Source organism: Lepisma saccharinum, chromosome 29 (assembly GCF_977018435.1).
Source record: "Lepisma saccharinum chromosome 29, izLepSacc3.1, whole genome shotgun sequence".
Taxonomy (NCBI): Eukaryota; Metazoa; Arthropoda; class Insecta; order Zygentoma; family Lepismatidae; genus Lepisma; species Lepisma saccharinum.
In genome coordinates this window covers 34,529,524-34,601,612 of record NC_139257.1, presented here as the reverse complement: position 1 = coordinate 34,601,612, position 72,089 = coordinate 34,529,524, and the positions used below count along the sequence as shown (strand labels likewise).

The following is a 72,089-nucleotide window of genomic DNA, read 5'->3' as shown; positions in this document are numbered from 1 at the left end:
GGGAGCTAGGATTAACTGGTCCTTCAAGCTGCGCGGCAGCTGTTGCACAACGTGGGTGAAAACCTGGTTGTCGGCGATTTCTGGCAACACAAGCCAAATCATTTTGACTTGGCGCCAGAAATACTTGTGCACTGATCTGTGCTGGGATGGGTCGTACCTTTCGTTGAGAGCCTTCGCAAGGGAAGAAGCTCTCCACCCATCCCCTTGGAAATATGAGAGGAACTGCCTTTTGAAATCTGAGTAGGACTTGAACTTTCGTTCGTTCCTCTCGTACCACTGCCCGTAGACAGAACGAGATTATTTGGAGGGCTTCCGCCAAATCTACCTCCAGGAGAGTGAGATCTCTCTCAAACTCCTGCACAAAATCGGAGGCCAGCCTGTTCCCCTGCCCGTTAAAGGTTGGGAGCTGTTTGAGATCAGCAAACCTAACCCTAGGTTTGCTCTTGTTCCTCCTCCGGTTCTTCCTGTTCCTCTGGCTGCGGACTTCGGCATCCGAGCTTTCGGAGTTGGACTCCGGGGAGTTACCAAGTGGGTGGTACTTGTTAGGGGGAGACACATAGCCACTACTCTGGTCAGAGCTTTCGTAACCCTTAGTTCGTCGTTTGGCTTTGTACAAGGCCTGGTGGACAGACACATTCCGTGCAGGTGAGACGGGCATGGTGGCTGACGTAAGTGGAAGGGCGGACTGAGTTATTCGTCTCTCCATCCCTTCCAGGCAAGCAAGAATCCTCATCAGGCTTGCATCGTCAGACCTTTGTTCTGCTGGCAGCTGCTCCTCACCAACCCTTTGTTGTGAGGAGGTGCGCTGCTCAGTGACTTGGCCCTCGGAAATGCATTCATGCGATCTGCGGCCTTCCGCCTGACAGTTCGGCATTTCCTTCCTCACTTGCTCGAGAACCCTGTTCTCGATCGTGACCATGTGGTCACTGCAAGTGAGCTCTCTGCAAATGTTTTCTAGGGCATCTAACCTCCCTAGAATCTGAGCAGTGGTGGTCTGGTTGTCACCGCCTTGCACTTCGCCAACAAGTTCCCTCAGTTGCGAAATCTGGCCTGACACTTGTGTAAAATCCCTTTCTAACCTTAACTCTAAGTCATTACATTGGATCTCTATCTGATTTATTCTATTGGTATTGGACGCTACTTGCTTATTTAACAATTCTGAGGTCTTCGTGGTGGCATTGTGAATGGAGTCCAGTCTGGCCTGGAATTCCGTCCTTACGGCTTCAAGTTTCCTATTTACTTCCGCCGATGCCTTGGCAAATTCCCTACCCTGAGCATCAATTTTCTGACCCTGCGCTTCAAGTTTCTGACCCTGACCATCAATTTTCTGACCCTGCGTATCAAGTTTCTGACCCTGCGCATCAAGTTTCTGACCGTGTGCATCAAGTTTCTGATTAACACTTTCAGAGACTTTCGATTGCTCTTGGAGCATTGCTACAATGAGGTCAAGTTGGGGGTTATTCATGGTACTTGCACTACCGTTGGGTGGGAACCCACGACCTGCTGGCCGTTCCAACGACCTTGATCTGGTATTCATATTTGGGGAGTGCCGATGCTGAGTCTCATAATCTTGCGATCCGCGAGAGACAGAAGACAGACGATAGATTTGGGAGTTGAATGGCTTCGTCTACGCGGCTGGTCCAGGGATACGTGCCTCCAGGTTACGTTGCCGAATAGTAGGAAGGATGAACCTAACCTACTCACCCACTTTGGGCCTGATCGAACCTACGAAACTACCTGGCTATGCAACCTGGACACACCTATCCCCGTGCAGCTCTACGCTGTCCTCCAGTGACCATTAACATGGAGGATGTCCCCAGTAGACTAGCATCCATTCCGAGGAGTGATTGCTGGTTTATCATAGGGACTTTCAGCCTATTTATTCCGGAGCGAGAAGCACGCTTCCCGGGCTTACCCGCCCAAATATGAATTAATAGATCAAGATGTTGGAAAGACACATTTAATATTCTGGGACTTAAGACATTTACTTATATACAAGCACTGCACAAACTTATAAGATTGTTTTTACACATGGGACCAACAAAATGGGTAACCAAAGCATTGTACTTACATCTTCTGCTTCCACCTCATCACACATGGGCCTTGAAACAAACACTTTTCACTCCAACTATAAATGGGGGGTTTCTGTGGATTTGCCCTAAAAATATAGCGGTATCTTAAGACATATGGGTATTGGCTTGCACATGGACTGTTTCAGGGAGCTATATCACAAAGGATGGGCCGAATAATCCTGGATGTCTTTGGATACAAAGCATCATGGTTTCCTGAAGGCTCATTGTCCTCACCATGTGGTATTGAAAATTTCCGAATTTTCATGGATATTGGTTCCATGCACTTTAAGGCACTTTAAGTGCTGTAATTCGTCCATATTATACACTACAGGACTATTTCCAAGCACTTAGTAGATATTTCACATGTTGGAACACAATGGCTACTCCATTGTCCCTCTCTCCACTGGCCTACTCAGGCCCAAAACTTGGAGCGATGTTAACTGTAAAAACTATCAACACAGAGTGAAATCAAGATGGCTTCCTCTCATGATAAAAGCTACCTCAGTCCTATTGTCTGGTAGCTACGCCCATGAGGCCATCTGATTGGTCCACAGCACCTTGGGTTACTTGCCTTTATCTAGTACCTAAAGAAATCCACTAGATGGCAGCCTAGTCGGGGCTAGTTCCACTGGCACTCACCAGATGGCTCTGGTGCTGTGAGACCGATTGTCTTTTGTCAAAAACATCGATTTTTTATGTTTTTGTGGTTTAGTTGTACTAATAATTGTGACTTGGAGTTATTTTCAGGGAAAGCAAGTTAATTTGTGCTTGCACAAATGTTATCCTGAAAATATCTGTATTAATAAAAAATTTGCATGACATGCAACATGTGCTCTCTGAATTCTGTTTATCCACAAGAGGTTGTCTTTTTTATAACCACTGAATTTTGGTCTGGGGCTTATTATTTACTTAATATTTTGATGTTTTATCATACTTTTACTAATTAGGCCTAATTTCTGTTAATCTTAACATATCTGGGAATGTCTATTCATATTAATTTTACCTGGATTGAATTGGCCTTGTACTTCGGTTGGAGTGGAGTGCTGCCTGTATGTATTGGGGATGTATACCCAACCTTTGGTTGGTTATAAAAACATATAGTATTCACACGAAAGGTTTCCTTGGTCGCGACGATGAAGATGCGAAAAGTGTTCATACGTCTGGTTCCTCGGTTTCTCTTCCCCTCGGGATCGGTGAACATCTCCGTGGTCTGGGCGTCGGGACGTCAACGTGGCGGCTGGTAGGCATCATCGGAGTGTCGACAGGGCGGCGCTCGACGTCTCTCTCTCTCTCTCTCCGTGGCGGCGGGTAGGCATCATCATCAGTGTGGCTCGTCGTCTCTCTCTCTCTCTCCGTGGCGGCGGATAGGCATTATCGGCGTGGCTCGTCGTTTCTCTCTCCGTGGCGGCTGGTAGGCATCATCGGCGTAGTCTCTTCTGACATCGGGCGAATCGACGGTAACGCCCTCATCTCTCTTCTTCCTCTAGCCCGCCATAGTTTCCGGTGTTCCTCGTTTCTCAAAAATTATAAACGGCGTAAGGTAATCACGAAAACACGGTCTCGCTTCAACTTCTCCCAGCGGTCGAGGTAGGCGCACTCGTGTAGACTTACTGCCTATCACACACTGGTGTTCGCAAAACACAACAAAGTCCACTGTACACAAAGAGGTAGCACGAAGGCGCTCTCGTTACAAGAATCGCGGCAAAACTGTATACGGAGAGGTAGCACGGAGCTACTCTCGCTACAAGGATCGCGGTAAGACTGTGTATCGAAAAACCATGTCCTTCGTTTTATTTAGATTTTGAAAAAGACGCTAGGCGTTCGTTGAAGTGACGCTTCCGAAGAGGTCATTCCACTTTGCTCTATTGTCTCCCAACTGGGACGAGCCGTGCTCGAAGTTGAGTTTCTGCGGATTAAGCCTCAGCCTCGCTGTCGCCCATAGCTCAATTGCAACCGGTGTCCACAAACTGATCAATTACAACCGATTTGATCTGGCGTCCGTAATTGTTGCTTGATCGCGACGAAACTCCACACATCCGTCCTTGCACACATGCTGCTGCGCTGGTATAAGTTTCACATGAATCTGACCGCTGGAAACCGAGATATTTAAATGTTTGTCACTACGGTCGAATTTCCTAAGCTTTAGACGCATAACGTGACCCTTCAGGTGCTCACCCTTAAGACACGCGAACGTCTCGTTCCTCCCGTCGGCTTGGCAAAAATCAAATATGTATTCTTACAAATTAAAACTCTCAACGCTTTGAATCAACACATTTTTTTGCCGCTATGGACAATAATAATAATAATAATAATAATGACGTCGGTAAATCTGACTGTCACAAATTGTTTTAACAATTTATACATACATATGAACATGGGTCAACGATAATATTTATTATTATTATTATTATTATTAATATTAATAATAATAATGATAATTCTTTAGATGAAGGGAAAAAATGGGCGAAAAAGGGAAATTTTACCCCTTGCAAAGGGAAATTGTGCTTACATATTGTGGCAACACTGGTACGAGCACGTGACGAAGCAGGCAGTGGACGTACAGAGCTTGTTGTAGCAGTGTTTCCATCCATGGAAGATTCAGAGCTGTGCCGGGAGCGGAGCACACCCAGCTGCTAACATGTAGCGAAAATGTGTTGCTAACACCTCTAAGCCTGGCCTCCTAACCTATCAAAGTAGGCATTATTAGAATTCTAACTGCAAATAATGCATGTAAGTTGCTTACCAGTGTTAAGTTTGCTGCTTTCAGCTCTTTTGAGGAACCGCTTTTCGCGAAGTGTTAGCTGCTGGATGTGACCCACACCAATCTCGATTCAGAGAGGGAAAGTATTTTATTTCTTTGAGGAAAGGGATATTGAGACGAAATTTCCTTTCATGATTAGTGACATAACTGAAAACGCGCTACTTTTAAAATGGGGCAAAGTACGTTACAATGCAAATGTATAGAGAAAATCCGTGTTACTGAAATTTTATGACTGTGTGTTTATCTGTCCGTGTTCTCATTTAGCATTTCATCATTTTCTAAATCATATTATAATTTTTTTTAAAAAAGTCGCCTGTTGAAGAAGAATTATATGCATAAAAAAGTTAAAAAGAAATAATTGATTGATAGATTTAGTTTATTTTACTTGGCTTTCTGCCATTTTTGGCTAATTGGGAAGATGAGAATGAGCGATAATGTGATGACATTGACGAAGGGACACTCACGAAGAACACCTATGCCCAGGTGGGAATTCGAACCTGAGGCCCTTGTCGTAGCACGCTGTTATAACCAATCTGCCGCGGAGGTCAGCATTAAAAAGAAATAAACGCTAAGTGACGATCAAGTGAACCAACCATTTCTGTAATGCGAGAAACATTTACAATACTGTTATTGAAGTAGCAAATAATTTTTACGAGCAGCTTTAATCTAACAAATGTAAGATGGCTAGGGCCTGACAGAACTTCTTTTTCATTGGGTGACGCGTGGTCAGAACATCGAGTCTCATTGTCACTTTTTTCTGACCTTCGAGACAGAAGCGCCTTTATTATCAGATATCTAATCGAGACTAGATTAAAGTACGTAGAATCTGAACCAATGCCTCCAGGAGGAATCGAACCTTCTACTTCTTGATTATAAGGCGAGAGCGTTAATCACTACATTATCCTTTACAATCACTATCCCGACTTAAGTAGACGAGATTCAGGCAATATGTTATCTTTTATTTTCTAGGGGCTATATTTTAACATACTACTGTTAAAAAAAATCACATCTTCCCCTCCCCCCAAACCCTGCTCCGTCCTGTGCCTACCCTTCCAGAGACAGCACGCTTCGCCACTGCTTAAAACACCAACTCAAACAAACTCAAACTCACCACACAGGAGGCAAGATGAGGCTGTGACAATTCTCGACTCGTCTCATCTCGATGTCATTCCTACGCCAAATGAAAGGTTCCCGTTTCCTAGACTTTAGAACAGGGTGCAATTTGTGATTTTATCAGAGGACGACAACTTACTTTTACCTAAGTATTAGATATAGTACTTGGAATTGGACATTAATGGCTTTAAATTTGACTTTGATGTCGAATGCAACACAAACACAACGCCATTTGAAGTTAAACCCTAAAGTCAAACTGGAAGAAAATTACATTGGTCAAATGAATGGACGGGTCCTATGGTTTGCCAGTTGGCTTCTCAAAGCCACTGTGTTATCTAGACTAGACTTCAATCAATGTCTTGCAAATTTTTCTGCATGAAAGCAATGCACTGGGGGTATAAGGAAAGTAAAAGTATGTTTAAAACTTCTAAATTATTTTTCTAATCATTTAAGGTTAGGTTTAGGACATTTCACATTCGGCTGGTAGATATTGGTAGATTTTTGATTGAATTCACAAGGTCTTTGAGCAAGATGGGAATGTTTGAGTGATTTGGTTTATTTTACTTCGCATTTCTGCCACTTCTGGCTAATCGCGAAGATGAGGATGAGTGATGGTATGATGAAGGGACACTCACAAATAACACTCATGCCCAAGCCGGGATTCGAACCGGGGGACCTCTGACGTCATAGCACACTATGCCAGGCACGTATCCAGGATTTCCTTTCGGGGGGCTCAACACCATTTTTTTAAGGGAAGTAAGAACCTCACAATTGGGTTCCAAAACGGGGGGGGGGGGGGGGTGCGGAGGGCGTTGCAAGGAAAGTTTACTTTCTCTTGGTAGACAAGGCTTAACATTAAGAGGCCATAATGTTGAGGCAAGAAAATAAAAAATGGGGAGCAACTATCCCCTAAATCGTCGCCAATGTAAGGCTGTCATTTTAATCAGAACGTGAAATCGGAACATTTTTTACCACTCGACGACTCTGTCTCCATGCATTAACATTGTGTGCCGGAACCATCTCAGTATGTGTGTTTGTCCATTTCTTCTCATCAGGCATAAAAACGTCTATGGTGTCTTTGAGTGTTTTTACGAAGCACATGCACGGGATGGACAATCCACTCGCCAACGCGAGATTCAAATTGTGGGCTGCGAACTGAACGCAGACAGCTCTCGAATATTTCTCTCAGATTCGAGCCTGAACACCACTAACGTGTCTTGTCCTCCCATGTTTGCAGCTCTTATAAAAGCCGAAACCCACCAAATTGTTCAGATTCAGGACTTAGCACTCACAAGTGTTCAAAAATGCCTGTCACAGCTTCTGCTGTCTTGTCATATATCGGCACGAAACAAAGGAAGTCTTCTCGAATACAGGTGGATAACGAAACAATTAATGCACAGTGAAAACCCTTCCGTTCCCAACACATCTAATGTTTCGTCTCCCAGTATGATCAAATGCTTACCCAAGGGAGGGTTGGTGAGGTCATAACCCCATTTGACCCAATATTCCTTTTTTTAAAAAAAAAAAAAAGAAAAGAAAGAGGAATGTCAAAGACAGGAAAAAATTGGTAAAATCAGGACTGACGACCAAAAATAGTATGCGTAACCCCTCTCCCTTCCAAAAATTCTGGGCACGCCTCTCTTTATCTCGGACACATTTTTTTAAAATCAACTCACCAGAAGTTTTTATCATTCCGTATTGGAGATTGAAGTAAGATGCGTTCTTCCTCCAGGTTTGGATATGATCCTTTAGGGTGCTGTTGTCTGCCTGCTTTCACACCTAACCTTAACAAGGCCCTAATTTTCCATCCTTGTGACTTGGATTTTCAAGACTTGGGAAGGTTTCAGACCAAAGGGACACGCGGCACATGTCGATTGGAATGGGCCAATCAACAGCAACGTTTCACACCGTAGCGACGCAAATGGCCGCACAAACCTAATCTTCAGGCAACACGGTGTGAAATCTCCCTTATTAGGCCACTGTCATTGTCACCTCGAAGTAGTAGCTCTTGTTGATCACAGAAAAAAAATCTTCTCAACCGGTGGGAATGCTCCTCAGTTTTCTTCTCTCTCCTATATTTTCTGTGCTTGTTCACTATACAGGCAACACCTTACGATTTGATATATACAGGACATGTACTATGTAGACATTTTAACGAAAAATCGGTTAAAGTCAAGGATGGCTAGGTGGCTCAGTTGGTAGAGCCCTGATTTGGGTCCTGGTAGAGCCTGCAATTTCCACCTAAAATGTCTACATATGCAACATCTTGCTTTCTCTTCTCGACATTCATAAAATTTTCGGCTGTCTCTTTATGATAGTTAAGTGTTTGAATGTGTTTCGAACCCAGTAGGCTTAAACAAAAGTATTTTTTTATACCATGAAATTCTCGGACTTCATATACGAAATTTAGTTCTAGATAAACTAAATCATCACTCAAAACTTTGATTTTCAGTTTATCTATGCAGCTTATTTCTGTTTTAATAAACCACTCCAATATCCGGTACTGCTTAGTGTTGCCCACGAGACGAGACGGAACAGGCTTTTAAAAATTCGAGACGAGACGAGATTGACCATGTGTCATAAGACAAACGAATATTTTCGAGACGAGACAGCATTTCCGCGAGACTTCACGAGACGAGACAGGCCACAGTCTCGTCTCGTGGGCAACACTACAGTGCTGAAATATTTACTTTAAAGAGAGAGAGAGAGAGAAAGGGAGAGAAAGAGAGAGACAGAGACAGACAGAGAGAGAGAGAGAGAGAGAGAGAGAGAGAGAGAGAGAGAGAGAGACCTTGATCTCTTCGGCCCTCGACCCGAACTAGCACTACACTGAGGCCTCGGAAGTTCTGCTGTCGTCAATGTCTTCATTTTCGAATCACTATATCTTATAAAGCAACCAGAGGACGCTGACTGATCACTAATCGACTGTAAGAATTGTCACACTTACCTCTGAAATCTCATTAACCAATTCTTTGTACAGATCAACAGAAAAATTGAATCCGCGTATTTATATCCTCATTATATTCTAGAACGTTCCGCAGATAAAAACGATTCGTTAATATTGCCAGTAGTTGACTCATTCTCTCATTCAAGAACGTACCCTCTCCCGCCTTCCAGAGATTACAACGAATCGCCCTACGTGTGGCGCTACCTTTGTTGTGCAGCTTCCAAATGCTAACAAGTTTCTACATAGTGCTCAAGTGCGCTTCGACAACACCGAAAGTGCAAGAAAAGTTTACGTGCAATATTATCAACAACAGGGTTATAGAACATTCTCCGTCTTGCCTCAATAATTGTCTATCTCCTTAATTCATCGTCACAAAAAGCCAAAAACCTAATTTTATCTAGTGTAAAATAAAAAAATTCCTGGGGGGGGGGGGGGCTGGAGCAACCTCAACCCCACCTTGGATACGTGCTATTAACAATAACAGGGTTATAGAGCATTCTCCGTCTTGTCTCGATAATTATTTCTCCCAAATTATCATCACATTATTCAAGAAGCCAAAATCCTGATTTTATCTAGTGTAAACAGAAAAAAATCCTGAAGGGGGGCTCGAGCCACCTGATTCCCACCTTGGATGCGTGCTATTGACAATAATAAGATTATAGAACACTCTCCGTCTTGTTTCGATAATTATTTCTCTCAGATTTATAAATTTATTATCTTCATCTTATTCAAGACGCCAAAATCGAATTTTATCTAGTGTAAATTAAAAATTTCCTGAGGAAGGGGGGCTCGAGTCACCTCATCCCCACCTTGGATAGGTGCTATTAACAATAACAGGGGTATAAAACATGCTTCATCTTGCCTCGATAATGCTTTCTCTCCTTACATTATTTTCACATTATTCAAGAAGCCAAAAACCTAATTTTATCTAACGAAAACTGAAAAATTTTCTGGGGAGAGGGTCGAGCCCCCTGTGCCCCATCTTGGATACGTGCTATTATCAATAACAGGGTTACGGAACATTCTCCGTGCCTCGATGATTATTTCTCTCCTTAAATTATTGTCACATTATTTTATTTCACATCACAAGAAACCAAAAACCTCATTTTATCTAGTGTAAACCTAAAACTTTCGGGGGGGCTCGACTCCCCTAAACCCCCCCTCTGGATACGTGCCTGCACTATGCTAACCCCTCCGCGACAGAGGCCGGCAAGGTGGAAATGTGTTTTGGATTTTATTTGTAGATGCGCAAATCTTTAACTGTAATGCGCACATGCTTTTGTTTACATTAAAGTTCACCTTTTTACGTAAACGAGGAATTGACAAGTCACCTTAAAACATGCATGTATATGTATTTAATACTACTAAATATGAAAAGAAACTTTGGCCGGCTCTTTATATCATCCACCGAAGATTGAAAAGAGAAATAAAACAACTTTCGAGCGTTTGGCTTTCCTTGCTTGCTCTGAGATCTGAAGGATTTCGGTTTTGTATATGTAATGATAGTACTTTCAGTGCTTGAAGAACGTCGTTAGGTACAAATACGAGTAGTTACCGGTATGTTACAAATAAATGCTTTGTCAAATGTTTTACAAATGTTCCAAACTTAGACCTTTTACGAGTTGATCGGGAACCATCTCAACTCAATATTTTTTTAAAAAAATACAACACCCTGTAGATGTCTGAGGAAATACCGAATACATGGTTTTTAAAAGGCATCCCGAGTATCAAGAGGGGACACGTTTTGGACATTATTAAAAAGAGAATGGGACAAGAAATTATAGGAGAATGGGATAGTGAAAGGGTAGTGAAGGCGCTGGAAACCATTTGGAATAACGGTTACAGTATAATGGGAGATAAAATAATGTTAATGAGTGAAGGACTAAATATAGGTTCCAGTCTAAGCCCAGCATTGGCTGAATTGGTTATGAATGAATGGGAAAAGAAAGTGATAGAAAAGGGAGGTGACAAAATAATTCTGTTTTGCAGATATGTGGACGACTGTTTTGGCATATGGAAGGGAACGAAGAGGCAGCTTGACATTTTTGCCAAAGAAATTCAAGATGAAGAAAGAGGGATATTATTGGAACTTGAAATAGAAGAAGAAGACAAGTTAAGCTATCTAGATATATCGATGAAAAGGAAAAGAGGACAAGAAATTGAAACCGCTTGGCATCAAAAGAAGTGTGCAGCAGGGGTATTCTGCCACAAAAGAAGTGATGTAAGTGAGGTGACAAAAAGAAATTTTATAAAGAATATGGATGACAGAATCAAGAAAATATGCATGAAAGAATGTGAAAAAGAAGGCAAATTAAATAGCCTATGGAAACAGCTGGAAAAGAATGGCTATGAGAAGCAGGATAGACTGGACATAAACAGAAGAAGTAAGAAAACGGGCAGGGGAGAATTGGAAGAGAAGGTTTGGAATAAGGAGTATGGGGAAGACCACAGAAAAGATATGCAAAGTGCTTAGGAAAGCGGGAATTAAAACTTACAGGAAGGGAGGGAGAAGCATCTTAGGAATAGCGAGGAATGCTAACAAGAAAAAGGAAAACAGAGAAGAGGAAGAGGAAGGGATTATATACGAAGTAAAATGTAAAGAATGTCAGAGTGTGTACATAGGAGAAACGAAAAAAAAGGCTGAAAGACAGGTTGAAACAACATAGGGATGATGTACGACTTAAGAGAGAGAGAAATGCAATATTTAAACACACGAGAGAAACAGGACATGACATAGGGTGGGATGAGGCTAAGCAGATAGGAAGGGAGAAGAGAATGCTAGTGAGAAAATGGAAGGAAGCCAAGGAAATAGAGAAGAAAGGTGCAATTAACTGGAATGGGGGACTGAAGTTAAACAAAGAATGGAAGAAGATGTTGGAAAGAGTGGAAAGGACAAGAGAGAAAGAGGAGAGGAGAAGGAAGAAAAATGAAGGGAAAAGAGCGTGAGAAAGTCCAACCACATTCTATATGGAAGTAATTGTGTTTAGCCTTTTAGGTGAAAGTAAAGTTGGCAAGTGAAAGTCATCTGCTAGAAAGTTCCTAACAACTTTCTAAATAGTCTGGAGGGAGTAATGTTTGTGTATATATAATGCCCTTTTGTTGTATCTGGTTACTTTTGTACTTGATACAGAGTCTGAAGAAGACCTTGCTAGAAGGTTGAAACGTTACGTTAGTTTATGTTTTTAATAAAATAAATTACTGCCTTGGTCAGCATATTTAGTTTTTCTTAAAAGGCATTGTATGTGGTACACATCTGCCATAATTTGTTTAAAGATATTTTTATGCTTAGCTATGGGACTTTAAAATTAAAACGAACTGAACTGATGTGGACTCTATAAGTATGATATATTCAATAGCTAATATGGTTTCTATATCCAGTTGGTGAGAGACGATTATTCCTGGTTGGGATGGCCGAAGATAGAGGATGGGGGGATCCTCCTCACCCCTTTAATCTCGCCCTGCATTAAAAATTCAATAGATGTATCTTTGTTCGCAATTTTCACATTTCGAACTCCTGACATTCCGTTTCGTTAAATTCAAAATGAGCCCATGAACTAGGTCCAGAGCTTTATAATTTTCGCAATTGTTATCTGGTTTAATTTTTTTTTCAAAATGACCATACATACTAAGGAAAACAAAGAAATAAAAATTATTTATGCCAATTTTTAATTTAAAAAAAACAACAGGAAATTCGTGTGCTGTTCTAAAATGGAATATTTCTGATGTCCTAGATGTCTTCACATCATACCTATAGGTACTACCTTTCAAGTAGTATATGCGCAGTATATATATGCGCGCGCGTGTGTATGAAAGTATGTGTATTTGTGTGTGTGTGTGTATATATATATATATATATATCAGAGGCGTATATTCGGGGCTATCTAGGCTATCTGCGAAGCCCATACTCGGTCAATAAAATACACAAAAAATATCTATCAGAAAATGTGCATAAAATTGTTCATTTCAATAAGAAGATGAACTTGATGAACTTCATTTCCAAATGAAAAACGTTCCTGCGCCACTGCCAACTACAGTATGGTTAACCTAAAGAAAATTACAGCAGAAGTGCAGATTATTATTGACTGCCCCTCGTATGTAGAATGTTTTCCCCAAGCTTTTAGCATTTTATGATTCGACTGCTTCTCGTTGGATTTGTATGCGCTCGGCCACAATCTTACTCCTTAGTACATTTGCAGTCCGAATGTGGATACTAGACGAATTTCTCTCCAACCAACTGAGTTTTATGTTGTAAATAATTTATTAAGGCCCGTATTCATAGTCGTTTCTCAAGAAAGGAAAGCGTCTTGAGACCTCTCTTAAGACGCCATGCTGTTTCATAAACGTATCTCAAGACACTAGCCAAGAGACGGTTTACTTCACCATCTTGGATAAGAACAGTCTGTGCCAAGAGACACTTTTGGCGTTTCATAGTTCTCTCTCAAGATCCAACTTAAGATTCGCTGTTTCATAGACACTTCTTGGCAGCGTAAGAGCGATATTCGGTCTCTTAAGATCCTGTATTCGCCAAGAGAACGAAACAGGTCTCTTGGGATACAGAATGTTCTCTTGAGAAAATAAAAATGGACGTTGCAGTTAGAAACTATGATGAAGAGGATGGATATTTTGAATATTTTGTCATTGCAACAGCTGTTTTGTCCAGTTTTTATGCCTCAGTTTTGCATCAGGTATGTAAATTGAACTACTCTCTACGTAATTATCTTAGTTTGAGGAAACATAAACCTTGTTAATTGGTTGTACTGCCTCTCTTTCTTCGGTTTATTGATTCATAAAGAAAAGTGTAATCCTGTATTATAATAATATTGCTTCTGCATGAACATTATTTGATTCTGAAGTAGTGCATCGATTTGTTACTCAGTTGTGTAGCAAAATAATGGAATACAACAGGATTTCGGTGCCGTTAACCCAATGTACTCCCTCGAGAATTGTTTTGTTTTCTTTTTAATGGACAGATTTCGATGTTTTACGTAATATTAAATTGGTTCCAACTCGCGGAAAACACAAATAACGGATGTATTTGATTCCAAAGTATGACCGGCGTAAGTTAAAACCTTCCATCTACGGTTACTTTCGCCGCCTTTTAATAGTAAAAAACCGTTTATGTGCACACAAAAAGAGTGAAAGAACACGTCAACTCCAAACCTAACACTCCAAAAAATTTTAGCTCCTGTTGTGGAATGTCGTGCTGGGTGCTATATTCACTTGCACGAAGCCCTCAGGCTGTTTCACAGTAAGGTAACAGACGTACTTTATTTCACAATGACACATCTGTGTGAGCTAAAAATAGTGAAAAACCTCAACATTTAACATAAACATGCAAGGCATTTACTTTCTTGAGGGAGTACAGATTGTTAAGGGTACCTACTATTTCTATTTTGGGTGCAACTACTGGCACAATGTGGTGAGACCAGATATATCTCACACATTTTCAATGTATGTATGTCAAATTACTCACACTAATTTGGGAAAATAAACAAGACAATAACAGTTAATCAAACCTATGATCAAACTACCTAACCTGTGCACTATAGAAGTTTCTGATTATTTTTAGACACACACATGGAATACCTAACTGCCCTCCCTAACATGCAGTGCAAAAGATAGAATACAAGAAAATATTTGTGTCTTAAAAATAAATTTCCACAGTGACAAATCACAAGACCTGGTGAAAATAGCCCCAAAGCTTGGTTCATCACCTGGTGAATGAAGCTAGTTGCTGATTTTATTTTATTACTACAGTATATATGATTACACAAAAATATATGATTTAACATGAACATATTTGAACAAGCATAATTGTGAAATCATGAATATTTCTCTTCTATTTTCCATTCCAAAGGTGTACACAGAAGAGGCTGTATCCCTTCAGATAATTTTTATTTGACATAAATTAATATAGGTCCAAACTCTGCTTTTGTAATTTCGATATTCTCATAGTACACACATGCATTTACATAAATCATATTCTGCATGTGCCTATAAGCAAAAACTGAACAGGTTTTCTGATGAGAATAATTTTACCATCCTGCTCGTGTGCATTTATGCAAGTAGTTTAGGCAGGTATGTAGCAATTGTTTAGATTTGAATAATACTGAAAAACCTTTACAAACACAGTTATTTTCATGTTATTAACTTCAGAAATGAGTATTTTCTGCATTTCAAAATGCACAAGATATGGACATTTTAATAATCAGGTATGTGTATTGGGTTAATTTGTGGTTAGGCATTAATTTATGTGAAATGAATTTTCTTTACAACTTTCCATGTTCTTATTTTAAATTGTGAGATAAGTCTGTAGTGCTGCCTCCTAGAGGAAGAAGAAACAAGCTACGGTTGCTAGACAAGAGTCTGTGCAAACAGAACCTAGAATGGTGAACGTAGTTTCGTTATAATGTAAAGTGTTACGTTGTTTATGAGTTTGTGTAATAAATGCAGTTAATCTTGTTAACATATGTGTTTCCATCACACAACATTATGGCGCAGTCACTACGTGTACCTGTGGCGGACATGCTCAGCAGGTTACCTTGTCCCACAGAAGACCCAGTAGATGAGGAAGCTACATTGTGTTACAGCATGACAGGCACCAGAGCGCCAATTTCTCTACAGATGATCGCTGATCACACCAATGCTGATCCAGTGATAACCGAAGTTGCAATATATGTAGAAAGGGGTTGGCCGAAAAGGTTTAATCAACGGATAAAGGATTCCAATATTTACCCTTACTACGAAAGGCGAAACCTTCTCTCGCTAGAAGCAGGATGTCTGTGGTGGATGGGGAGGTTAGTCATCCCACAATCGCTTCGTTCGAAGGTTGTGGAACTCTTTCATTCGAACCACCCTGGGGAAAGGACGATGGTGGAGACCTTACGATCACAAGCATGGTGGCCCAAGATGACAAGGGATATACAACATTGTATCCAGACTTGTGAAACATGCCAATCCACACGTTCCAGGATCAAGAAAGGTCCAGATAATAGGTGGCCGGAAGCTAGATTTGTAGGACAAAGACTCCACGTAGACCATTTCTTCTTGGCTGGGAGAAAGTTCCTATTACTTGTGGATGCTTATAGTCGCTGGGTAGATGTCTGGCCAGTATCTTCCTTAAATACACCGGAGACCATACGCTGGATTCTTCAGTCATGCTCGACTCTCGGAATTCCACAAACAATAGTTTCGGATAATGGTCCGGCATTTATCAGCCTAAAGTTCCGTTCCTTTTGCCAACAGTTCGGGATTGAACACATCACAATACCGCCGTACCACAGTCCTAGCAACGGGCTTGCTGAGAGGTACGTACGCACGGTGAAGACTGGCATGTTGAAGGTGTTGCATGAACATCCACATCTGACTTCTTTACAGTTCGATGCAAAGTTAGCAGAGTACCTGCTGTTTTTGAGGAATTCCCGGTTGGGAGAGGAACGTAGTCTTCCTGCAGCCTCAGTCCTCACCTTCAGTCCAAGAACATGGTGGAACTGTATACGTGGTGATCATAATAGAGATGCCGAGAGGACAGAAGCTCCTCCTTTCTTGAAACCTAGGAGCAACCACAACAAACCATACAGGACATTTTCACCTACTGAAACTGTATGGATTCAATCACCGAAGCACTTGTCACCTAACTTCAAGGAGGGAGATATTGTAGAAAGGTTGGGTGGAACTCACCTATACAAAGTGCGCTTTGCCGATGGAACTCAAAGAGTGGTACATTCACGTTGGATTCGTCACAGGACACACAGTCAACAGAACCATCCAGAAACCTGTGATGATGATAGTCCACCCGGACCAGAAGGCGCGCTGGAGAATCGAAATTCAGATTCCAAAATTACCCCACCTCAACCCCACGTTGATGACCATCAACCCCAAGACGCTGACGCTGCTCCACGACCAATATCCACTCCTCATGTGCCTAGAAGATCGACCAGGATTAAGGTACCCCCTGACAGATACGGGTACCCTTGTTAATTTTTTTTCTTTTGTAACTCTGGGAGGAATGTAGTGCTGCCTCCTAGAGGAAGAAGAAACAAGCTACGGTTGCTAGACAAGAGTCTGTGCAAACAGAACCTAGAATGGTGAACGTAGTTTCGTTATAATGTAAAGTGTTACGTTGTTTATGAGTTTGTGTAATAAATGCAGTTAATCTTGTTAACATATGTGTTTCCATCGCACAACACAGTCTTAAGGATATTTTGTTGTTATTTTTTCAGGTAGTGCAGGTCCAAAAGGGAGTTCTTGACTTCGTGGCTAGATGGGCAGGAAGTATTTATGATAATTTGATATTCCAAAGGACAAGATGCAATTCTTCATGGCAAGGGATATTCAGCTCAGCTCGACCATACCTCTACAGTCCATTCCAAGACCCACCAACTGATCCTGAAAGAGGTACAACTATGCCCATGCTCAGCAGAGGAATGTTGTGGAAAGTACCTTTGGGATATGGAAGCAACGTTTTCCACGTTTGTCCAGAAGACTTGGAAACAGTTCGAGACATTGTTATCGCGTGTGCAGTTTTCCACAATATGGGTATCATATACAGTGGCGATGTTGAAATTTTCAAGGAACCTCAGATATCATATCTGTAGAAATAGAGCCTACACGTGTGCATCGTAACAATGGTGAGCTGCAAAGGAGCTTCTTGTGAATAGACTGTTCATATGAATATAACAATGTGGTCAGCTTATACTTTGTCAAAGACTATTCGCTCAGTTTTCAATGTTTCTCTTTTTCTCTCGCACACAATTTTCTGCGTCAGCATGTGTGTGTGACAGTGAATTATAGTGGTAGGAATCCTAGTTTTATGAGATGCCACCTGGGTATCTTCGTTTGATTTTTATTGTGAACGCTGTTTTAGCATTTTCCATGACGTTAAATTCGTATTCATCCAAGTGCTGTGTGCATTGATACTAAGAATATCAAAATGTTATCCTGCAAAACTGTATTTTCCTTAAAACCATGCATTTTACTACATGGTTTTAATGTCACCAAAAACATGTGTATTTTGTATACGTGGACAACATAATTTCATTTAACTTATGTTCTTTCCCCTTTCTTTTAGAGTCAAAGAAAATAATGAAATGTTACCTTCCTTTATGTATGACCAGTGAACAAGATTATTCTCAAAATAAATTATTGCTTTACCTGTAAATTAGTTTTGATTTTTATTTATTACACAGTTTAATGTTTCTCAGTGATGTCCATGTGTCTAGGAAAATTAACTATCTTAATTCCTTTGGTTCTTTTATGAATTTGTGCCAGACCCTGTGGCTGAGTGGTTAGCACATTGCGCTGCGACGCCAAGGCTCCCGGGTTCAAATCCCATTCGGGCTCGGTTGTTTGTGAATGTCCATTCATCAATTTCATCACTCATCCCCATCTTCGCAAATTAGCCAAGAAGCACAAAACGCGAAGTAAAGTAAACAATCAATCAATCAATTTTATAAATTTGTAACATGTGGATATTCTTGGAAGCCATAGGAGGGAGTATGTATGCACCATGTGCACACATGCACAGACAATCGATAAAAAAGTAACATAAAAATCTGTGGTATCACACCAAAAATTATTTACAACAGGAATTATATGCTTTCAACTATTCAGTATAGCCTGGTACAGTTGAGAGTTACTCAGGTAAGTAAGTGCATCAAATTCTCTTGATATCATTCATTAATGGGAAAAGGCCTGATGATAGTGTACCATCAAGCTAATGTTACTCTAATTGACTGGGTAAAAAAATATATACTCCTTATACGATTTGAAAAATAATGAGTAACTTATGCAAGAGAAATGTTCATAGGAAGCAATTGAAGGTCTCTGTGTGTAAAACATGCTAAGTGACACCTTGGTCATTTCCGAGTTCATTATGAAAAAATATTATTAGAAGCTATACTGTAGATAAATTGTTTTTGTGTTGTGTTTACCAATTTCAGAAGGCTTCACCGAGTTCAATGCAAATTGTATGACATGGCAATTTCACTCTAAAATTGAAGGATGGCACATTTTACTTTGTAACTCAAAAATACCAAAATGTCACTTACCATGTTTTCCACCCAAGCCCTTCAATTGATCATAGCTCGCTGGAACATTTTACTGTGACCATGGACTCTCACTTTGTTTCTATAGCCTATGGTACAGCGTAAATGAGCAAAGGCAGAGAGGCTGTGATTAGGGAGTGGGATAAATTAGTTTGGTAATGTTTGTGCATCTCCTCATATGCGAGAATCCCATAATCTTGTACCTTCTGTTTTATGATGGAATAAAAAACACACCCAGTGTATTGTTATACACTTTTGCATTAAACTTCGATACATCTCAGATATTCATTAAATGACAGTAGATTTATTTTGTCTTCTGTCAAAAGTTTAGCTCTTAACATATTCTGAATATTTGATGTCCTTTGCTATACACTCATTTTGTGCTTAAATGCCAGGCTATAATCGCTCCGCATATCTTGTTCACGTGTATTGTAACCACCCATTTGAAATTCCAACTTCTAGATGTTACGCTTTCTTCGTTGATGAATTTTACTTGTACTTGTGTCGAATTATGTCATTGCATTTCGCTTATACTCTTGAGAATAGGAGTGAACAATTTATATGCACATTGTGGAAATTCATTATGAGTATTCTGCTTGGGATTTCGAATCCATAGAAGTAGTTTTGGTACTAATCTGATATTCCCCGGACAGATTTTTTCATTTTTACACAAGAAACTACTTAACGGTAATAAGTTCCTGTAGCATTGTTTAAAATCTGGAAGGTGTTTTGTGTGATGTGGGAATGTTTCATAGCGGAAATTCAACCATTGACACATAGCCCCATGAACGATTCCCGGTAAGGTTAGGTTAGGTTAGGTAGGGTCACGTTTAGGTTACAATAGTTAAAAATTGGTTTCGAAAGAAATATGCGTAGCCCCACACACCATTCTCGCATAGCCCCACAAACCATTTGCGGAAACGTACGTTCTTCAGTTACAAAAACACTTTTATTAAAAAGAATTACAATTACTTTGACCAAAAAAACGTGAATGAATTAAAGAATGTTCTGCGAAGCAGATAGGTAAATACAAATGTCAAAAATTGACAAAACGAAGAAGATATAGGTGTCCGGGGAATATCAGATATTTACTGAAGTTTTTAGTTTCTTTCATGATTTCTTGTATTTTATGTATGTGGAAAGAGGACATCAAGTAGATTTCAGGAAAAAATTGTAAATATTAACAAAGTGAACAACATCTGTTCTATGGTTTTCTGAAAAGAACATGACAATGTGCAGGTAAGTTTGGACTAGATAGCCCTTTCTCATTTGTTGCAAATTGTTACTTGGGTAGAAAATGGAGAAGCATCCCAGTATTAGACTGATGTAAGGAAATTATGTTCAAACTATGTTCAAACAGATTGATGCTACAGTGAAAGAGTGGTAAGGTTGGTAACCTTCAAGTTCATAAGATTCCTCAAATGCATGCCTGCAGCTGTAAATGCCCATTTTGCTCAACTAAAACTTTTTTTTTTATCTTATGCTTATGGATATGACTGATGTAAGGAAATTATGTTCAAACAGATTGATGCTACAGTGAAAGAGTGGTAAGGTTGGTAACCTTCAAGTTCATAAGATTCCTCAAATGCATGCCTGCAGCTGTAAATGCCCATTTTGCTCAACTAAAACTTTTATTTTTTATCTTATGCTTATGGATATATATTCACAAATGAATTGATTTTTCTAATATATAATGTATCAAATTTGTGTCCCAAAAAAGTTGAATTGAAATGGTTCTCGCACATATCAATGCAGCGATGTCCGTTGAACCATAGAAACTGCAGGCTCTCAGTGCTAACAGTGTTGGACACGTTCCATGTACATATTTACTCCAGGCTGTCTACCAGTCAAGATAGTCAAGAAATCATGCTTGTGGTCAAGAATGTTTGCTATTTTTTTTTTTTTTTTTTTTTTTTTTACAGTGTAGCGAGTTAAATTGTTATATACCTGTCCTGGGATTTAATAATATTGAATATTTGGAAATTTAAATTATATTGAGTTGTGTTTAAAATTTGTTTACTTTGGTTCTTAAGAATTAAATTTTTGTATGCATAAAGTTTTGTAAAAATATTACATAACGTAATGTGGCCATTCCCCATCTAAGATGATATCTGGAGCATTAATTTTTACATGCATTAATAATTAAAGCAAGTCAAGCACAGCTTCAGTTTTCATCTTCACTGGCCTTCTGGTAAGGGTTTTTCACTGAATAAAAATATCTAAATTTGCAACTATGCCTAAGTAGTGAGCAATTAAATAAGGTTAAGAAAAAGGGAGGAAAGATCAAGAATTTTGGATTTGTTATTTTGGTAGACACCCTGTACTCCGTTGATTGAAAATCTGTTTTGCAATGTGAATTGACAATGATAATGGATTTGAAAAACAGATGCAAAGACCTTCAAAGCAAGACCAAAATTGTATTTGTAGGACTACAATACTATAAGAGAAGTAGTTCCGCAAAAATTGATAAGAATAGTTTTTTGACAAAATTTTAAAAATCTGAAAATTAAGAATTGTTTAAAACCTTCCTGGTTGCACTGTAATAAAATTTCATTAGAATCGGACCACCCATTTCTTTTTTATAGAATTTCAAAGAGAGAGATCGTATGCAAAAGAAAAGGGGGGGACACTTTTTTCTCAAGACAAAAAAAAATTGCGTAGCATAGATTAACGCAGAATTGAGTACGCTGAGTTTTGATGTAACTCGTTTCTATGTAGACTAATTACTGGTTAATTTTTAATTTGAATCCAAACTCGAGTATCTATAAGTTTTAATCCGTGAGTAGATAATTATTTTGTTGTTCTTGTTTCTTTTTCATCAACGTATATGAACAACAAAACATGAAGCTTGCTGTGAATTTACGTCTTGACTGCACACCGCTGCGTGATTTTCTTTTGTTTTACTACCAACATACAACCCTATCGCTAACCCAAGAAAAACATACAAAGCCAGGAAAGTAATTCATCTTCTGTAACAAAATCATCACTTATCGAAATAAATGTACTTTTACGACTCTGTTCATAACTTCACGTAATTTATTAATGTATTTCAAAATGTGTTTTGTTGTTTCTTTTGACAATTTCTCTTGCAGTTCTTTTAAGTTGGTATCACTTCAGGCAATCGTATCTCAGGATCGTCGTCTTGGCGAAGAGAAAGTTTCTTTCCTTGGGAAGAGAGGCTCTTAGCCAAGAGTTTCTCAAGATACGACTATGAAACGACACTGTCTCAAGACGAGATTACCTTCCCAAGATCGTCTTGGCTAAGAATCTCTTACACACTGTCTTGAGATTTAACTATGAATACGGCCCTAAGAGTCACGTACTTCTTTTCACGACATTCTTCTTCTTCTTCTTCTTCTTCATGCCCCTCACCGCTTGTATGGTAGCAGTCTTGGGCAACGGTCTGAAAACATTGAGGGCTGGAAATTCGCGCACTAATATAAACAGCACAATATTTTGTTCCACTTCACTTCACTGTCACTATAACACTGCAATGATGAGGCATGATATCAAAAGCGAAGTTCACACTGTCGAGCAAATCCATAGAGAATCCACATAATAGAGGGGGAAGGTGATGAAAGTAAAGAGGGCAAGGAGAGAGGAAATGGAACCTTTTTTCGAAGGAGTCTGTGAAAGAGTGCCTGACGTTGTGTATTCCATAGCGGGCATTGAAAAAATAAATGGGTGGGGGTTTGTTTATGTTCTCCACAGGTACAATTGGGAGAGGGAGTTTGGTGAATTCTTGCCAGATGATCGTTTGTGGTCACGTGTCCCGTTCTAAGGCGTAGGATACAAGTGATCACTTCACGAGGCATTTTTAGGTGATGAAACCAGGGTCGAATAAGGAGTTTATCGTTGAACCATTTATAAGTAGTGGTTTTTGCCACTGCGGCATGAGCCCAATCACGACATTGAAAATTTTAATAAAGGGATATTGTCGCCTCTGCAGTTTCGTTTGTTTTTCAGTGCCATCTTTAAAGACCGGCGAAAGCTTAAAAACAAGTGATGGCGAGTAGCAGCATGGAGGATGAAGCAGAAGAAGGGAGTGCAATAGAAGAAGATTATTATGCATTTTTAAACGTTCCACGAAGTGTAAGCAATGGATACATAAAATAATAATATACAGTAATGACATTTTTAGTGTAGAAAGTAGGGTGTAGAATTATAAATATCATAAAATGTAATATTGTGGATGATTGCATGTGATGCAATGAATCTGTACTTTTTAAATACATTTTTTGCAAGTAGCTACGCGGGAAAATATTAATTTGATGATTTGTTTTCGATGAATACACACTGCATCGGAAATATATCGATGGTCCACCGACAGAAAGTTAATGAGGGGAACGTAATCTGAGGTGGGGACCCGATCATTCGTTTACAGATTAAAGTGCTCGCTCTGTACCGCACGTTTTGAATCCCGGCTTGGCTAATAGAGGTGTCTTTGAGTTCTTAATGTGCAATGATTTTTACTTACAAGTTGTGCAAGAGGATGAAGAAGACTTTTCAATATATGTGTTTCAGATTGTTTAAAGATTTCCACTAGTTACATGGAAGTAATGTTTTAGAGTACAAAAAATGATAGGGGGGTTAATTTGGAAGCTTGGAAAAACGAATTAGCACAATTTAGAGCTTCACTGATTATCAATTACCAGGAAAATTATGATTTAAAAAGTAGCTTACACTAGCAGTCATTCTTGGTTTAGAGTCATGTCAGACTAATACTACTGATTTTCCATGTGAAGCTTGAAGGGTGTTTGAGATCAGTTGTTGGAAGCATTTAGGGATGTTATTTGGTTACTGTTCCGATGGTTTAATGATTTTTTTCAAATTCTCGTAGCAGGAAGACTAATTATTGTAGAATTTTGGCAATCATTGACACACAAAATTTGAAACTTCCTTAAACAAATTAGCTCTGTTTGGATTTCGAAAAAAGTCATTTATGTTGGAAAAAAAATAATTAAAAATTAACTTACGCAAGCATGCGTGCTTCCCATTGACAATGTATTTTCCGTTTACAAGCGACTGCAAGTATCATAGGCTAGTGGGAATTAATGTAGAAGTAAATCAGAACCTTAGTAGAATGCATTTATAGACTTTATTTTAATGCTAAGAGAACCAAACCTGGTCTGCCTAACCTACTACGAAAGCATATATTGAACAAAATCATAAGTAATTGTTAAAACTCTGCAGTATGTGTTAATGGAAGTAAATCAAAATCGAACCGTGTTAAAATTGCATTCGTAGCATGATTAAATCGCAATAAAACAAAAAGAACTTTGGCCTGTTATTTTAATGTCAAGAGTGGCCCAAGTTCTGATAGTGTATTGAGTTTAGTTTGGAATTATACATGCATTTTTTTCATAGTCATAGTTCGATATCTGTTTTTCCTTGGTAACATTTATTTTATCGGTAAAACTGTCAAAGCCGGGAATCGGCTGTAACTCATTTATTCTGTAATTGTTGACATTCGTACTTAACTTATTCTGCATTGCGAAAGATTGTTTCACAAGGGATTTCGCTTTTTTAACGAAATTAGTATCTATTGTCGACATATTGAGTAATTATTGTTCGTTCTTTTCTCGCTTCCTGAACATGCAAAATGGCGGGCAAATCTTGACTAGCGTTGTGTTGCAAAGTGCAAGGCAGTGTTTCAACCTTCTTAACAGAAAAATTCCTGCATAGCCCTGAAAACCATTCCCGCATAGCCCCAAAAACCATTCGCGATAGTATGACCATCCACGAATAGCCCCCAAAACCATTCCCACATAGCCCCAAAAACCATTCACGATAGCCCCACGCACAATCATGGTAAGGTTAGGTTGTGCAATATAGTGAAAAAACTGTGTGTTTGGAAATACTTACCAGGGATTACGTCATCAGATGCTCGCAACATCCGGTTCAAGTACATGGATGGAAATGCAAGCAACAGCTTTCGTGCATTGGACGGACATTATTATAAAGAAAAATACATGAATTAGCTGCCAAATACATTGAAAAATGTGAGAAAACACTTCTACAACCTTCCGAAATTACACAGAAACTCAATTCCGTAAGTTCTTTCTCCTGTAAATTTGAAGAAATCCGATTCCCGGCTTTAACAGTTTTACCATTTTATCTTATGTTTCTGGAGAATGAGTTTTCCCTTCTATATACTACTATGCGCATGTTTGTTTGCTTTTAGCCATTCATTTACTGTTGTCTTGGAAACAGAGTTCTCCTTCTACGTGCAAAGGGGTATTAATTCTTAATGCTCCCTTTGTTAGGTTAGGCAGGTCAGGTTTAGCATTAAAGTTTCATTCCTAAATCCTTCGTGATCACATAATATCTGGTCACACGGACAAAACCTCATACAAGTCTTGCATGAAAATCTGCCAACACTCCTTGCCTGAGATGACTCCAAGAACGGTTGCTTGGGAAGTGAGAATCCTTGCGTAAACTATTTTTAAAATCATAATTTCCCTGGTAAATAATACTTAATAGAACTGTTAACTGTGCTAATTACATTCTCCAAGCTTCAAATTTACTTTCAGAATCGTTTTCTGTATGCTATTCTTAAGAACGTTCTAATATTCCCATTAAATTTGTATGTTATTAAACATTCATAACCATCCCCTATGAGCTCTAAATCTAAACCTCACCCACCAAACAACAAAAGCATAAATAGCTATCTCACGTTAGCAGTTTGTATCCCAATAGTAACACTATAAAGCATGCATGGAGCATAATTATAATGTTATGAGCACAAAGCCCATATTGCCTAACCTACTCATGTGAGCATGGAGCATCGAACTGAAACTCTGGCGTGACCTTGCAATTTTAATATAGAATCACGGTAAAACATGACCGAGTCATATTAATTTCAAACATTTGAATTTCAGTAATCCTAGTATGAGTCTTGCAGTGCATGAAATAAACTACTATTTTTTTTTGTATTATGTCATGTGGATATATGGTTTCACATTATTAAGAACTTATTGTATCATTTGAAACTATGATTTTACAATACCGGACACTTCCCCAAATTTCTTTCATATTTCGCATACTCAATAATTTAGGCCTCGTAATCACGAATCTGCAGTTAGAATTTGGTGCTCACTTGTAGAAATTGCAAAATAAGCAGGTTCGTGATCGCAACCGACACCCTCGAATTCTCAAGAAAACCAATGTTTATCTCAAAGTTTGTTGCTGAAGTGTTGCCGTGATTGCAATTAGCCTTAAACTCCTCGAACGATGTACGGGTAGCCCTACGAACCATGCACGGTTAGGTTAAGCTAACATAGTTAATATTTCAGGTTCATAGTAATATCAGGAATATATATTTCGTTCTTTAAGTATTCGAAACACAAAATCTTGCGATAAACATTGGTTTTCTTAAGAAATCGAGGGTGTTGGTTGTGATCACGGACCTGCTTATTTTGCAAGTTCTACACGTGAGCGCCAAATTTTAACTGCAAATTCGTGATTATGAGGCCTAAATTTTTGAGTATGCGAAATATGAAAGAAATTGAAGAAGTGTCCGGTATTGTAAAATCGCTCCTTTGAAACACTAAACATTTAAGGGGAGAAATCAAATCTCAAATCATATTCAGTTCATGGCTCCTGCTACTGTATTTTTTAATGAAGAAATTGGTGTTTAGAATTTGTTTATAGAAATTTTTTAAAATGTGGATTTACTTATTTATAGTTATCGGAAGGTGTGAGGGAGACAAATGTGATTTTTTTTTTTTTGTTTTCACACAAACCTTAACCTATTTCACATATTTATTACAATGAAATTCTTAATAGTGTAAAAATAATAGATTGATACATGATATAATGACTTTAAAGAAATACAGTGGAACCTCAATGTTAGGTTTTTCAGGGGACCAAGGTAAAAGAACTTAAAATATAAGAACGTGCATAATGAGGGTAAATGTAAAGTTGAGATGAGGGTAAATGTAAAGTTGAGATTCCACTGTATTTAGTTTGAGACACAACACTTGACTGCTTAACATGCTTTCTACTTCTTTTCTGTGGGCTATCAGATACGGACACTCTACCTTTGTGGTAAAACATTACATTTTGTGAAAATCCAGGATAGACAATCGTATCGTGCAGTCATATAGTTGCATATTAGATCTCCTCTAGCCTTTATCTAGAATTCTATTTCATGGTTATTTCTAGGGAAAGGATTTGAAGGTTCAAAATTATGCTCAGGAAAGGGGAAAAAATGTTCTGAAATGTTTGAAGAACCCCCATTACAAATTAGACATAATGAACTTAATTTACATGCAGAATACCACTGCATTTTTTTTTTTTTTTTGGAAACACTTCCCAAAATTCAGAAACAATTAATGTAACATAACCTTGCATCCATGTTATGAAGCAAAAGTTTGACCTGGCAATACTGCATGTTTAGAACATGGATTCCGGTACAGGAGAGCAGCTATGTAAGGAAGTATATATTTTTTCACGGAACCTGAACTTCGAAGTGAAAAATGCACAGTGCCAACTCGAATAAGCACTATTAGCGAACATATATTATTTACACATTGAAACGAAAAAGCACAAGGGTCACTTGTAAGTAAGTAAGAAAATTTTGGCAGCGCAATATCAGAAATATTCCGTATTAATGAATTTTGTTCTTCTACTTGTGATTACTTGTGACGAAAATCAACTAATGTGAAATGTTTACATTGTTAACTTGTGTTAATAACATTTATAATAACTTTTATAATTTATTATAGGCAACCAATGATGAAATCAGCAATGCATATCGACGCTTGAGCAGATTGTACCATCCTGACAAGCACCTTGATCCAGATCACAAGAAAGAAGCAGAAATTCTTTTCAACAAGACCAAGAAAGCTTATGAAGGTAAGCATGTTTCCATTTTTCTTTCTCAACTTGCATACATTATTATTATGTTATAAACTTAATAGAAAACTTCACATACATTAAGTTAAAAATACATTTCCAAATGCATAGTGTTTTAATGGCAAAATTGAATACAAATTTCTGTTCATCTACCTTGATTGCAGAGTAAACACAGGGTGTCCCATTCAAGATTACCTATTGGAAAGCTACCATGCATGGAGCTAAAAATGAATCAGCAAAAACAACCTACTTCATATACTGAATAAAAATGAGTGTACATTGTTATGCATTTATATGCTGGCATGTAAGATGTTGCAACCAGTAATTGGTTTTAAGTAGGACCGAGTCTATAATTTTATCCAATTCCTGAGAACTGTAATAATTCAAATCGTTAAGAATGTTTATAAATGGTAGTATAGCCCACCCAGCGTCGAATAACATGGGTACCTGGGGGAAACCCTGGGGGGTAAAGGCGGTCAGGGGCGTGATGCTGATCACATCACCCCCACTCACGACCGGATCAAGAAAGTGTGGGGCGTTACCCCCACACCCCCTATACGCCTTCATGGCGTTGTGCTATGCACAGGGGAGCACTTTACCTTTACCTTTGTATATAATATTTATATTGGAACTATACCACACGAATCTATAAAAGTGTTGCTTTAAAATATTCTTAATTTCACATGAGTTCACAAAATTCACTTCTCCCCACAATGTTATTGCACAAATAAAGAAAAATTATAAATTTTGCACACCTTCCAGGATATTTTGACCCCACAGAAAGTATTGCGCAGATGTATTGGTATTGACTCGGTCCTAATTTTAAGACATTGAGATGGTCTGTGGTGATACGTATGAGTGGCTTGGGAGTAAAACTTGATAAACCACAAAAGTATGAAGCTGAGAATAGCACAGTAGAATGTTAGTCCATTACGTTGTGGCTTATGGGCTACCCAGAAGGATTACTGAAGGCACTTCATTCACTATTGTACAGCAACTGATTCTAATGTTAACTCAATTTTGAATGGAGTGTAGGTTATCAAGTTTTACTCCCTAACCATTCATTTATTTGGCTGTTACAATGATCCCACATATCCTTCTTTGAAACTGGTACGTTTCGGAGGTACAACCGCCTCCTTCTTCAGACAATTCTAGGCGTTGCCGTGTCAAGTTTTTCTTTCAAGGAAAAGGTTTTTGTGGGTTTAAATGGAGGTAGAGAATTTGATAAAACTTGTTCCCACTTAAAAAGATATATCCTTCCTCCTTGGCATTATCCACTAAAATTTACAAAAAAATTCCACATGGGAGCATCAGCTGGTGACAGCACGTTTGGCAGGAGGTATTGATTTTATAGTTTTAATTAGGTTTAACCTGTTTTTGTAAATTTTAGTGGATAATGACAAGGGTGAAGGATATATTTTTAAATGGGAACAAGTTCTATCAAATTCTCCACCTCCATTCCAACCTGCAAAAACCTTTTCCTTGAAAGATAAACTTGACGTGGCATGGTAATGACACGTGCCTAGAATTGCCTGTAAAAGGAGGCGGTTGAAACTGAAGGATACTCACAATATCGTAAGTAGGAACCTTTTTTTTTTAATATTTTTATTGTATTTTCATATAGAAATATTTTTTAATAATGATCCCACAGATGTGGAAAGTGTGTTCAAGTCCAGGACTATTAAATATTCCTTTGTACTTGCAATTAAGATGCATTGTTTGCTTATTTGTAAACCTTACATACAACAAATGTTCATAGAGTCAAAAGAAACACCTCACAACATGGTGTTTCTTGCAGCTGAAACCGTTGCTTTTGCATTTCCACTCAAAGTTAAGACATCAGAGATTTGTCTGGAAGTATTCATGAAAAGAAGTGGAAACATCAGGATTTTTTTTTTAGCCAAATGAGTGGGCTTATTTGTTGGTTGCGTGTTTCTTTAACTCGGCACACAGAAACACAATAAACTAGCAGATTTTTATGTGGAACACCCTATATATAATTTTATATCATATCAATGCAATGTTGATACGTATCTTTCAGTTCTGAGTGATGCACACCAGAGAGCTATTTATGATAATCTTGGCACAAGAGGCCTTGAAACTGAAGGCTGGGAAATTGTTCAGAGGACCAAGACACCACAGGAAATCAGGGAAGAATATGAAAGACTTGCGAGGTATGCTTTTCTTTTTTATTATTATTATTTATGCAATGAAGTTCATATGTCTGTATGTTACTCTGTGACTAACAGTGACTACCAGTTCTTTTTGTTGAAAAATCTGGGAAATTTACTATTTTTCTGGGAACTTTCTTTTTTTTTTAAAGCAGAAAGCACCAGTATATACAAAAGTCATGAAACATTTCAAACTGTTGTATTTTTGCAGAGAGACATAAACAAAATATTTACAAAATGAAAGACACACTCACCGAATTATGATTTCGCATCTTACAAACGATCATTGTGTCCACTTTTGGTCACGTGGCACACATCTATCGTATAGTCCACTTCATGCCATAGCAGACACAGCCTGGGAGGGGTGATCCTGATAATGGCAGCTGTGACGCAGCGTTGCACATCCTGTAGGCCCTTTGGTAGGGGTGAAATGTACATTTCTTCCTTTACATAACCCCACATGAAGAAGTCACTTGGGGCGAGGTCTGTTGACCTGGGTGGTCAAAATGCTTTCTCAACCTGTCAATGCCATTTTTGGACTTGTGTGAACATGGCACTGCCGGTGGCTGCCAGCGAGACTACAATGGCAGATGGTGTTAGAAATGATAATTCAGTGAGAGTATCTTCATTTTGTAAACATTTGAGCACATGTTTATGTTACACGCACTTTGTGAACACAGTGTATTATGAGGGCTATCCAGAAAGTCATTCACGTTTCGGCAGGCTGCTGCTAGGGGCGGGGCGAGCACCGCCATTTTGTGCAAGGACTTCCGCCCGTTCAGTGCGCATCCAGCTGTGGACGTGTGAAGTTTGTGTCGCTTCTGTTCTGTTGATAATAGTTTGTTAACAGTTGTGAAGTGAGGTCGGTCATACGATTTTTGTTGGCGAAAGACACTAAACCGATTGACATTCATTGACAACTGTGTAAAGTTTACGGTAAAGATGTGATGAGGGAAAGTGGAGTGAGGCGTTGGTGCCTCATGTTTAAAGATGGCCGCACAAATGTTCACGATGAAGACCGAAGTGGGAGACCGAGCATTGTGACAGATGAACTGGTTGCAAAAATCAATGACAAGATTCGTTAAAATCGCACTCTGCCAACTGGATGCAGGAACTTTTACAGGCCTTTCATTGGGAGGTTTTCGACCATCTGCCATATAGCCCGGATCTTGCACCAATGACTACCACTTGTTTCCCCGCATGAAGACCTGGCTAGCAACGCAGTGCTTTGATGACGACACAGACCTTCAGGCTGGTGTGCAGAAATTGTTGAAGTCACAGGTGCCAACTTTCTATGACAATGGACTTTGTAAGCTTGTTCATCGCTATGATAAGTCCCTAAACTTGTACGGCGACTATGTCAAAAAATAGTGTAAGAGTGTCACTTCAAAATGTATATAATAAAAAATGTCTACTTTCACTTGTCTTCTTTTTATTCCAAAATGTGAGTTACTTTCTGGATAGCCCTCGTATATATGCTAATACATAAACTAACTCCCAATATAGATAAGCAGTAGTTTGAGTAGAGGCTTCATATCAAATGCCCTTAGAAAAAGAGAAATGTTTTGAACTTTTTATCATGTAGAAATCTGCTTCAACAAGTTTTTATTGGTATTCACATATTTTTTGGTGTAATTTTTCTGTGTGTTTGGTTAGATAGAAGAGCTATTGACAGATACCAATTTCAGACTGTATTGGTTAGAATTTAATCACTAGAGCCTGAAAGTTTGGCAAAATGCACTTTTTTCGTGATCTACATTTTATGTGTTGCTAATGTTGATCACATATTCCACTGTCATCATCCAATACTAATGTCAACTAATATCAGCAATTCAATTGGCTCTCCCCTCATATTTACTTGAAGAAATGTTCTATGGCAATTTCTTTGAAAGTCGTCTGACTGCCATGCAGGAGGGGGGAAGGGGTTAAAGATGACTGGAATGTGGTGTTGATCACATCATCTTCAAACTAGCCAAGATGGACAATGTTTGTGTCCCTACTCCCACATCCCCTATATCTGTTTTCGTGTCATGGTGCTGTCTGCACAGGGAACTTTACCTTAGCTTACCTACCTTTGAAAGTAAGAAAAACTGTAATATACCTCTTTCTGTATTCTTTCAATTCAAGGGAGAGGGACGAACGGAGGTTGCAACAACGTACTAATCCGAAAGGGAATGTTGTTGTCAGCATCAACGCTACCGACATCTTCAATAGATATGAAGAAGATTATGAACTTGAAGAGTTTGGGTGAGTATTCAAATTTTATATTTAATTAAACTTTAGTGAAATAATCATATTATTATCTGTATAGCGATTCAATATATTTACAATCGAGCACTCCATTTAACCCTGAGAACTATGCAGGATTTAATGGTATGGGAATTTTTATTTACAAACTTTGAGAAATTTGTGGCACAGAGAATATGCATAACAGCTTAAACCGAAATATAAGATCCTCACCTTGGTTGATTTATTGTCAATGAACAAATGTGCTGATAAAATATGCCACTTTTAGTCAATAGCCAATAAATCGATCATGGATTGATTTTCAATTGATAGTAGACCATAGTCTTCACATTTCACTGTAAGGAAGCTTTCAGATTGAAATGACACGTCTCTTGGAAATGAACCTTCAGAAATAATTGCAACTTTTTGTCCATGCGAATGACAAACTGCATGTGTTACTTGTCATATGTATGTCATCAGACTGGACAGTTTTGCCAATAGTGTGTCTTATCACCTTGGTCTGTTGGTTGTGCATGAACAGTGGCATATTTTTTTGCTGTCTCTTGTCACTTGGTGTGAAACCCACATGTCGCCTTGATCTGAAAGCTGCATAACTGATTGCTACAACCATAGCAAAGACAGCAAAGAAAATATATAATGAAATATATAAAGTATATAATTGAACAAAAAAATAATAATTCACAGAAAGAGGAAGAAATCTCTTTCAAGCTGTAAGAGTTTCTTTGCTTGAAATAATAATGTACAATTTTAAATTAATTTTTTGTCGTTGTATGTTGTACTGTAATTGTCCAAAATTATTTCAATATGGAGATTGTTAAAAGGTTATAGTGACATTTAAGGTTGAGAAATAAGTAGGATATATAATCAGCATTTTTTTTCTGGTGATATGATATGTTACGCTGTTCTGGCACCTTTTTTTAGGAGATCATTTCTGAACATCATACCACAATATTCTGAGAATTTCTTATGAAGAGCAATAACAAACAAGCTTGAAGAGTACTGGAACCTTTCTTCCCAGAAAAGAAACCTCTGATTATAATTATTATTTGATATTCATTTTGAAGGGAACTTAACATCTTCAGTACATGTATCTAAAGATTTCTGTTTGGCGGTTAAGAGGAGATAGGTAATTAACTCTGATAAGCTTACTTTGCATTTTTCTGTGCAAGATTTTCTCACGATCAATTTCGCCACCTGCCTGACGAAGCCACCAGACAGGTGGCGAAATCGATCATGAGAAAAACTATTGACGGAAAAATGCAAAGTAAGCTTATCAGAGTTAATTATCTTCGGTACATTTGAAACCAGCTGTTCCAAAGTGCATAATTTGATTGGTTTCAATTGAAACAGGGCACCCTATAAAGGTTAAAAAAAGTTTTTATATCTATGAAAAGTCGCTAGATTGGAAGAGAAGACTTGATTCATGCGAAAATGGAGTACATCCCGATTCAGAGCACCAACTTTCTTAGTGAAGCACTTTTTCCAGTGGTTAACATGTAAACATGTACTGACACATTGATATGAATGGAAATAATATGTTTTGAGAGCAGGCCATGTATGTAGTTCAACAGGTCATAAAAAGGTTATATCTGTGTGAAGTCGTTAGATTGTGAACTGTGATCAAGAACTTGATTCATACAAGAATGGAATATACCCTCACATCTTGAGCACCTGTACATTTATTAATACAATCCAATATCCTGTCTTAATTTAGAGTTTGTTTACTGTGGTAACTGATAAAATAATAAAATTTTGCAGCGAGAGAAGTTTCATACCCAACATTGAAGTAAGCGGAATGTCATTTGCTCAATCCATTGAGGCTCCTCTGACGTTGCGTGACACCGTCACCATGTCGGGACAGCTTTCAACTCACAATGGAAATGGCAGCGGGTCAGTGAATTTCGCCCTGAAAAGGCTGTTGTCCGAGAGGGGATGGATCGAAGCAGAAATGGGCGTCGGGAATGGACTAATGATATCAATGAAAGGTTTCCGAACTTTGACCAAAAGGATGTTTACCAATTTAGCAGGAATATTTCAGTTTACTCCACAAGGGATTCGTCCAGGAATAGTTGCAAGTAAGTGAAGTTTAAATTGTTAATGTGTTTACATGTTTATAATTTTTTTTAAAAAATAAAATTTCTTGAATTACTACACTTCATTAAAAATAGACTGAGTGTCATGACATGGATGTCATGTTCTCCTGCTTGTCATGACAATTTTCAGAAGGTCAACAAAATGTAAGAGGTTTGATCTTGTGTTGTTACACTATTTTTTGTCATTACTTTTAATGATTTTAACCTTTACTGGCCCGATGATACCATATGGTAGCATGGTGCTGATTACAAAATGGATGTGCTTTTTGGACCTTCATACTCTTATGTTTGGGTGGAAACCTGACACAGGTCTGGAGCTAACCTGGGAAATTCACTTTGATGACCCCCTCCCCCCCCCCTTTCCGTAACATATCCATGCCACATTTCCAAACGGAGTTTCACATTTTGGCTCATCATTCAACTTGTATGGCACCCAGGAACATGAAACATGTTTCATTCTCTTGAGAAACGTCCATTCTTTGAAAAGAATACTAAGGTTTGCACCCCCTCCTCCTCAGTTTGGCATTCTGAATTGTACACGGTAGCATGCTCTGATGTTTTAGCTGCAAAACAAGACTTATCCAAAGTAGATTGCTCCCATAGTGCCTGAGTTATAACAATTTGCTGAGCAATATGCAAATTACCTATTTTTTGTAAAAAAAACAGAGTTTTCCATTTTGGCTTATTATTCAACTTGTATAGCACCCAGAAACATGTTTCATTCTCTTTGGAAACAAGGTTTTCACCTTCTCCCCAAAATAGCATGCGAAGAGGGGCCAAACTCCAGATTTTTGTTTTTTTCCATTGAAATTTGGGGGTTGTGCCCCCCAACCCCCCCCCCCCCCCTCTCCTCAGTTCGGTGTTCTGAATTGTACATGGGTGCATGCTCTGATGTTTTAGCTGAAAAACGAAACTTATCCGAAGTAGATTGCTCCCATAGTGTGTGAGTTATAACAATTTTCTGAGTAATATGCAAATTACCTATTTTTCGCAAAGAAAGAGAGTTTCACATTTTGGCTTATTATTCAACTTGTATGGCACCCAGGAACATGAAACGTGTTTCATTCTCTTTGGAAATGTCCATTCTTTGAAAAGAATACTAAAGTTCGCACCCTCTCCCCAAAATAGCGGGAGAAGAAGGGCAAACTCCCGATATTTTTTGCATTGAAATTCGGGGGTCGTGCCCCCCATTCCTTGGTTCAGCATTGTGAATTGTACATGGTTGAATGCTCTGATGTTTTAGCTGCAAGGCAAAAGTTATCCGAATTAGATTGCTCCCATAGTGCCCGAGTTATAACAATTTTCCTCCAAAGAGTGTTCAAATTTAAAATTCCCGCCTAGAAGCCTGAGCCAGAACGGGGTTACTTTCGCAAACCTGCTCGGCCATGTAAAGGTTAAGTGTAGGAATGTGGATTCAGGGTGTCTACCAGTCTGGAATATCCGGAAATCATGGAAAGGTCAGGATGATATAGTTATTAGTTTTGCAAGTATACTATAGTTACCAATTTCCTGATTAGTAATGATTGGAATTCTTTAGTGTTCAAAATGCAACTTACCAAATTGATTTTATGGGGTTGGCCTGAGGAACTGGATTTTATTAGACACAGTGGCTGACAACTAATTTAACTTGTCTAAACATAATTGAACTACTATTACTCTTGATGATTATGCCATAATTTATTTATTAATATTTATTTGCAAGGATACATTTTAGTTAATGTATTATGTTAAAACAATTACATATTTCAAGTAAAATTGTCGGTATCAAGGCATCGACTTTTAAATTTTTTTTTCAAAGGAGAGTGAAATTTCGAAAAGGCTTTGCTGGCATCTGGTGAAGGTCCAGTTAAGCCTTAAAGACAAAGGCACATGTACTGATTGTCATGAATTTTTCTTTTCAGGTGTAGCAACTCAACTAGATAAGCAAACTGTTGGATATCTTACGTGGAAAGCAGGTATCCAGAGCTCTATGAGTACAATAGTTGTAAGGGACACGTCTGCTTCTCATACAGCGTTCACTATTCAGTTTGGTGTGCCTCATTCGTATATTTCTCTCGGCTATACAAGGAAATTGGAGGAGCAGGAACTTAAGCTTCGTGCATCGATTAAGTAAGTTTGAGTAATTCTGATTAATGATTGTTAGGTTTATCATCCTGATACAGTCACAAACTTCCACGGAGTCCTGCGGTAACAAGCGTTCTCGGGTTATCAGTCAGGTTAATTTGATGTTAGTGTCCAACACTATTGTTCTCATCATCAGGGATTGTGAATTGGGCATCAGTATAAGTTTAAATATGTAAGTGTAATGGGGCAGAACATAGACTCTGTCCTGTGATTGGTTCGCTCTGGATCCTGGTGTTTTTGTGGTGGATGTTGTGCTTTTACCAAGACGTGAGTTGGAGTCCAATGTCCATGTTGGATGCTAACGGCGAATTAACCTGGCTGGTAACACTTGTTCGAATCATGTTGCCAGGAAAGCTACAATTCTTACATGTGCAGTGATTTGGATTTCACTTGAAGCTGTATGTCTAGTTCCAATTAGTCTGTCTGGGTGTAAAAGTAAATTTTATAATAAACTTTGGTAAGTTTTTCAAGGGTCTGCCAATTAGCAAACTGGAAACGTGTGAAAGTAAAGTGCTCCCCTGTGCTTTTGCACCACATCATGAAGGTGTGGAGTTGGGCTTCACTCTTTCATGATCACAGCTGAAGGTGGGGGTGATGTGATCTGCACCAAGTCCCTGGCTGCCTTTACCCCCAAGAGTTTCCTCCAGGTACTTTGTACAACACTGGGTGGATGCTGGAGTTGCTTGAACAGGTTGAAAAAATCCCGGTTCTCCCCTGTTGGGGATCGAACCCGGGTCTCTTGCATGGTAGTCAGATGCCCTAACAACTGAGCTACCATCGATTTTACCACTGAAAGTGTGGAAAATGACACATTTTATGGCATGTTTTTTTTTTAGTTGGAGGAGAATGAACAAGGCTATAATGGTGAAAATTGTAAAATCTAATTCCACTGTTTAATAGAATAATATCCAAATTTTCTGTGCATGCTTTGCTGTTAACAGTTTATTGAGTTTCTGTAGATTTCCCATTCATTTTGTAATCAAGGAGTACCCAGTGAAGGCAGACTTAAACGTAAAAAAAAAGGTAAAGTTCTCCCCTGCGCTTAGCACCATGCCATGAAGGCTTATAGGGGGTGTGGGGGTAACGCCCCGCACTTGCTTGATCCGGTCGTGAGTGGGGGTGATGTGATCAGCATCACCCCCCTGACTACCTTTACCCCCCAGGGTTTCCTCCAGGTACCTATGTTATTCGACGTTGGGTGTGTGCCGGGACCGCTTCCAACGTTAGAAAAGTTCCCGGATTTGAACTGGCCGGGGATCGAACCCGGGACCTTTAGCATGGTAGTCAGATGCGTTACTGACTGAGCCACCACGGCCACACTTAAATAAGCTATTTTGTCTTCACTCTAAGATTGTGGGTCCTGTTGCAGTGGGTTTCTTCTGATCATGTGTGTGTGTGTGTGTGTGTGTGTGTTTACACATTATTTGAGTATACATTTGAATATTTATTATCAATTTATTTTCTTATCTTGCTTTGACTTTCTTTTGTCTTTAGCATTAAAAATATTGTTTTGAAAATCCAATTGTAAATCTACCAGTAATTGAGAAACAAAAGAATTTGAAATATTATTGCGAAAATGTTTGAATTATTGTACAATTATCATTCATGTAGTTGTTGTTTTTATTCCTAGGGCAGGAACCTTTGGAGCCCTGTTCGAGTATGGAGCTGAGAAGAAAATATCCCAGCACAGCAATTTAGGTGCTTCAGTTGCTATAGGAACTCATGCTGGTGTATCGTTAAAAATAAGGTATTTGTTCGTTAATATTTATGTAAGTATAAGTGTAAGTCTATAACTTTACTGGCTGTTGAAAAGAAAATAATTTTTCTAAGAGGTCTGTTCAAAAAGAAACAGACTTTTAAATCGTGGCACCAACAAGCAAACTCAACTGACGTGTGGTGTTGAGTTGTAGTTTAAACTTTAAAGGTCAACTTCATGCAGGTTGCCAGCGACCTGAAAAGCCGAGGACATTTTTGCCAGGATTATAGACTGAACATTTAACTATTTCCTCGAATTTCATTTCCTGGTATGAAATATTTATTTAGACATCTATGGTGAAGCTGATACATAGAGCCGCACATTTATGGTCAATAAAAGATATTTCAGCACAAAACTGGGCATATTTCAGGATCAAGAGCAGTGCATAAAATAGCATTTCGGTGTTAGAAAAGTGAATATGATCTCAAAGTTGATCTAAAAACTACGAACAAAAGACGCACGCCAAGCAACAGCGCAGCAAGTTCCAACGAGGATGGTGGCAGTGGCCACTGAAATTAATCGAAAAAGAAGAAAAAACAGCTTCGCGGATAAAAGTGAGTACTAGTTTCTCCGTATTTATATACTACCGCGTCTCTCTTTTCCCAATCATGAATAAAAACTATTCTTATTACACAAAATATTTTTTTTCTTTCTAACAGCACTTTTATGTATTTGTCAGAGTATTAAGTTTATTCCTGTGTAAACGAGTCCATTTTTGCTTCTCAAATATTTACAACAGAATTAATCAATTTTCTGTGATTTGCATAACTCTCAGGAAAATTCAGTTTTGAAAATGTCACATTGGTAAATATACTCTAAATGAGTTTTTTTTTATATTTTGCTCTTAATTTCGCATCATTTCATGACAAAACATTTTCCTCACACCTTTTTCAAAAACATGAAAAATAAACATTACAATGTGTTGTTTCACATTTAGTGTTTCCACCAAGAATGAAATATGCATGCTTCTACAGATGCTAATGGCATAGCTATCAAAACTTGAGGGCAGGACCTGCTCATGAGTTTTTTGTTGGGTGAGACACACTACAATTTTTAGCTGGCTTTCAAGAACAGTGTGTGCCAGTATTGCTTTCAAGCAGCTCTCTAATTGTTCCCCATGACGGCTGAACATCATGGAAACATGCAAAATTTTGCACCCATATCATGCAGAAAAATAGAATTTATGATTTAATTATAATTATTTTAATATTCTGATTGTCATGTGTGATTCATATGATTTTGTTTTGTTATAATTCCAATTGAATAACCAATATTAAAGTTTATAAGGATTCCAAAGTACACTAAATTGTTACAATTTTCAAGTACCATTATTAGTGTCAGTTCAAAATGGTATCTGATCACCCTTGTCACTCAATACATGTAAATAAATCCAATATTTTGCCATATTTTCCTGCATTTGGCATTTTTTCTTCTAAAATTCAAAGCACAAACCATTGATAAGCATTGTCATGAACAGCTCTACCCATGATTTTCATAAAGGGTTGTTCTTTGTCATTCATATTATATATATACACACAGAGCATTCCCTGACATTCGCTACGAGACTCGGCGGCATGCAGCCCGGCATCAGCGCTTGTCTTTCCCGGTGAACAAGTCCGGGACAGTCACTACAGTCGGCTATTAAAATTACAGTTTTCATATTGTGTACTAACCTTGACTTCAGACCATGTTGAAAATGATGTCCCACTGCTTCAACACATTCCTGGCATCTCCGAAGGAAATTGCCATTACACGTGCAAGTTTGTCTACTGAAATTCTCCCGATTTCTCGTACACAGTACTCTCTTTTAACTCACGGATGGTGTGCGGATTGTCTTTGTATACTTTATTTTTTAGATTTCCCCACTTTTCTTTCCACAGGAAATTTCGTTGCAAAACGTTGTCACACTTCTCCACAATTCCTCTTTCCGAAGTAACACTCGACAAGATAAATCCTTCGTTGTAATGTAAACTTTTGTTGTGCCATATTAAGCCACAATCTTCAACATACGGACACGACAGCACAACACAACTTCCGAGGGAGGATTATACTGGCATCAGTCTGCAACGTCAGCAGAAAGGGAAAGAGAGTGAAGGCAGGGAGAGCAAAAAAAAAACAGACCTGTAGCATGCGACTGTCGCGGACCCTTTCACCGGGAAAGACAATCGCTGATGCCAGACCGCTTGCCGCAGAGTCTCGTAGTGAATGTCAGGGAATGCTCTGTATATATTTTGTCATGGGAGCATGAATGGGCATCAGAAGGCTAAAAATAAACCGTCAATTCAAATGCACTGACCCAGTCTAGGCAGCGACAATAGCAAAATTCCTCTGGCTAGACAGAATCCAGCTTGCATCTACTTGGTTGCTCTTCCTAATTGAATCCTGGAACCAGCGGCATAGTAGGTTCCAAGCTCATCACAAATATGCCATGAGGCAAGCTGGGTAAGTACCCTGGATTTTTGGAAACATCATCAGTGTGAGAACATTTTGGCTGCATAGCCAACATGCCTTATCATTCAAGTGCTGTCACAGGTGACACTTTCTGTTAGGGGTATCTTGCCGTGCTGTGATCGTCAGAGCAGTGGCGACTCGTGACTTTTTCGGAGTGTAGGAGGTGATAAATCGAGGAAGGTTTGATTAATGGGTTCAATTACATTCACACGTTTTGCTTGTACTACCCATTGCATTTAGAATTTTAGCTGCAGATCCATGCTCAAGGTGTGGCAAGGTGCCCTTGCTCCTCACTTTGAACTGCGAAATATTTAAATGTGAACCTATAAAAATCAACGAAAATAACATTGACGATATTTCAGATTTTGCAAGAATTCATATTTTCTTCCCCCTCCCTGTCCTGTGGATTGACGATAATAAAAAGTGTTGCTTAATGTTTCTAAATTGTGGTAGGATTTATTATTTATATTTTTTTTTTTTTCGGATAATTGTAATTCTGCATCTGCTTTTCTAGAGTTTTGAACTTGCGTTACTTATTTTTAACAGTTATGTAATAGTGTAAATTTCCCCCCAAAATTGTTTAAAATGGTGCAACAAACGACATGGGTCCAACATCGAACTTATAAAGGTTTGAGAAAATTGTTTACACCCAACTTTCTACCGATTTCCTACCACAAAATCTCCTGACGAACTAAATCGGGCAGGATGAAGAAGAGACAGAGGATGAATCGTGGCATGGTTTTAAAAAAGCTTTCCGCTGGATCGGCATACTCCCTTTCGTTTGAAACATGTCCGCTGGTGAAGTAGAAATAAGATTTGGACATAATTGTATATTTATTTCTTGAGAACATATTCCTTTGAATTCAATTTCCCTCTCCCAGGGATTGGCGTTTGCAGATTATGCTAGAAACGGTGCTAAGTGCTAACAAAGATCAAATTGTGCTTGGTTTAGTAACATTTTGCTGGGGTTGGCATCGCTGATTGAGGAAAGTCTTGCTGGTTCCTCGATCCTCGCCGTTCTTTGTAACCTTCCCCCATTCCCTTGCACTGCCCCTTCCACCTCCCACCCATCTGTCTGTAGAATGACCGCCGAGATTCCTCAGTGAGCGGCAGAATAGCCCGTGTTCATCGTCTTTGGACTGCTACTGGAGCGAGCAAATGCAGTCAACTCTTGACAGTATCTAACCTAGGCAATTGTACTTACGGATTGCGCTCATAATTTTATAACATGCATATAAACTCCTAAAAAGTAGAGAACTGGAAATAAGTAAAAATGAACTAGGAAGTTCCTCTCTTCCTACATGGAGGAATCGCCCCTGCGTCAGAGTCTAACACGCCAGGGGGAGTAGCTGCCTTCCTTCCCTCTAACGTTTTACTACTACATCCCTGAGTGACATCCTACGTACTTTGCTGACACCCTCATCACTCAATATATGTAAATAAATCCAATATTTTGCCATATTTTCCTGCATTTGGCATTTCTTTTCGAAATGCTACTCCAGAGAAAGGGGTTATGATCTCCCACCAATCTTAAGTTGGGAACACAACTGTATCAATTCAAGATGGTTTCAGCTCACCCTTAATTTTTATGTCAGTTGTCTGCATGGTATATCAACTGCACAAAGCATTAGTTTAATTTTAATAGCACCTGCTTGTTCTCAAAGTATAAACCATTTGTGACCATTGTAAATAAAGTTTAGTACATACTACATTTCTTATTTTTTTAGGTTAATTCGTGCAAATCAAACATACACATTTCCAATACATTTGTGTGAAGAAGTCCTTCCAAGTCCGATCTTCTATGCCACAGTGGCACCTGTAGTAATATGGCTGACCGTAAAGAAGTTACTTGTGGATCCATATGTAAAAGAACAAAAAGAGAAGGAAAAGGCAAAACAGAGAGAGTTGAATAAAACAAGGTAGGGGCAACTTAATTTTATATTTTTTATACAGAATATCCTGGCTTATTCTTGAAGTTTGTTTTGATGTTACCATACGTCTGAAAGGATTGTGATAATCAGTTCACTAAGGTGGGGTGATAAGTGAAGGATATCCATTTCTACTTTCGATCTTGTCATTATTATTATTATTATTATTATTATTATTATTATTATTGTATCAATATTATGTTTTAGTGTACACCATGTACACTGTTGTTTTTCCGAGTATTTGTTTTTGAGTGCAGACAGCAGACTTTTGTGAATGGTGACAATGACATGCTGAAAGCTATAGGTGATATAAGTTTTTTAAAAGAAACATGGAATTATTATGTAATTGTATAAGATAATTGAACCTTGTTCGTGATGAATTGAAATCATGTGCCTTAAGTTTTAAAGTAAATGTCTACGGGAGCTTTCAGATGGAAGTGACAAGTGACACTTGTTATTTGGAAATTGATGTGCAACCATTCGTACCTGAATGACACAAGCTACACCTGTCACTTGTACATCATTCCAACTGGCCTGTTTTACTACAGCATGTGTCACGTCACCTAGATCTGTTAGTAGTGCATGTGTAGTGAATACTTTTTGCAGTAAAGTGTTACTTTTTTGGTGTGAAACCCCTGTGCCACTTGTAAATTATATCTTCCACCTGAAAGCTCCCTAGACAAGTAACATATTTTTCTAAAGGAAAATGCATTGTATTCACCTGAATACGTACATTCATGAAGGAGGTACTGAATCATTCATGTTCTTCAAGGAACATTTGACATTTAGTAAAAGAATGTGAATATTGATAATTGTCAAAAGATGTAAAAAAAAAAAAAGTAAAGTGCTCCCCTGTGCCTAGCATCACGCCATGAAGGCGTATAGGGGGTGTGGGGGTAACGCCCCACACTTTCTTGATCTGGTCATGAGTGGGGGTGATGTGATCTGCATCAAGCCCCTGACTGCCTTTACCCCCCAAGGTTTCCCCCAGGTACCCATGTCATTTGACGCTGGGTGGGCGGCGGGGCCGCTTCCTTAGTTAAAAAAGTTCCTGGATTTGAACCGGCCGGGGATCGAACCTGGGACCTTGAGCATGGTAGTCAGACGCGTTACCAACTGAGCCACCGTGGCCACTTTGTCAAAAAATGTGATCAGTTTATTCCTATTATCTTGCAGTCATTCAATGTCCAGTCAGCAAGGAATCTGAACATGTTTGTGAGTCCTGTTACTTTCAGTATGCTAGCAGTATCTGTTCAATACAGTCCCAGTTTTAAAACTAAGTTGTTTGTGAGAATAACTAACATATTCAGAATATTGGAAATGACTGTTTGGAGTTTGGTCTTTGGACAAAAACTTTAGCTCCAATTTATATATATTTCAGGATGAAGGAGAAAAGACGAGAAGCGAAGGCTGCAGTAGATTTGATGGGTGCAACGTTTTCTCGCATAAGAAGTGAAGAAGAGAGCCGAAAGGGACTTGTGATAGTAAAAGCCTTATATGGACAATTAGTGAGTGGAATTGATGCCGCGGGTAGTGAAGAAGAGAGAGGAGATGAAGTGATAGATGTAACCATTCCTCTTCAGTGCCTGGTTAAAGATTCCAAACTTATCCTCCATGAAGCTACCAAGGTTTGTACACATTCAGTACATCAATTCCTGTAGATTAATACAGTTTTATTGTACATTATTTTTCTGTAACATTATAGAAGAGAATGCCTATATTCTTCCATTGTTTTTCTTTATACTGTTATGCACTTTACATATCTTCCCGATCAATTACGGTATTAAGTATGTATATGCATTTCCATGTTCATAATTTGGAGTATGTATGTGGAAATTCAGCTACATATTTTTTCTTCATGTATTCCTAGTTAACATTGTTTCCAATAGCTTTTCTCCAAACCTTTATAAATGCTGGCCATGGAGAAGAAAGGCTTTGGTTTTTTTGTCAAAGATTGATGTTGGGAGGCAAATGCACATTGCGAATGACCAGCTATTAGGAAATTTGGGCAAAGATTGAGCCTCAATAGGGGTTCTTCAAGAGAGAAGAGAATGATTAGCTAATATTAGCTAATTCTCATGTTGAGTAATGTAAAAGACCCTCTCCCTCATAGGTCAATTGCGAATACGGCAAGGGAGGGAGGGGTCCTTCCTAGCCAATCCCCGAGTTATCACTTGCAGTGCCATTCAGTTGGGAGGGTAACACATTAGCAACTACACACATCAAAATAAATTTGGAAACACCCACAGTACCGGGTATTAGAGAAAGAAAACAAGGTATAGGTGTCATGAAAAATGGATAGTGTATTTGGTCTAGGAATTAATTTGTGTGCCTGGACAAGAGATGGCGTAACGAGCGTATCGTCCCACAGTTCCGTGTAGCCACACATGCGTTGAAAACTCCTGTCAGCGCGCATGGTTCGTAATATAGGGCAGTTGATTGATGCGTCAACAACAGCATTTTGTAGTCAACTGAACATGGCACAGTTCGTGCCAGAGAAAGTGTTTTTGCGGGGTGTTCTGCTTCATTACTTTAACATGCAGAAAAGTGCTACCGAAAGTCATCGTATTTTGGTGGAAGTGTATGGTCATTGCGCTAGCTGAGTGAACGTGTCAGAAGTGGTTTGCACGGTTTAGAAGTGGTGATTTCGGCCTGGAAGACCAAGAGCGACCTGGACAGCCAAAAGAATTTGAAGACGAAGAATTGAGAGCATTGCTCGATCAGGATTCATGTCAAACGCAGGAAGAACTTGCAGAAGCATTAGGCATTGGTCAAAAAACAGTTTCCAAACGCCTCAAAGCCATGGGAATGATTCAAAAGATGTCACATTGGGTTCCACATGAATTGAAAGACAGAGACGTTGAAAGACGAAAAACCATTTGCGAATTGTTGCTTCAAAGACAGAAAAGAAAGGGGTTTTTGCATCGCATTGTTACTGGCGATGAGAAGTGGATCCGTTACGAGAACCCGAAACGATAAAAGGCCTGGGTGAAGCCAGGTGAACCAGGTCCATCACAACCAAAACGAGATATTCACTGTGCAAAGGTTATGCTGTGCATATGGTGGGATATGAAAGGTGTGGTGTAATATGAGCTGCTGCAACCGGGTGAAACTATTAATGGAGAACGTTATTGACGACAATTAATGCGTATGAAGCAAGCTCTGGCCAGGAAACTACCAGAATGGGAGAACAGACATGATAAACTTATTTTTAACATGATAACGCTCGCCCACATGTCGCAAAACCAGTCAAAACCCATTTAGAAAATGTCGGATGGGAAGTTTTACCCCACCTATCGTATTCACCAGATGTTGCTCCTTCAGACTACTACTTGTTCGATTGCATGAATAATGATTTGATTGGACAGCGGTTCACTTCTTCAGAAGATATCGAAAAATGGGTCTCTGACTGGATCGCTTCAAAGGATGAGGACTTCTTTCGCCATGGAATCCGTAACTTGCCTGACAGATGGGCGAAAGTGGTGGCTCGCGATGGACAATATTTTTCTTAAGGTATTTATGTATTTTGTGTTTGAACTACAACTTCAATGTGTGCGTAACAACCGCACAAATTAATTCCTAGACCAAATATTTGTGGTAACCTTTGACCACAGTACAGTGAAACGACATGACAATCCCAGTCAAGTGACAGACGAAAAAACAAAGTATGCCATTATGGCGAAAATGGAACAAAAGGAGACAGCACATGGTCCATCTCAGTAGCGAGTAACGTCTCCTCGTACATGTCTCAGGTCATTCACATGTCGTGGCATACCATTGATGAGGCTGTCAATGAACTCTTGGTCCATTCTATCCCACTCGTGGGAGGTCATTCAGTGTTGAGGGAGGTGGTACACGATTCCGAACAGCCCTTTTCAGCTTGTCCCATACATGTTTGATGGGGTTCATGTCTGGGGAAAATGGGGGCCAGTCCATTTGAGTGATACCTGCATTGTTGATGAATGCTCCTACAATCCGCACCCTGTGACAATGAGCATTGTCATCCTGCAACACGAAAGCATCTCCCACAGCAGCACGGAAAGATGCAACAAAACATTCCAAAATACAGTCCCGATATGTGACAGCATTCATAAACCCTTGGACAGCAACCAGTGGCGTGCGACGTCCCATCGTGATACCACCCCCAAAACATGACTGAGCCATCTCCCTGTTGATGCTGCTCCGAGCTCGAGCAATGCTACCTGACTCTCGCCACACACGTATTCGGCCATTATCAGATCGCAAACACAGGCAGCATTCATCAGTAAAGAGAACACTGGACCATCGCTGAATGTCCCAGTTGTGGTGTTGTTGAGCCCACCAATATCACACACTATGGCGTGTCATGGTTAACGGGGGCGCTCTCCAGTTACGTCGTGCATGCAACCGTGCATTATGGAGCCGATTAAGAATGGTTTGTGGAGTCACGTGTACACCTGTAGCTCCGAACTTGTCATTTCTGAGGTCTGCAACAGTGCGTTTCGGGGTTTCTCCGGGCAGGAATTTGGACATAGCGGTCCTGTGCTAGGGTGGACGAACGGGGACGACTATTGTGAGGATGATCGACGACTCCTCCAGTCTCCACATACCGTTTCCATGTTTTGGACACTGCACTCACACCCACTCGTTGGGCAACTTGACAATAAGAATAACCTTGCTCCACTAAGGTGACAATTCGAACATGATTGTATTCTGATATCGTTTCTGGAGACATTTTTCTACCCAGGCAGGTGCGTTTCACTCACTGTAACGCACGGAAACACAATGTGTCTTACCGTACTGACGGCTCGGATTGGTTGTGAGTTGCACTATTCCCACCCACGCAGCACAATGGTGCTGCTATTTCTGTCTGCTCTGCTGGTAACATCTCGACTGACATCTACCATGAGTTACATGCTAGGCAACATTCCATATTTCACTGTTTCACTTGTCAACTGGGGTGTTCTGGATGAACCTTGTCGTCCCCAATTACGGCTTTCCATTCTTCTCTATCCTTTGCAGCATTTCTCCAATTTCTAACTCCTAAGACATTCAGATCACTCTCCACTTCATCTAGCCAGGGATTTCGTGATCTTCCTCTTTTTCTTCTGCCTTCCATCTTGACACAGTATATAGCTCTTGGTATCCGTCCTTCTTGAATTCTCTCAATATGCCCAATCCATCTTAATTGATTTAATTTCACAAATCTTCCATTTCTAATATATTGTCTATTTCCATATTAATGAATATTCTCCAGGTATTTCCCTCTTTGACAGGTCCATAAATTCTTCGCACTATTTTTCTTTCGATTACCGTAGTTTATTGGCATCTCCGGCACTAATATTCCAACTTCTGAGTCATATACTATCACTGGTCTTATTTGTGTTTTATAGATTTCCATTTTTGTTGATATACAGTAAAAACTGTATCCCGGAACCTCTGTAAGAAGAAAACCTGTAAATACGGGAAAAAAGTCCCCAGAACGGACCAATTTTATACCTGAAAAATGACCTGCTTAAGGCGGAAACCTCCTTAACGTGGAAACTGAACACCATTTAAAGACCAACGAGATGTTTTTATTCTCAGTAAGACAGATATTTCTCCTTTATTTTTTCACTCACAAGAAAACAATGCAATACTGTAAGTGGAACATGCCTCTGTTGCCACTCGCTTATCGGTAACATTGTCGATATGAAAGAATGCACTACAATACTCATAGCTGTTACGATTCCATTTCTTTCTTTCATCTCTTACCCTCTTTCTCCACCTTTCTTTGTCTATTTCTCCTCTGTTCTTTCATCATCTTTCTATTTTTATTGTTATATCTCCTTTTTTTTCTTCACTTTTATCTCAATCTTTCTTAACCTCTCTTATTCCATCTTTCAATATTTCTCTTTCCCTCTATGCACATCGCGCTACGATGCCAGGGGTCCCGGGTTCGAAAAGATACATAAGTGCGTACTGTACATTCTTACAATACTGTAAAAAGTGTACCAACATGTTGTGTAGTTACATAATTGTAATCTCTGCTATGCTTATTTCGACTGTATCGCATTTTTATTCATGTACGTACATGCATTAGTACACTACATTATAGGGATGGGACGATATGGAATTTTGGCCGATACCGATAAAGTACCGATATAAAATTTACCGATACCGATAACCGATATTCTACCGATCCGATATAAAATTAGAAATGGTCCTGGAAGAACCTGTAAGGTTCATTGACCTCCTTAAAAATGTGTGTTTCAAAGTGACTGCAGTGCAAGAGAAATTGCATATTTAGACATTTACTTTTTAAAAAAGTAGGGCATGGAGATTATCCATAAAAATTACAACAAAAATGGCATAATTTTGCACTAAACTATCAGATATTTATTGATATATCGGATCGGTAAAATAATCGGTAATTTTACCGATAAACCGATACACCGATATGCCTATATCGGCCGATACCGATAGAGTACCGATTAATCGGTCCCATCCCTACTACATTATAAGTAATGCGAAATGTAAATCTGTCTTTCCATTATTTCCTGCAGCACTCTATACTGTATTTAAAGTCAACCCAGTATAAGAAGGAAAACTGTTAAGACGGAAAATTTTGCTCGGAACCATCATGTTCCGGGATAGACAGGTTTTACTGTATATCATTGTAAAGCTTAAATGCTGCAGTTTCTGAATATAGCAACAGTATTCCATTCAAGATAGCAAGACTTATGTGAAATGCGGTTGATATAAACTCATCGCAAAATGAAGGAATGTTCTGATGTTTATAGTACTTCGGATAAAAGAAAAGAAAAGGAAAAAGAAAACAATTATTAAAATGTATTACTGGCCAAATAATATTATGTATATGGAGTGTGTAAATGCCTTAATGGAAGAAATCTTGTGCTGCTAACTGCTATTTTGAGGGTCATGAATATTCCTCGTATAATTGTTACGTTAATCACAGAAAAAGTACATATTTTGATTTTTTTTTTTTTTAGAAAAGTAAAGTAGGAATGAGCAAGGACCATGTATAAAAGTTTGAAGGCCATTTCCCACGATTTTTCACTTTGCAATGTAATGTTCTGTGACCAACAAAATCAGTGCCATTCTGGTGGAATTCAAGCATGCACCTCCCATCACATGGGATGCGTATCAGCGGTATTTGTTGGGCGAGAAAATAACTTCCTGAGTACTGCAAATCCATAACATAATTTTGATCTTGCTTTCTACTATTACAGAATAAATAAGGTGGTTAAAGTGTGAAAGCTTTGGGATGCTAAACACAGTGGAGGGGGAGGTGGCATGGGTTGGTGACTTAGTGTTTACACAAGAGGATATTCTCCTCTTGGTCCACATAGCAAGAGGTGACTCATTGAATAGGTATGAAGTCATTCACTCTTGATTGGCATAGCAACAGCTTTACGACCTACAAGAAAGCCATTTCTTGAACCTGAATTGTACTGTGAGATATAATTGTTTGTCACTTTTATCCCATCAAAAACCATGGTGCGCATTTTGCAGGCGTAAATACGGTAACTGTTGATACAAGATAAACAAAACATTTAACTCCTTCAAAGTTATAGTTTTCAATTTTTAGATCTTGTATACGATTTCTTCCTTTTCTTGTCATTTTCAGATATTTTGTTTTATTTGCATTAATTTACAAACCCATTTTCTATCCTTCTTGAATCAAATTCATACTACTTTCTTTTAGGCTATTCACATGTTGTGTATTAGAACTATGTCATCAGCATATGCACAAACCTGTTTAGTTTTGTAGATAATTAATTAGAGCATCGCAAATTAATGCCCAGAATGATCTGTAAAGAATGTACAAAGGTTTCGATTGATTTGGTTTATTTTATTTCACTTTTCTGCTACTTTTGGCTAATCACGAAGATTCAATGTACAAAGGAAACTAAATAAAGAGTGCACATATACGAGGGTCACTATTTATATTTTGAGCCTAACAATGAAAAAACAGGAATTTGGCATTGAAAACTGCTTTATTGTTTTTCGAAGTATTCTCCTTTATGATCAATACACTTTTGCATTCGTTCGAACCATTTGTCAAAGCAGTTTTTCCAATCTTCTTGAGACACCTCCATAATATGGTTTTTGAACGCATCAACGGCGTCTTCCGCCGACGAAAATCGTTGTCCACGCAATTTATTCTTGACATTCGGGAACAAGAAGAAGTCATTGGATGCCAAATCAGGACTGTACGGCGGATGACCCATCAATACGATATAACGAGTCCATTCAGATGCACTGTTATATGGTCATTAAATATGCTAAGATTGGAAATTTAAATCTTCATTTTTTAGTGGGGGCTTTTATTTCATTGCATTCCCCATAATAAATTACCACAGATTACGAAATGTCATCATTTTCGGAGATATATTTTAAAAGTTATTCAAAATTAAAATATGGTCACATATTTTATTTATTTTCATGCTCCATTGTAAGCATTGCAAAGAACGGAAAATTTTGTAGCAGTAATTCTTGTATTTGTTAATATTTCTTTGCTAATTAGTACTCACATTTGTTTCACAAGGTTTTCCATACATTTGCAATAAAAAGGGCACAATTTTAAGTTAATTTAACATTTTGATGAAATTTGTCAAAGAAAAATGCTTAATAGTGATTTATCTTAGTTCATGGCTATTTTGCAGTGTTGCTAAATCACTTTGTGGTAAAATCGAAAATATCGCAATAATATAAGGACAATAAACATACAAAATATATTAAATTGAGATAGTAAATAATACAAAAATGCCTTAAAATTGTATGAAACATAATTTTATTACATATTTGAACTTGTAAAATAAGTTTACAGCAGTTTCTATTAAAAGATACATTCGTGCTGTACAAAAAAGTAGTGATTCAATAGTCTGTGTGTCCTTATCACAACTTGACAGTGAAGGATACCTGGTTCGAGGCTTGGGATAGAAAAATGGCTTCCAAAAAGACGACAAGTTAAGCGTCGGGGCCAAAAAATGGATATTTGTCTGTAACAAATCCAAATTAAAGTTCATAATGGACAAAAAACGGAATACTAGTTGTTGAAATAACAGTGACATCACTTTATACCGAAGGATCTTCATAGCAGAAGTGGTGAAGTGATCTTTAGACTTAGAAATCTTAGAAACCAGATATATATATTTTTTAAAAGCCAGCCCCAGGTAAGGGAGGCTGGACTTTTCTGCTAACATACAATATATTTTACAAAGAAAAGAACATATTTGATAAGAAGATAGAACTTTTAAAATCTACAAATATGGCCACCTAAGCTTGCCATCAGTATTGTCAACGCTTGGTACATTTGTAACTTACTTGTAAGAGCATTGTATAAAAGAAAAGGCAATGTAAATGTACTCGTAGGCATGGCCATGCATTCCAAATATAATTTTGTTAAATGGTGAAGAATATATAATTGTTCGAAAGTTTGATTTCTGGCTTATTTGTGAAAGCATAATTTTAGAAGTATTGTTAGTTAGTTTATATTGACTGAATATTATTTTTTAAGAAATTGCAAATTGAATAGATTTGTAACATGTTTGAAGATTAAGTTTCTGTTCACAACACGCCTTGACATTGGGAGTCACAACTTGCTACTTATTGCGCGAAATCTTTATCAATACTGAGGCGAGGAATATTCATTTCGGTGGTTGTAACCTCATACAAGATTTAGGAGTCTCATTTTGGGCTCCTGAAGTTTCTTGAATAGTTCATTAATCCTCATACTAGATTATGAGGACTCAGTTGTGCTGCTAATGTCAGGTAAGTTGTGCACATTCACTTAACATATTATTTTTGTCACTTGTGAGATTTCTGGTTTAACATAAAGTATATGATGATGGAAAAGGAAATCACATTGGCTGACCTCGCAAGTATGGTCAAGAATATGCACAGTGACGTAGATTCCAAATTAAGGGAACACACTGAAACTTTGGCATCTCAATGTGTGAGCATAGCCAAAATGCAGGAGCAAATAAATGCTTCTAACACAGCTCATTCAAATGACATAAAGTCTTTGAAGGTTGACATAGTTCAATTCAGAAATGAGTGCATGTTACGCACAGAGAAAGTAGAGCATGATTTTGGTGATCTTGAAAAGAGAATGGATGATGAATTAGAAAGTAGGGTTTGTAAGTTACGTGATGAGGTTGATGAAAGGATGGGTAGCTTTACAAAGCATTTTGATGCTCAATTGGATGAATGCATTTCTGCTACTAGGCAATGTACTTTAGCAATTGATCAGTTGAAAACGGAATGGTCAAGAATGAAAGGTAGGAATAGTGATGATTTAGTTATGCTAGATGTAAGTGTACGGTCACAAGGAGTTCAATGCTCACCAACACGTTATGAAATAAACATTGAGGGTGTTTATCTCAATGATGTTCATCCTTATCTGAATGTTATGCAAGGTGTAGGTAGTGTAGACACAGATGAAAGGCACTCTAAAGAGGTTGAAACCAGAAATGACACCTTTGTCTCGCCCGTAAAGCAAGAGTTGTCCGAAGTAAATAAATCTTCATTAGAGACTACGATTAATGAGGCGTTATCAAAAATAAAAACAGGAATTTTGTCTGTGGTAGAGGATATTCCGTCACCCTTATGTAAACATTCTAAGTTAAGTTTAATGCACGATAGGAATATTGTTAGTAGTGAAATACCTATGACTTCGCATATTATGAACAAATCTTTGCATGTTCCTCAGTTTGAAGATAAAGCAGTGAATACTGACTCATCTTTTGGTAGTATTCATGTCAGTCCTTCAAGGAACATAAAAAACAAACCAGAAGTTGTTGTAAACTCTGATTCCGAAGCCTCCGGACTTGTTGATTCGGATGGTGTTGGTGTTAAACATTCAAACAGTATGCCTTATAGTAGACACAGGTTAGATCATAGGAAGTATAAGCGTCGTAAACAGAATAGTGATGCACTTAATGATACCAATAAAGAAGTAAATGAAATAAGAGTGTGTTCCGAGCCTATATGTGGCGTTACACATACTGAAGTTGACCATTCATTAGTAGTAAATGATACCATTAGACGTGCTTTTATCAAGCCTCAAGAACTACGTCATTTCCCTCACTTCGATGGAATATCAACAGATGTTGCACCATCTGAGTTCATGGAAAAGGTTGAAGAAAATCTAGATTTATATAATATAAGGGAATCTGAGTACATGCGTTATTTGCCAAAACTTTTGAACGATTGCGCGCGTAGTTGGTATGTGCAAAATAAAACCACTTTAACTACATACTCAGAATTTAAAAGAGCATTCTTGTCTCACTACGAGAACGATAGGTGGAAGACAGTAAAGTTGTCCAAGGTTCTCAGTAGCCCTTATTCAAATGTAACACATGGTAATTTGCTACAATATGTAAATAAAAACTACAAAACATTGAAATCAGTACAGCCTCATGCAGAGGAGGCACATCTGATAGCACAAATTGCCACACTTTTACCACACAAGATACGAGAACATATCGTAATTAACATCATCAGTTCCTTGCAACAAATTTTGCTTGTAATAGAAAATTTTGAATCCTTGAAGGTTAATCCTCCAATAACTAGTGAAAACAACTTTGATGCAAAAAACCGAAATTTTAAGGCACGAGTTGCTACTGTTTCAGTTAGTAGCAAATGTGATAACAGTGAAGAATCTAACTGTCTAACTAAACAGAATGTTGCAACTGGTAAAGATAAAAGAAATTTTAGTATGCCTGTTAATAATGCTAGGACATTTACACGTAACTTTAGGCGAGTCAATCCTAGTAGTAAGGCGTATTCACAGCAGGAAAACGCTTAACTGCTTGTGTCAATGGAGGTGACAGAAGCAGTGGTGTTGCAAATCCTCCTCAATTGAATACAGAGTATAATAGTAAATATAGGAGTGATACTCATTTTAACAATGGTGGCTTTAGAAACCTAGTTCCAATGTTAGATGATGCCCAATTAGTAGGAGACAGTTTACTCCTTAGGTTAGCTCAAAATATACTAGGCTGTAGATATTCTAAAGAGACTGGAGGTTCCAGATACATAGGTTTATGTGTTTCTGGACAAATGATTGACAATCTTCGCCAACGTGTTGAAGGTGGAGCCAAAGTAAATGATAAGCTTATTTTGTTAATTGGCACAAATGATTTGCTAAGAAGGAGATCACTAGAACAGATGATGGGATCTTTTACAAGGCTTCTTAATTTACTAAAAACTAAGACTAGGAAAATAATCATTCTCACTTTGCCTCCAATAGCAAGGTTTGTGGCATCGGAAGATGAACCAATATGGAAAACTTGGGACAGATTTAATACTTATTTAATGACATTACATAATGATGATACTGTCAAAGTTTATAATATTGCACCTCTATTTTTTCAGGATAATGGTAGGGTAGATGAAAGTCTCTATGTAAAATTCTTTGGTGATCCAGCACACAATAGATTGGATATGGTTCATTGGAACAATGCAGGGATGAATAAAGTTATTCAGTTTTTAGCCAGCATGTCGGTATGTAAATTTAGGCATGACAACATTGTTCACAATGCCAACAGAAGTACAGTTGAAGCCACTGTACATTCCGTTAGCACTAGCAAGGTGAACGCTGATAATAATGTACATTTTAATCGAGGTGATGAAATTATTTCTAATTTTCAGGAAAACTAGATAGTGGCCTTTGCTCGAATGTAGGTGACAAAGGTACTCTCGTGAATCCTACAATATGTACAGTTAGTGTAGGCGACTGGGACCAAGAATTTCAATATGAAAGTTATGGTGATGAGCAAAAAATCCGGATACCATTAAATTCCTCTTTTAAGAAACCTAGCACTGCAAAAATTGAAGTAAAAATTCTTAACCGACCTTACGTGGCCTTGTGTGATAGTGGCGCGGAAATGAGCCTACTTTCGGAGAAAGTATGGAAAGATATTAGTGTGTTAGTCAGTAAGCCTAGGCTACTTCCAGCTTCAAACATCAGATTGGTAGATTTTGCAGGTTACACCAAATCAAAGGTACTAGGCATAGTTAAACTAAATATAAACATAGTTACAGTAGATTTGTATGTTCAATTTCTTGTAGTCCAAAATTTACAAACCAGTATAATATTGGGCTTAGACATTCTTTACGCTATGCAGAGTTCTTTGGATTTTATGAACAAAGCTCTTATGTGCAAGACACCTCAAGGGCAAATCCTAGCTCGTTTTATTCCAATTGGTGCAGGAGATGATGATAACCAGTATTATAATTGCGCACTAGTGCATAATGATGAAAATTCTAACATTACCAAAATTGAGCATGTAAACAAATTTAACGATCTTTTGGACAATGCTGACACTTTAACTGATAGTCAAAAGATTTTACTCTTTGATCTTTTGAATGAATATGACAGTGTATTCTCAAACAAACCTGGATTGTGCGAAGGGTATATTCATAAAATGCATTTGGATACCGACGAACCAATTGTCGGAAGAAATTATCCAATACCTTATGCTTACAGGGAAAAAGTCCGTGAGCAAATAAACACGATGCTAGAATGGGACGTGATAGAACTTTCAAATTCTGAATATCTTTCACCCCTTTTAGTAGTTCCGAAACCCAACGGGGACATACGTCTTTGTGTTGACTTGAAACGAGTCAACTCACACGTCAAATTAATGCAAATACATCCCGTGAAGATACAAGAGTTGTTAGTAGAATTTCAACAATGCAAATATTTCACGAGCCTAGATCTTGGGAACGCCTTTTGGCAAATTTTACTACATGTAGATAGCCGTAAATATACCGCCTTTAAGTTTGAGGGTATTCTATATCATTTCAAGAGAGTTGTGTTCGGTTCTGTCAATGGTACCGCTGTGTTTGTAGATGCTCTCAATCGTGTATTAGCCGATTGTAGAGAATTTGTAGTTGTGTATGTGGATGACGTTATCATCAAATCGAAAAACTTTAACTCTCATGTTGTACATGTTAGAGCTGTATTGGAAAAGCTTAAGAATGCAGGAATGACGTTGAAGTTGGAAAAGTGTAAATTTTGTAAATCCGAGATTAAATTTTTAGGGCATGTAATCACTTCCAGAGGTTACATGAAGGATCCTATATATATACAATCTTTATTGGACTTGCCAGAACCATCAACCTTGAAACAACTACAAAGAATTCTCGGCTGCTTCAACTGGATAAGCAAATATATTCAAAATTATGCACTCATTGCTCAGCCTTTGTACCATTTGCTAAAGGAAAAATCTAAATGGCAGTGGACCGATCAAGCATCAATAGCTCTCAAGACCATGAAAGACAAAATTTGTGAACATGTGTTATTGGCATTTCCCGATTTTTCTCACACATTTTATGTGCAAACAGATGCATCATTAATTGGTGTGGCAGGTTACTGTTATCAAACTATAGATGATGAATTTAAGCCACTCGGTTTTGTGAGCAGATTGATAAGAAAATTTGAGAAGTCTTACACTTCAACAGAATTAGAAGTGTTAGCAATCTTATATACAATAGATAAATTTAGTTCATTATTAAAAGGTAGGCATTTTGTAGTCATCACTGACCATAAAGCACTAACATGGCTGGAAACGGCACACACGTGGAATGCAAGACTGACACGATGGTTTATCCAATTGCAGCAATACTCATTCGATGTGCAATATTGCAAAGGATCAGATAACATCATCGCGGACGTGTTAAGTAGAACCTTTCCTCAACAAACAGACCTGGTATACCATATTAATAGTGTGATGCTAAAAGATGTGTTAGAACCTTTAATAAATGTGGAAAGTCTTATTCAAGCTCAAGAAGCGGATAGTGATTTAAATCAAATCAGGCAATTTCTGTTGAACCCATTGGTTTCAGATAACTCTAGAAGTAGAACTTGGAGCAAACAATATGTCCTAAAGGAAAATGTGTTGTATATCCGAGATTTTCACAATGCTAATATAATAAGGATATGCATTCCAATAAGTCTAGTGGGTTCCACTTTAATAAAATTCCATGATCAAGGGGGACACTTTGGTGCACATCGCACACTTTCACAAATTTATTCACATTGTTTCTGGAAAGGAATGAAAAAGGACATACAACAGTACGTTGCTGATTGTGAGGTTTGTGTTCGATCCAAACCCAATAAGCACCCAGCCAAACATTTAGCTAAAGTGCATTATACGAGTTCACCCGGTAAGGTGCTGTTCATAGATTTACAAGGTCCATTTACTATGGGTCCCAAGCGTGAAAGATTTCTATTTACAATTTTAGACGCGGCCTCCAGATATTTGGTTGCGTATCCAATTGTGAATAGCAATGCTAGTACTGTAGTAAGAAAGCTATGTGAAATTTACTTTGTGCATCTGGGAATACCACATAAAATTATTTCTGATAATGGTCCTCAATTTAAATCTCACTTGTTCAATACATGTATGAAAGACTATGGCATTACACTTATGTTCACACCTCCATATCACCCTTCATCCAATATGGTGGAGAGGTATCACTCGGAACTAAACAGATTGATGAGGATCTTATGTATTGAAAACCATACTCGATGGCCTGAAAAGATTAACACAGCCTTGTTTTGGTTAAACACCACCATCTCGACTCATACTGGTTTTGCCCCAATCGAATTGAGATTGAATATAGAACCAAGCCTTCACTTAGGTACAAAGATTTTCACTGTTGATAGAAAAGACACGTGGAATGAAAAATTGGTTATGGCTGAGATAAAGAGTGGTAATGCTAGATCAAAGAAGTTAGATAAATTAAATGTAAGAGAAGAAAATAAAGTACCTGTTATAACCGGGAGTCTGGTTTTTATCAAAAACAGACAAAGGGAGATTGATGACAATCCCATAAAAAAGTATTGTTTCCTGTTTGAAGGGCCTTATTTGTGCCTTGATAACATAAATCATTCGCGCCTCACTCTTTTATGTTGTAGTAGAGGTAATATTGTAGATAATGTGGCAATAGAACATGTGAAATTATGGAAATGTTCCAAGGAACGTAAGATACTGTGGTTGCGACAATTACGCAGTGTCACAAGCACACATGTTGATGAAGTAGAGTACTTTCTAACTCAATGTGTAGAAAACATGGAAGATAGTCCATCAGTCGAAATATCATATGTATATGCGGTGAAAATATGAAGCATGCAATAAGGGTGGTGGATGGGAGTTTCTACTAGACTGTCGGTCTAGGGAGGTATATTAGACCGCAGTACTTTTCTTCTTCTTAACTTAAAATATATTTTAATTCATAATTCATTTTCACATACATCCATACTATAAAGATAATTGGATGAGTTTATTCTAAACTGATGTTCTAGATGACCACAGAACAGTCATTCTTCAATTTAGTTTATTTTAGAATATTTGATAATATTTTGTGCGTATGGACCTACACCATATACACGATGGATTAGGGTAAAGAAAAGTTTTTTCTTCTTCCTAAGGTCAAGAAAATTAATGTTGATCTTTCTGTAGAAATTCATTTTCATGCAAAAAAATTTATTATTTTCTTTGTTTACAATTTTCCTTTCTCAATTCATAAACAAGCACTTGAAGAAATTTAATTCATGTTTACTGGAAGTGACTTATAGCTCTGACATGTTGAATGTTAGTAGTCTATGCACCTAATATGACTCTAATACAATAACTGAACATAACATGTTATACCAAGTATAACCAGAATGTTACTTGTTCGTAAAGTGTACTGGCTGAATAGTAGTCCCAAAGCACATATTTGCTGGTGATGAATACTGGTAACAAGTGTGTGAGGATACATAATATATTTTTTAAGCATGCATTGCACGTTAAACTAAAATCCCTATGTGTACATTGTATTTTTAAGTATGCATTGCATGGTAAACTAAAATCCCAATGGGTACATTGTAAATCCAGTCTGCACTGCAGTTAAAAAAGAAATCCCAACGCACATATCTGCAGGAGCAATTATTTGACACAAAATATGTGTGGGTACAGTTGACAATGGTAACAATAAAATTATTATTATTGCTTGTGTAGCATTTTAGTGTACTGTGATTCCATGATGAGAATCATACACTCCAATATATATGTAGTTGACAAAAAGCACAGCGATCCAAGTGTTGATCCAAGCTTGTCACTCGTATAGTTTTTTCCTAGGACATGCCAAAGTTGCATGAAGACTTTTAAGATGTGTTCACCAAGGGCAGAGATAGTTCCTGCCGTGACACTATAAAGTCAAGGAACCTTTATATATAAGTATTATGTGTTAAATTTATGATGCACAAGTCAAAAAATGGTATAATTTCAATTTTAGGTCATAATGATAAACGTAAGTTGATAGTAAGGAATATTTTATTCTGCTATTCACCTATGACAATAATTGTTATGAATTCAATGCTCAAGAGTTAGCAAGAATTACATATTGATTAAACTAACATGTTACTGGATTAAAGAAACATTACCCAGTTAAACGAGGTAAAATACGAATTTAAGTTAACATACTGTTAAAGCACCTCCGTGATGGTTAATCGCATGTTAACTTACATCAATTGTTTTTAGGTACATTTTTAACAAGCAGGTACCAAGAAATAAATTTTTGAGATAAGCTATGTCTTTGCGGAACTAACACAACAAAAAAGCATTTCATGGTTTAATTAACATGAAAGTCAATGACTTTATTTCCGAGATTATGCCAATGTTGATTAGTTTCCTTACAAACTGACATTATTCTTGAATTTTGAATATAGTTTTAATGATATGACAAGCTATGAGAAAAATCTAATATGACTGGTCAGGTTGAGATGTGACATATTATCATTATTGATGTGTAAATATGTATGTGTATACATGTTAAACATGGCACATTATCATATATTATGTAAAGACAGCATACTGATTGGTGTAGTGATTATTGCCGTTTCATTTAACTTACTCATTTATGGCAATTTAATTTCACGTTTAATAATCATAGGACATTCCTAAGAATGATATTAAATAATATGATTATAAATGACTTTGGACTTAAATTCAAATAACACATTTTTCAAAATCACATATGTTTTACAAACATACTCTTGTGTGTTAAGACAAATTATTTAATAAGACACTCAACGGATAATATATCCTGAGTGGATTGACTGATGCAATATTGCAGATGTTTGTAATTTGCAACAGGTTCCATGAAATAATGTTAAGTGTTAATACACACATTACTGGATTGATAAGTAACATAATTTATTGTTGGTTACGATAGTAACATTTTTATATTTATGGTTATGTAATAACTTTATTATACATAAACTAGTTGCCTTGTATGAGTGCACAAACTTTATTCATATTTTTAGCTTAAAAAGTGTTGTTTTTTATTATATGATCTTATTTGTTCTTTAGATGATAACATGTTGAAATTTTTAACTTATGGTATTAATATAATTTATGATTCATGAATAAGATGGTATTATAGCCATAATTAGATTTCATCAGTTGATACAAATAGTGTTACACATTAGAACTCTAATGTTGTTTACATACATATGCAACTTTATAGGGGTTCACACATATTTTTCAAAATAATTTTTGGCACTCAATATAATTGTGTTGCCTGTCATATATTAAAAAATATTAATATTTATTTGATTTGGTATTCATTGTATGTACTTGTAGGATACTTTGTTCACTAACTATCATCCATGTGTATTGGAAACCAAAATGGCATTTGCATATTCATATTATTTTGATTGTTGAAATTTGATACATGACTGAATGTTCTTATTATTTTGGATAATGATATGTAAGTCAGATTAATGTTTATTTTAATATGTGCTACAGCACACTACAAATGATAATGGTCAAACAATTTTCTATTCAAGACACACACATTATATATAAAATGTTAACTCTTTAGGATGTGATCATAAAATTGTTCACGAATTATTATTTTATTTCGTCAAGCTTAAATTCATTGCTAATACATGTTTAGTATACACAACATTTTCTTTAAATGTATAAGTAAATTAGTTAGTCTTAAACTTAATTTTTGCGTGGGTTCGCCCTGTTGTGCGCCAAATATAACGAGTCCATTCAGATGCACTGTTATATGGTCATTAAATATGCTAAGATTGGAAATTTAAATCTTCATTTTTTAGTGGGGGCTTTTATTTCATTGCATTCCCCATAATAAATTACCACAGATTACGAAATGTCATCATTTTCGGAGATATATTTTAAAAGTTATTCAAAATTAAAATATGGTCACATATTTTATTTATTTTCATGCTCCATTGTAAGCATTGCAAAGAACGGAAAATTTTGTAGCAGTAATTCTTGTATTTGTTAATATTTCTTTGCTAATTAGTACTCACATTTGTTTCACAAGGTTTTCCATACATTTGCAATAAAAAGGGCACAATTTTAAGTTAATTTAACATTTTGATGAAATTTGTCAAAGAAAAATGCTTAATAGTGATTTATCTTAGTTCATGGCTATTTTGCAGTGTTGCTAAATCACTTTGTGGTAAAATCGAAAATATCGCAATAATATAAGGACAATAAACATACAAAATATATTAAATTGAGATAGTAAATAATACAAAAATGCCTTAAAATTGTATGAAACATAATTTTATTACATATTTGAACTTGTAAAATAAGTTTACAGCAGTTTCTATTAAAAGATACATTCGTGCTGTACAAAAAAGTAGTGATTCAATAGTCTGTGTGTCCTTATCACAACTTGACAGTGAAGGATACCTGGTTCGAGGCTTGGGATAGAAAAATGGCTTCCAAAAAGACGACAAGTTAAGCGTCGGGGCCAAAAAATGGATATTTGTCTGTAACAAATCCAAATTAAAGTTCATAATGGACAAAAAACGGAATACTAGTTGTTGAAATAACAGTGACATCACTTTATACCGAAGGATCTTCATAGCAGAAGTGGTGAAGTGATCTTTAGACTTAGAAATCTTAGAAACCAGATATATATATTTTTTAAAAGCCAGCCCCAGGTAAGGGAGGCTGGACTTTTCTGCTAACATACAATATATTTTACAAAGAAAAGAACATATTTGATAAGAAGATAGAACTTTTAAAATCTACAAATATGGCCACCTAAGCTTGCCATCAGTATTGTCAACGCTTGGTACATTTGTAACTTACTTGTAAGAGCATTGTATAAAAGAAAAGGCAATGTAAATGTACTCGTAGGCATGGCCATGCATTCCAAATATAATTTTGTTAAATGGTGAAGAATATATAATTGTTCGAAAGTTTGATTTCTGGCTTATTTGTGAAAGCATAATTTTAGAAGTATTGTTAGTTAGTTTATATTGACTGAATATTATTTTTTAAGAAATTGCAAATTGAATAGATTTGTAACATGTTTGAAGATTAAGTTTCTGTTCACAACACGCCTTGACATTGGGAGTCACAACTTGCTACTTATTGCGCGAAATCTTTATCAATACTGAGGCGAGGAATATTCATTTCGGTGGTTGTAACCTCATACAAGATTTAGGAGTCTCATTTTGGGCTCCTGAAGTTTCTTGAATAGTTCATTAATCCTCATAACGATTTTTTGACTGTTCATAAAGTCGGTTGTTAAACGAGATGTGTGACAGCTGGCATTGTCTTGATGAAGAATGATCCGACGGCGTTTGTTTGTTTTCCGTATTTGACCGAAGACCCCTGGCAAACAAATTGTTGTGTACCATTCAGAGTTGACCGTTCTATGTTCCTCTAAAGGCACAGTTGTCACATGACCATTTGTTTCGATGTGCTTCGAGCGCGAACAACTTTTGTTGGATTGGGTTCATCTTGAAACACCCACACAGTCGACTGCTGTTTACGTTCCGGCTCATATGCATATATCCATGATTCGTCACCTGTTACAATCTTATATACGTCTTTTGAAGCACCACGATTGTATTTATTGAGCATTCGTTTGCACCAATTGACGCGAGCGTCTTTTTGAGTTTTTGTCAAATTGTGTGGGATCCAACAAGAACATACCTTTCTCACAGCTAAATGATCATGTAATATTTTATATATGCTGGTGGAACTAATGCCTATGGTTGCCTCAATCTCACAGTATGTCACATGACGATCTTGCAGTATTAGGTTTTGCACAGCATCAATGTTTTCTTGAACAACAACTGATTTTGGACGACCTTCGCGAATCTCGTTGGTGAGCGAATGGCGGACACGATTAAATTTGTGATACCAGCATTTCACAGTGGCAAAGGATGGGGCTTCATCGCCAAATGTGAAAGTAAGTTGATCGATGCACTCTTGTCTTGATAATCCATGTCGAAAATTGTAAAAAATCATCGCACGAAAATGTTCACAAGTTAATTCCATTTTATTGTTGTCGCGCAATCTCCAAGGCAACATAAACAACACAAATCAAGCTATTGACAAAACATTTGAAGTACGTTATGGTCAATAATGCCAGACGATTCGGTGCAAACGTCAAATCGCACCCAACTTCAATCAGTGTTGCCAAGGCTCAAAATATAAATAGTGGCCCTCGTAGATCCCATATCCAATGGTTTCAAATTATTCTAATTGGTGAGAAAAGTAGGTTAATAATCTGTTACTGTAACCTAATTACCCATAGACTAATTAGTTAGTTTAAAGTCACTGAGAGGCACTATGTGTAACAATATTGAAAGCTTTCTTACAGAATGGTAACACTGCAATGTAAGTACAAGATACATTATATCTAGAGGCACATATTTTTGCTAAATAGAAAAGCAAAATTTCGGTACAAAAACCGAGTTAATTTCAGGTTCAAAAGCGATAAATAAAGTAAAATTTCGCTGTTATAGCAGTGAAAAAGTGATATATATAAAATGACATTTTGGTTTTAAAATTATGAATATAATCCCGAATTTAATTTACTACACAAAATAAACATATCCCCTCTAATAACACATTTATCTTGTTATCAGAATATTAAGTTTATTCCTGTGTAAAGGGGTCCATTTTCGCTTCTCAAATATTTGCAGCAGAATTAATCAATTTTCCGTGAATTGCATAACTCTCGGGATAATTTTGACTTCTGAAAGTGTCGCGTTGGTAAATAGGCTCTACATTTCGTGTTTAAGAGTCTATTTCGCATTATTTCGTCAGAAAACAGGGTAGGAAAATGCACCTCACACCTTTCAGAAACATGAAAAAATTGCATTACAAAGTGTTATTTCACATTTCATGTTTTCATCAAAAACTAAATATGCATGCCTGTAATTATATCGTAAATTGAGTTTAGATGAGTGAACCTTTTTGGAGTTTTTCTTGGTGTAAGTGTTATTTTCCTTTTTCAGAGTCAGTTGCCTGGTTTCTATGACCCATGTGTTGGCGAAGATAAATCATTAATGGTACAATATTTGTTCCATGGTGTCTTACATCAAGTAACAGTAAAAGATAATGATTTTCTTAGGATACCTAAACAATGTAAGTAATCTGTTAAAAGCATACCTTAAGCTTCAGTTAGTTCTGAATTGTATAATATCCAATTTTTTCATTTTTGTCTTGTAATACAGAGAAGCCCCATTCTACAAGATCTGTTCCATAATACTCAGAAGGAAAACAGACATATGTTTAATTTTTGCTTGTTAATCATAGTGACAATACATGTATTGTTTTGTAATTCCAGTATGTCATACCATAATCTAATATGTAAAAATGGATGGATGTGTGTGTGTGTTTGTTCCGTCATAACTCTCGAAAGCCTGGTGCTAGCGATTTCAACCAAACTTGGAACACGTATCACTTGCAATCTCGAAAGAAATACTGTGTGGGTAAGACACCCCTGGCACCCCTAGGGGTGGGAAGGGGGTGACGTAAAATTAATCTAAAACAACCGATATTAGTGTGGAATCCATAGTTTTCGGGGTCGCTAAGATGAATAGTGACACTCCCAATGCCATTCAACTCCAAGTTCATCACCTATCGGGATGGGGTTGGGAGGGGGTGAAAAGTAAAATGTCAAAAATGACCTAGATCAGTGTCGAATCCATAGTTTTCGGAGTCTCTAAGCTAATTTGTGCCATTCACGATGACCACACTTTGTACACATATAACTTACAATCTGAAAAGAAATACTGTGGGGGGGGGGGGGGTGTAAGACAGCCCTGGCACCCCAAGGGGTTGGTGGTGGGAACGGGTGACACGTAAAAATAATCGAAAACGACCGATATTAGTGTGGAGTCCATAGTTTTCGGGGTCGTTAAGATGAATAGTGACACTCCCAATGCCGTTCAACTCCAACTTCATTTTACACTATAGTTAGAATCCATTATATTACTGTCTAATAGAAGATTGGGATAAATAAATTCCTAGGCAACGCCGGGCAATCAGCTAGTATGTACATAAATGAACAAAAAAGACAGAACTGAATTATAATCTGTAGTTTTCAAGGTATGATGTTGCTACTAGGGGAGGCCAGATCCGGATCCTGGCGGATCCGAAATCCGGATCCGGTTGCTTCCGGATCCTAAAATTTTTCGGATCCTGAATTTTCAGATCCGGATCCGGATCCAGAACTTTCGGATTCGGATCCGCGGATCCGGAATTTTCAGATCCGGATCCGGATCCAGAACTTTCGGATCCGGATCCAGAACTTTCGGATCCGGATCCAAAACTTTCGGATCCGGTACTTTCAGATCCGGATCAGGTACTTTCAGATCCGGATCAGGTACTTTCAGATCCGGATCCGGTACTTTTGGATCCGGATCCGGAATTTTCGGATCCTGATCCGTTATCCCATCCCACATGCGCTTCTTGGGAAAGTAAGAATGTGCTTATAACATATTGTTACCTGCTAATATACATATATATATAATATACATACACACATATATATATATATAGTGTGTGTGCTCGCGTGCGCGATTTGTAATTAATTAATACACTTACTTACTATACACCTGTCAAATTTCATGGGAATCGGAGGGGGACACAGGGGTCAGATGATTCCCACGGCAATTTGTCCTAATCTTGACATTTGAGGCGGGTTTTGCCCCCTAAAACAGTATTTTAGCCGAAACAAAAAAACACGTATTTCTTCCTTTGGGCCCCTCTATACACCTGCGAAGTTTCATGAAAATCGGAGGGGAATACAGGGGTCAGATCCTTACTTCAATTTGTCCTCATCTTGACATTTGAGGGGATTTTGCCCCCTGAAACAGTTTTTAGCTCAAACAAAAAAACACGTAATTCTTCCCTCGGGCCCCTCTATACACCTCCCACGTTTCATGGAAATCGGAGGGGAACTCAGGGGTCAGATCCCCACTTCAATTTGTCGTCATCTTGACATTTGAGAGGAAGTTGCCCCCTAGAACAAATTTTTTTCCGAAACAAAAAAACACGTATTTCTTCATTTGGGCCCGTTTATACACACACCTGCCAAGTTTCATGGAAATCTGAGGGGGACACAGGGGTCAGATCCCCACTTCAATTTGTCCTCATCTTGACAATTCAGTGGGTTTCGCACTGTAAAACCGTTTTTTAGCTGAAACAAAAAAAAACAACATGTATTTCTTCCTTTGGGGCCCACTATACACCTGCCAAGTTTCATGGAAATAGGAGGGGGACACACAAATCAAATGCCCACTTAAATTTGTCCTCATATTGACATTTGAGGGGGGGTTGCCCCGTAAAATCGTTTTTTAGCCGAAACAAAAAAAACACGTATTTCTTCATTTGGGCCCGTTTATACACACACCTACCAAGTATCATGGAAATCGGAGGGGGACACAGGGGTCCGATCCTCACTTCAATTTGTCCTCATCTTGACATTTGAGGGGGTTTTGCCCTCAAACAAAACACAAAACACAAAAAAACACTTATTTCTTCCATTGGGCCCCACTATACACCTGCCAAGTTTTATGGAAATGGGAGGGACACAGGGGTCAGATCCTCACTTCAATTTGTCCTCATCTTGACATTTGAGGGGGTTTTGCCCCCTAAAACCGTTTTTTATCTGAAACAAAAAAACACGTATTACTTCCATTGGGCCCCACTATACACCTGCCAAGTTTCATGGAAATCGGAAAGACAGGGGTCAGATCCTCACTTCAATTTGTCCTCATCTTGACATTTGAGGGGGTTTTGCCCCCTAAAACAGTTTTTTAGCTGAAACAAAAAAACACGTAATTCTTCCTTTGGGCCCCACTATACTGCCAAGTTTCATGGAAATCGGAGGGGGACAATTAGATAACCTCCCTTGTTAGTCTTACACTTTGTAATTATTTAACACTGCATATATTATAATGTTTTATTTTAATTTGTAAAACTGTAACTGTAGAACAATTGTATAATTTTTGTATAACATTTCTATCTTGTTATATGTGTTAAAGGTTTCATCCTGGAATGGAATGTCTCACATTTATGTGTGTTTTCATTTCCAATACATTCGAATGAATACATATTCGTTTCAATGGCATTTACAAAATCACTTCGGACATTTGTGCACGAGTGTGTTAGCCGATGCGTAGCAAAGTATTTTAGGAACAACACTTGAAAAAAATTCTTGTAGGACTAAGGTGTGGTAATATTATAATGGGATTGAGATACGAAACTCTCGGATCCGGATCCGGATTTTCGGATACGGATCCAGATCCGAAACTTTCGGACCCGGATCCGGAACTCTCGGATCCAGATCCAGATCCGAAACTTTCAGACCCGGATCCGGATCTGCGGATCCGGAACTCTCGGATCCAGATCCAGATCCGTAACTTTTGGATCTGGATCCGGATTTTTCGGATCCGGATCCGTTTGGCCATCCCTAGTTGCTACCACGTGAAGGTCTGCTAAACGTTAAAACAAAACTCTGGTAGATTGATACGGTATAGTTCCAATGCAAAATTTATATCTTAAACATACCTATACAGAGTGGCTACTCACTGTGAATTCCTTGAATTCCAGGAATTATGTGTGAATTCTGTTTGAAAAATTGCAACTTTTATTAATCCAAATCCCATTGAATTTATACATATGTATTTATTAATGCCCTGAGGCAAGATTTTCAAAGTTTAGCTTTTACTTTTATCGAGGATGGAAAAGAAAGCTTCGTGGAAAATAAAACAGAATTCTCTCAATTTGTGTGCTTTGTTAGTGTACCTTGCAGAACAATCTATCTGACATGGGGAAGATTATTGCAAGATATCTTGAAGTTGATTAGGTCAATTTGAAATTGTTATACAAGTAACAATTTTTCGTAGATTACTGTATCCCGTAATATCTGTGACTTGTGTTTGTAGATGTATTTCTAGGCTGATATGGGCAAATTTAAACTCCTCACTTCAAATTAAATATATTGAAGTGTGACTCGGTGATTAACTTGGGGATCGTTAGAGTTACTGTGACCCGATCGTGATGAAGCTTGTTCTAAAGTCCCGAGTTCGAGGTGCAACTTACCGAGACGTCTCGCGCCTTAAGTATACACCGCCTTGAAAACTGTCACTCCTCCGTGCCTATTACACTCAATGAATTCTGATACAAGACTGAAAGTGTGTTTCTTTGTTCGGGATGTTTTATACCTTTCTTACAATCTCATGTCTCTGACCCCTCATCGAGAGGTTAAAACGGTATGCAGCTTTGTCATTGAGCAGTGTGGAGGTGTGGATGAGTAGAGCTTTTCCAGATTTCGCTCGGTATCACTCTTCAATATATACAGTGGAACCCCGATTTTCCCGCATTATACATTCAATCCTGATGGTCCCAACATAGCAAATTGTTATAAAATTTTCATCGATTTTACATTTTCCTGCATTTTAAGTTCTTTTAGCTTGGTCCCCTGAAAAACGTAAAATCGAGGTTGCACTGTAACATTCAATTGAATTAGAATGTTTGGATACATTGCAATCGCACAGACACTTTATATTGTTATTTTTGTGTGTGTGGATGGTGAGCGGTTGTAACATGTAAGGTTGATATAGAGAAACATGTGTTTGTAGCCTTGAATATTTGGAAATTTCACCTTCAAAATTTGGAATTATACTTGAATTTTATCACAGTCGTAGAGTAGGCACCCTGCTATATAAATTAAGGATGGGCTGATGTGTATAAAATGTGGTACATCAAATATGAAATTTTGGCCAATACTGGTAACAGATATTCCACTGATCCAATATAAAATCCCAAATGGTTCATTGACCTTGTAAATAAATGTGTGGTATTAATGCCCTGAGGCAAGGCTTTGACAGTAATGCAAAATATTTTTTAATTTCAATATTTACTTTAAAAGCACTAAATTGAAGTTATTTACTATTTACAGATATATTGGATCTGTAAAATTATCAGTAATTTTACTGATAAACCAATATGCATATATCGGCTGGTACCGATACAGTACCGACTAATCTGCCCCATCCCTAATATAAATATCCTGAACTAGTGAAGTGTTACAATTTTTAAGTATGTGTGTTGATATTGTGGAACTATTGTCACCTGGGGTCATATCTGGCCTCACCATTGCATTTAAGGGTTAGTTAGAACTTTAAAAAATGTTACAGTTGCATGTACATTCTGTTGAAAATAATTACCCTAATTTTCATTTCAGCACATCGAATCAATCCAACATGATAAAAGCATAATATGAAGTGTTTTTTTGGAACATGAATGCTCCTAGTTGAATGTAGTGCGTGCAGTTGCAAGTAATAATCTGGTAGGGAAAAAGGATGCAAGAAGAATGAGTGCAAGTTGCACAGTTCATGCTGCGAAGATTGCATATGTGGCAGTGCAATTAATGTTTCCTTTCAATTGAAACTCGTAAATTGAAGAAATCTATGTATCAGAAAATGTATTGGTAACAACCGTCTCTTTTTTGCAACAGATCGTCCTATTTTTGTCGAGAAAAGTTGCCTTTTTTTGCCAGAGATTAGAAATTGGTTAACTTCAAATGATTTGTTATGGGTCAAGAAAGCTAGTCATTGTAAAGGTTGTGTAAAAAACCTTGCAACAAAGCTGGAATGCTTGCTTGTAGACAGCTATTGGTGCAACAGAAACTATTTTGTAGACTTGTATGAAAATATAAATAATTTACAAGTTCTGTTTGTTCTAAGTGTCCTGTTTATTTTTGTTTGACAGATGTCGCTTCTTGCTGGAAGATGAGATTACCGTATTTACTAGTGTATAATCAGGGTGGTTACTCACTGGGAATTCCAGGAATTCTGTGTGAATTTTTCTCCGTAGACGTGAAAAATGGCAACTTTTATTAATCCCAATCCCATTGAATTTATACATATTTATTAATTCCCTGAGGTAAGGCTTTGGCAGTTTAGCTTTTATTTTTATCGAGGAAGGAAAAGAAAAGAAAGCTGCGTGGAAAATAAAACAGAATTCTGTCAATCCGTTTGCCTTGTTAGTGTCCTTTGCAGAACAATCTATGACAGACGGAAGATTATTGCAAGATATCTTGAAGTTGATTAGGTAAATTAGAGTGAAATTTTTATACAATTAACAATTTTTCGTAGATTAGTATATCCCGTAGCATTTGTGACTTGTTTGTAGATGTATTTTGAGTGAGTATGTGAAATGACATATGTAAACTCTGCACCTTAAATTACGTATATATACCGTTTAATTGAATTGAATTGGAATCACACATGCCCTTTATATTGTTAATATATTTGTGTGTGGGTAGTGAGAGGTGGTAATATGTAAGGTTGAAACAGGGAAAACATCTTGTACCCTTGAATTTTTGGAAGTTTGCCTTGAAAACCGGGAATTATATTTTAATTTTATTAAGGTTCTTGAGTAGCCATCCTGATAATGCACACCCTGGTTTTTAAGGGGGAAAAGTGATATCGTATATAATGTAGTACAATTCATGTTGAAGAAATGGCTTTCTTAGTTGTAGGTCGTAAAGCTGTTGCTATGCCGATCAAGAGGGAATGACATCATACCTACAATGAGTCACCTGTTGGTATATGGATCAAGATGAGAATATCTTCTTGTGCATAAAATGAGTCACCAACCCATGCTCCCCCCTCTCCACTTTGCATCCCAAATATTCACTTTTGTAACAATCTCGTCTGTTCTGTAGAAACAAAGTGAGACCAAAATGTGAAAGAGAATGAGTTATACTGCTGTTTTCAAATTGCAAGTTATGCAGTATATGCAGGAAAACTACAACAGGGTTGCAACAGAATGGCACAGCTTTACTTGATCATGGGAAACAACCATTTCACACGTGCATTTTAAAAATTATTACTAAAGAAACCCAACCTGGTAATTTGTATTTGCGCCTGTTGTTATATATGCAGTAACATAATGAAAACATGCCTGGTTTTATGTTGGCTGTCCGAATTATTCTGTGCATAATATGCACCACAGTTTTTTGGGGCAAACATTTTGGAAAAAAGTGTACATTATACATGAGTAAATACGGTATTTTACATATTTATCTGAATCCATCATGTTCTGAATCACAGAGTACATTATACTGTGACTCCTTGTGTCAATGTCATATTCATGTGAACAAATATGAGGTTGTACCTTGGACATGGTCTTGTGTAATCTCATAATGCTAACATTGCTTCTTTGAGATTTTTTTTACAGGG

The 72,089-nt window shown here is 37.8% G+C and overlaps 1 protein-coding gene across 1 annotated transcript; it reads left to right on the top strand.

Moving 5' to 3' along the window:
• Positions 1-22,894: 22,894 nt before the first annotated feature.
• On the top strand, positions 22,895-70,574 carry LOC145981549 (dnaJ homolog subfamily C member 11). The gene is made up of 11 exons (XM_083114862.1): positions 22,895-23,031; positions 27,669-27,798; positions 29,840-29,972; positions 32,097-32,216; positions 33,975-34,291; positions 36,211-36,418; positions 38,064-38,180; positions 42,368-42,559; positions 43,950-44,196; positions 64,848-64,977; positions 70,088-70,574. Exons 1-11 carry the CDS (start codon positions 22,945-22,947, stop codon positions 70,108-70,110), a joined length of 1,704 nt encoding a protein of 567 aa, XP_082970988.1. The 5' UTR covers positions 22,895-22,944; the 3' UTR covers positions 70,111-70,574.
• Positions 70,575-72,089: the final 1,515 nt, after the last annotated feature.

Bases quoted from the DNA above. Each gene is read 5' to 3' on its own strand.
- LOC145981549 (XM_083114862.1), top strand. From the start codon at position 22,945: ATGGCGAGTAGCAGCATGGAGGATGAAGCAGAAGAAGGGAGTGCAATA. The intron at 34,292-36,210 runs GTAAGTGAAGTT...TTTTCTTTTCAG, and splicing joins TCGTCCAGGAATAGTTGCAA to GTGTAGCAACTCAACTAGAT. The intron at 42,560-43,949 runs GTAGGGGCAACT...TATATATTTCAG, and splicing joins AGAGAGTTGAATAAAACAAG to GATGAAGGAGAAAAGACGAG.